This window comes from Carica papaya, chromosome 2 (genome assembly GCF_054855325.1).
Source record: "Carica papaya isolate Zhongbai chromosome 2, ASM5485532v1, whole genome shotgun sequence".
Classification (NCBI taxonomy): Eukaryota; Viridiplantae; Streptophyta; class Magnoliopsida; order Brassicales; family Caricaceae; genus Carica; species Carica papaya.
In genome coordinates this window covers 20414026-20486114 of record NC_142310.1, presented here as the reverse complement: position 1 = coordinate 20486114, position 72089 = coordinate 20414026, and the positions used below count along the sequence as shown (strand labels likewise).

General features: G+C 34.6%; 2 protein-coding genes across 4 annotated transcripts; one reads left to right on the top strand and one right to left on the bottom strand.

The window, feature by feature from the left end:
• Positions 1-28832: 28832 nt before the first annotated feature.
• LOC110807150 (integral membrane family protein) lies at positions 28833-46930 on the bottom strand. Of its 3 annotated transcripts, none has more exons than XR_002538407.2 (5): positions 46553-46930; positions 43109-43472; positions 30281-30351; positions 29329-29488; positions 28833-29249 (listed from the first exon to the last, which is right to left on the bottom strand). XR_002538407.2 is itself a non-coding variant. In XM_022032184.2 (5 exons), the coding sequence occupies exons 1-5, from the start codon at positions 46811-46813 to the stop codon at positions 29157-29159; spliced, it is 840 nt and encodes a 279-aa protein (XP_021887876.1). In that variant the 5' UTR covers positions 46814-46930; the 3' UTR covers positions 28833-29156. The 3 variants fall into 3 exon arrangements, 2 of the variants coding, with proteins under 2 accessions (XP_021887876.1, XP_021887875.1); XM_022032184.2 differs by having other exon boundaries at positions 28833-29201; positions 29329-29427; XM_022032183.2 differs by having other exon boundaries at positions 29329-29427; positions 46553-46929.
• Positions 46931-55363: 8433 nt separating this feature from the next.
• On the top strand, positions 55364-59464 carry LOC110824632 (glycyl-tRNA synthetase / glycine-tRNA ligase). Its single transcript, XM_088213568.1, has 9 exons — positions 55364-55888; positions 56208-56590; positions 56820-56937; positions 57057-57251; positions 57354-57578; positions 57692-57751; positions 57872-57952; positions 58053-58458; positions 58918-59464. The coding sequence occupies exons 1-9, from the start codon at positions 55391-55393 to the stop codon at positions 59148-59150; spliced, it is 2199 nt and encodes a 732-aa protein (XP_088069694.1). The 5' UTR covers positions 55364-55390; the 3' UTR covers positions 59151-59464.
• Positions 59465-72089: the final 12625 nt, after the last annotated feature.

Genomic DNA, 72089 nt, shown 5'->3' with positions numbered 1-72089 from the left:
GATGTTCAATGGATGATAACATTGTGAAAACCTACAAAAAAAGTTAGTATAAAATACAATCCTATTTAACATTCTCTCAGGTGTTTCACTCTTATGTATCACTCAAAATTGTCTTTTACTCTCTTTAAACTCATAGTCTCAAGCCATTTAACACTTAATCTTCTTTATTTAAGTTGAATTTTAGAATTGAAATCACTGAAATCAAGGTAATCAAGTTTTATTTTATTGGCACTATAAAGAATCCTAATGAATAAAATTGTAAATAAACAAAATAAGAGGCAAAAAAGATAAGAAAAAATATATATAATTTAAACACATGGATGTAAAGAGTGTGTTTGTATTAGTAGTGCTAAGTAGCTAGAATGCAATTAAGTACTTAATAATATAAAGGAACAAAAATACAAAGAAAGGAAAAAACTAAGAATGTAAATAAAATGATATGGATATGTTGTAATGAATTCGATTTAACTTATAATGAGAAAATGAATATGCAAAACTAAATACTAAAATTCAATAAACTAAACTCTAATATATTAATCCTTTTATAGGCTAATATAAAATTATGTGTATGAAGTAAAGTATGGAGGAAAACTAATTTTAATGTGGATAGAATTTGTAACCAAGGAAAACGCACTTAATTTAATAAATTGGTTGACTTTGGTCAACTTAAAGCACTAATGGAATGAATTAACTTGATCAATATGAAACTAGAAACAAGAACTTGCAATTAGCTAACACCAAACAATAGTAGGTGAATTGAACAAAAACAAGAAGAAACCAAATTAGCAATTGATGAGTAGATTTAGTTTGGAAAAGAAAAACATAAAATAAACAAGATAAGTTGAGATTTATCAAGTGCCTAAGCTCTAAGCCCAATATGATGCAGACCCAAAGATTAACATACAATCTGAACCCATACATAAACAATTAACATTAAAACTTAAATCTATACAAACCCTCTGTACTTAACCCTTAATTAACTTGTATAGGACCAAATGTATCTGAACCCACACATAAACATAAAGAAATGATTAAAACGATATAAGAAAATCTTGATAAGTTGAAACTAATTCTTTATGCATAAGAAGAGTGAAGAATCTTACAAATTGTAAAAGATATCTTTTGGACAAAATTGTTTTATTTCTATAGCGTAATGAAGAAAAAAAAAATATAAGAGAGTCTTATAAAAAGAATCTCACATTAATCTCAATTCTTAAAGGAATAGGAAATAATCTTAACCCTTAGATCTAATCTAATCCTAAGGCTAATATCTAATATAACGTTAAAACTTAATCATAATAAGAAAAAGAGTAATGAATCCTATACGAAAATCAATTACAATCATAACTGAAAAAAGAATAATGAATCTTACATAGAAATATATATTGAGTTTTAGTCAACCGTGTGAGCTTATGTGTGGATTTATTGTGCATAAAAGGCTATTAAATTTAATTGTGTATGTTTAAGTTATTTGATTCTTTTAAAAGGTATTTTAGGTCTTAATGCATCAACTAAAGTTAGACTTTATTTTATGTGCAGAGACCAAAATCATAATTTTTAATTTTATGATGGGTAAAATTAAAAATAACGAAAACTCAATAATATAAATAGATGGTTATGGACCACAAATCATACGTTAAGATTTTTCTATTATGATATCCTATCACTAGAAAATAGAGAGTGTGAAAATTCTAAATGACCAACGTATTTATTTGAAAGATCTATCGCAGGACGTGTAGATTTTTTCTGCTATAAATTTAGATATGTTTTCGTTTATAGATCTAATCTCTATTATTTAATATGAGCATGTTTTAAATCTAGTTTTAGTTTATTTTAAAATCCCTACAACATATTCTCAGTCATAATAGGAAAAAATAATTAATCTATTTGAATTAGTGAATCCTACAAGAAAACCAATTCTCAATCACAATAGGAAAAGTAATAATTAATCCATGTGGATTAAAAAATCCAACATGAAAACCAATTTCCACCGAACATAATGACTCCTATATAATTTTATTTGACATAAGGTCTCACATTACGCACAATAAAAAATTAAATTTAACTTAATTAATTAATTTTGTTTTATTTTCCATGAATTTGAAACCCAGTGACTTATAAAAGATTAACACATTGTTTATCATGTGATTTAGTGAATTTGGCCCACTTCTTTCATGACTCTCCAAATTCGGTCCAAGCATTACTTCTTCATTGATCCATTCTTTAACATAAACTTGAAAGACTTGCTTGAGTGTCTTACCCGTGATCTAGTGAGTGGCCCACTTGGCATAATGATGTTCAATCCATGTGGCCTATGTGTATCTTGAGTTGTGTTTACATTATACTCACTTCTTTGCACACATACTCCATTATTCTTTGTGTCCATCTCCATTAATAGCATTTGTACTCTTTCATAAAGAAAATTTTTTACGAATAAGTCAATTAAATGATGAACAAACATAGATATGTTCATTCATAAGGTTTAACCCTATTGTGTATTGGTACTTTTCTGATACAATACAAACCTCTGGTAAAATGCCCCCCATAACTCGACAGATAAAGTACATTACATATTTTATTTTAGGGATTGGCAACTTATCTATTTAGTGACTTTGGCACTGGACGTTCCCAAAATAAAATTGGTAGTTTCGGATCAAGTGAATTCAATAATAGACGTATGATGACATTTTAGATTTCCTTTGCCTTTCAAGACTTATCCTTTTCTTCTTTTTTTTCACAACCATTGACTATTTGTTGTCGTGTACTAGATAGAAAATGTTGAATTTATTATTGCATTAATTTGAAAAATTATAAAAGTTTGTAAAATTCAATTCATATTCTCCCATAAGACTATCTTATTAATATATGGGCCAATATAACTTAATAATAATATATATTAATTATTATTAATTAAAATTTATTAATTTTGGTTTGAGATATGGTTGGTCATGACATCTTGATTTAAAAATATTGTCCTACTTCCATGGCTTTTAAATTATGTATATAATCTAGGTCTATGTAATGGATGCTTGGGACTTTAGATTAAATAATGTCTTTAAAAAATGTTTGGGGTTATAAAAAGATCTAGACTATTTAAACTAATGTAATGTAGGTCAAACCTTATTTAATTAACTCTTAGTTAAACTTTTAAACAAGTCCAACTAAAACTCAGTAAGCCCTTTCAATAAGTTTAATTTTAAGTTGAGCATTTCTTAAGCTTATTTCAAGTCTTTCAACCAATTAATAATTCTTGAAGCTAATTAATCTCATTAATTATTTTCAAGAATTACTCATATACATTTGTCCTATATCTTCCACATTGTAATTAGGGTCTTTTTAATATGTTAAAATGTGTAATTAATCAGGTCCAACAATCTATTAGCAATAGTTTCACTAGGTTGACTTTAATTAACTTCAACATGATTAAAATTATCACAAATTACTCAAGTTAACATATGGACCATGACTTTTATCTACACAATGTGTCTTAGCCACAACAAGATATTAAAATTAATCTTAACTTGGCTATAACTATCTAACATGTAAATATTTCGTTCCATCTGTTATATGACCTATGATATGGATATTGTAAAATTTTCTAGTCAAATCATATTATATGTATCTCTAATGTCAATCTTATCTTTGAGAAACTTTTTTTCATTTTATCATGGATATTGATTTCTAAGATTATCCAAAGACATTACTACAGGATTCTGATTATCTTTTTGTAAAAAGTATTAAATCTTTAACTATATTACACATATAACTTATAAAGTCCAAGTCATATTTAACAACTAATCTAACCAAAAATATAAAAGTAACAATAATCTTTTAGTATCAACATGCTCTTCCTTTGAAAGTCATCCATGATGGATATGACATCCCAAATACTAATTAAAACATAAGGGTATCAGATACATAAACAGATACGAGTGTATTTAAGATAATTGTGTGCAGCGGAATAAAACATTACAATTCCTTACAAAATAATAGCAAAGTTTCAAATCTTACAATACTGAGATGAAACCAAAATTAAATACAAGCCTCTATAAAAGATGGACTCATCAAAGTGTGGGACAAAACATGCACTCGTAAGGTTCAAGGATCCACGAGATCCTCAAAAATTTCAATAGGTAAGTCAACGATCGGTTCCTCACTATCGTCCTCATCTGATATGGAGGTTATGGAAATGGGTGAGTTTCACTTACTTAGTAAGAAAAATAATATTTAAATAACATCACTAAAATTTTAACAAGTAATTAAACTTGAAAAGAGTACCTTATTTACTCACCATCGGGAATCATGTCAGACATCCATTTTAAAAATTATGAAAATAGTTTACTTTATTTTAAAAATAACATCAACTCAATCATGTCAAATCATGTGATAATCATATAAAATCCTATCAATCATATCATATCAATCATGCCGAAATTAAATAGAAAAATCAAACAAATCATGTCATACTTTTGTCTTATTTTTATTTTATTCTTTGTTGAAGTCGTCTCGACTTCCATCTACTGAGGGCAATACAGATTTTCAACTACCCATATGAAATAACTAATTCATTTCATATCATATCAGCAATTTGCGACTTGCTAAACTATCAGCACATTTACGACGTGCCAAACCATGGAGCAATCTATGACCATGGTCATGCCAACCATAGTGGTCCTACATGTAAACTAAAGTCATGGCCATACATTGCCAAAGGTGGACCCCTACAATTATATCACGTTACCATTCTCGTCAAAATGTATATTGTCATCCACAGGAAGGGGTCTTTTCATATCTTTTTATACCAGATAAGGGAGAAATAAAACCCTTTAGAGATAAAAAATCTAACGAATCATGTCATTTATAAACCGTGCATGCCAATATTGATAACTATTTTTCATATTTATGATACAATATCATGATTCATCTCTTTATCATGTTATCACATATACTTTATTTGCATATAATATAAACGTGTATTAACACATAACATTTGCATTAGTGATATTAAATCATAAAAAAATTAAGCATGTAACCAATCGATTAATATTTCATTTAACTATTCTAGAAATACTCTTTAAAATGTAAAGATAAATATTAAATTTCTTATCGAAACTTTGAAGTTCTTCCCTATATTTTTTCTTTTTCTATTCCTTCCTTTTCTCACTCTAGCTCCTTTACTCTCTCTAGAATTTCTTTGGTAAATGGAAGAATGAAATTGGAGTGGTGAATAAATGGTGGCAAATAGTCCCTATTTATAAAAAATTGGGACAGTCGAATTTTCGCCAAGTAGCAAAATCTTGTGAGGGGAGAGGAGGAAAAAAGTGACTTGATGCAATGCGACGACTGACGAATGCGATTGATGGATGGCCGATATGACGACGGTGATGCAACAGTGATGCAAAAACTAGAGGCACGCCACCCAACTAGCGACGCGCGCCGCCCAAGTCTGCACATGTAAACTGCGCGCCTCATGTCCCGTGCTGCCACGCGTGTGCGCTCACGTTTTGTGCGTCGCGCGTGTGCGCATACACGCGTCTCACGGGTCCCATGTAGACGAGGAAATTTTTCCCATGGCCCTTTTTGGAGGATTTTCAACATTTTTCTTCTCCGTTTTTCCTAAAAAAAATTAAATTAGTAAATGATAAAAACAAATATGTATATAGGCAAACTAAATACGTAAAATTTAAATTTGTCCATGAAATATAAAATTAACATTTTAAACTTATTTATGTTCAAAGAGTTAGTGGCATTAGGGCCCAAGTAATTAGAGGTTTTATATATCAATTTAGCACAAAAATTTCAGCGTGTTACAATGGAATTAAGTTAAGGAATAATTCTACATAACTTTAATATATAGACTCTTCCTTAACATACAATAAAAAATCAATATAAGAATCTATTTCTTGAGTCAATATAGTAAATAAGTTCATGCAACAAGCACTTGTACAATAATTTGGTGCCATTAACACCAATATCCAATGAGATCAAATGCCTTCCAATATTGTGTGTTAGTCTTTCCAAATTCAATAGTGTTCATGTCACATTAGTTCTATGATATAAGAAAATCGTATTTATAGATCATATCATGATCGAAGTATGATCATATTCTGAATGTGTAGTGTAAGTGGTAGAATATTAAACAATAAACAATTGTCTTTATAAAAAATACTTATATTATCTTTAAAACATTACTTCTAAGTGACTTGATAGACACATTATTACTTAACAATCTAGGACAACTGTAACAATACAAGTGCATTGTCATGTCTCTTAAGTAGGGTATAGTAGTCCTTTACTATGGGCTTATAAACGAGGATCGGGGTTACCCCTTTATTTTCCCATCGTCCTTTGTGCACCATTTCTTGCTCATAGAGTTTCTTATTTTCTTTATTGATTTTCCTCCTTATTACTTCATGGAACTGAGAAATTGCATTTATCACATGCCAAATTTTCTGCCCTCATATATAATGGTGATAAGGAGTCAAATTTGAAGTCATAAGTTCTTGCGGTATTAGGAGAGTAGGTCTAAATCCATTATTAGTTGAGATAAGAAATAATGTCTCTTTGAATACTTTATCCTATATATGTAGCTTTCTACTTTCTATTTTCCCTTTTAGACATAATAACATGTAACCATTTGAAAATTTTGAGAAATTTCAAAACTTATATGAACTTTTACATAATTATCATATGAATATTGCTTGTAGTCACGCAAGTTATGTGTTAATATCAAGTGGCAAGCAAGCCTACATTACAACGTCACAAATGGCGCATAGAATGATATGGTGCTTCACCCACATGATGTAGGCATTACACCATTGCACTATAAGTGGTGCACGTATGGTGATTCACTCGAATGATGCAGGTTCATGTTTAGCTTATTTTTTCATGTTTCTTTATAGTGTTTACCCTAAATGCTTTTACGTGTGTTCCTCATTTTTATAGGGTATTAACCTTTATGCTTGTTGAACATAAAGTCATTTCACAATGAGCAATATATAATGCAAAAAGCTTTCCCTAATCAATTAGAGCTGAATCCATTTAGTTGGCTTCTTCTAATTTTACCATTCCCTTATAGGGGTATAACATGTTTTGTAACACCCAACATTTAATTTATTTATATATATAATTATTTGTTAATTGAATTTAATTTGGTTTATTTTATTTTATTTTATTTTATTTTAATAAATAATAATAATAATAAGGGTAAAAATTAGTTGATGATTTAATTGAAAATAATTTTAGGAAAAAAATGTTAAAATTTGGATTTTGGGGGTATTTTTGAAAGAAAAATCAGAAGCCGAGGGTCAAAATATAATTTAAAAAAATTTAACCACGTAAGATGTCCAGTTTGCAGCCCCGACCAACCAAGACGTGTCAGGTGGCAGAGGCGCTGACGCAGGAGGCCCCGAGGGGGGGGGGAGCCACGTGGGCGATCTGCGTGCGCATGATCGAACGTCTGAGATCCGTTCTCGCGCGCACGGACGGCCAGATTGAAATTGTGCACGGACGGTCCAGATTGATTGTGCATGGACAGTTCAGATTGAATCGCGCACGGACGGCTCAGATTGAATCGCGATAAATGGCCCAGATTCACTCTCTATTTAATCGCGATCGGACGGTCCAGATCAAAAGCGATGGACGGCCCATATCAAAAGCGGATGGGTATAAATAACCTTATCCGCACCCAAACCCTAACTCTAGCTGCCAGAGCCCCTCGCCGGAGAAGACAGCCCAGCCGCCGAGGAGTCGACTGCCACCACTCGCCGCCGCACTGGAACCTTTTTCGACCACCAAAAAAGGTAAAACATTTCCCCTCTTGCACAAAATTCAATTTTAAATCCACTCATGGTTAAATCGGAGTGAAAGAATCGGCCAATTGGCTGAAAAATGCCACCCAAGCCTGGCAGCACTGCCGCAGAAAATTTCACAAACCGCCTCCGACGAGGCCCTTTCTAATTTCCGTTTCACGTAATTTTTCCACCGTTGTGATCACCGTTTCCTTCTCTACAAGTTGACCAGAGAAAAATGTCCAACCGCAACGTGAGCCAAAGGAGCTGTCACACCGGAGAGCCCCGCCATCGGTGAGTTTCGATTTTTTACATTTTTTCGACCAACCGAGGGCCCTAAGTGTGTTTTCTCATAGGAACTGATGCAGATTTGGCTAAATTCGGCCGAAAATAGCCAAGTCGAGGCAGATTGCCGCCGCAAGAGATGGCACAGTCGCCGTGCCGGATTTCTGAAATTGGCCGAGTAGGCCCTGGGTCTGATTTTTGGGTTATTTGGGACATTTCTAGGTACTGTAAACGTGTTTCAGTTTTCGAAAAAAAATTCAGGGAACTTAGGGACCGCTCGTAGGCGCAGTAAGTCATTTAGCTTTTCGGCGTCAAACTAAGTAAGAACCCCTCACCCTATTTCCTATTATAGAATTTAAGTTCAAATAAATAATAATACGATCTTTTGTACAAATTAAATTGATGTGCTTGATTAATTACAGATTGCTAATGGAGCCCAAATCGGATATTGTTTTCTGTCAATTTCTGTTAATTTATTTTATAGTTTAAAAGTATGATGACATCTGGTTTATATATTATATGGTTTAAATGCATGTGTTACTGCCTTACTTAACCACTATTTGATTTTAAAAATCTAAGATATGATTGCATTGTCGGATGCATATTTACTTATTAATGTATTTATGTTTGATTTGGTAATGGAGACTAAGAAAAAACAAAAATGGGGTGTGATCTGATAAATAGACAAAATGACAGCTTCACTAGATAACTTGAAAATGGTGGACGGACCGGGTTCATAGGGAACCCTACTGTGAATGTTGTCTCATACCAGACGGGGTATGAAGACTTGGTCATTTGGCGCTCATACCGGATGGAGTATGGGGACGGCCCGCTTCACCCTCATACCAGACAGGGTATTAAGGTTTAATGTCTTAACGCTCATACCGAACGGGGTATGAGGTCGGCTATGTAATTGAGACTGTTAAGGGAAAGGGGTTCACGTGTAGTGGGGATACTCCTATGGATCCCCATGGATACTAGTAGGCTGGTGAAATGAGAAACAGTTACGAATTCGTCTATTATTAATGGATATGAATTTATAATATGTACCATGATGATTGATTATAGATGAAATTATTATCTGTATGATATTATTGCTTCTATAATTTGCTTTCATAAATTCCCCAATGGTAAGTAAAAGGGTAAATGGTTTTATTTTAGATAAATGTATTGGTTTAAATCTACTGCTCCATTGGTTGTTTTAATTTTCTACCAACCTTTGCTTTTGTGATGGTGATATAGTGTGATGTCCTTACTGAGCTAGTGTAGCTCATTCTTTATTTAACTATTTCAGATCAAGAGGACCTAGTTCTCGAACCCGATCCGCAAGAAGACTGCGAATAGATGCTATATACTTTATACTTTCCTTTGCTTTTCTCATTTCTCGTATTTTTTTCAGAGAATTCATTTCGTGATATTTATTTAGTACTTTTGAGTTATTGTGTAAGGGATGAAAACCTTAACTTTTTATTTCGCTTCTCCATTTAAATTATTATATATTTCCTTTTGGATTTCCGGGGTCGTTACATGTTTGGAAAAATGGGGGCCATAATAGCTTTGGTTTGAGTGGTGGTGGAATATTAACCAAAATTTCCATTTTTATGTGGGGAGATGACAATTACCTCAAATGATTTCTCAATGATCATTGAGTTCTCATATGAGCTGGAGCAATCTCTAATTAATTTTTGCTTCTATCAGGAGAAAATGTTGCATATTTGAAACTATTCCTAGCAGTGACTCCTCATTGACATCTTCTACTCATGTAATTGTAAAGAGCCTCAGAAGGAGTTATCATGACTTCTGAGTCAACAACATTACTAAATTCTCTCAACTTGCTCAAGGATTCCTATTATACATGTTGGTAAGAACCACTTTTATTAACAAGTTAGTGACGAGAAGGCTTTACTTCCTTCCTCTATTTCGGGACCTAATAGGGTTCACAAATTTAATTTGGGGAATGCCGATATTGCATATAGAAAACTCTTAAAATTGACATATTTTAATTATAAGAAATATGGAGCAAAATTAATAAAATAAACATAAACATTTTGGGGATTTGACACTAGAATAGCAAATTTTAATTTCCTTTCTACATTAAAGATATAGGAAATTTTAATTTTATTTTATGGTAGAAATAAAGTTTTTAAAAAATTTATAATAAAAGTAAATGAGAAGATTTCTTTTTTTCCTTGTTTTTTCCATTCAACTTATTTTCCTATTTCAACTTTTCTTTGTTTACAATAAAACGAAATAGGAAAATTTCGTAGTTTTTCTTTTATTAAACTTATTTTCTTATTTTATAGGTTTTCTTGATCTCCTATTTTTAATGTCTTTGATGCCTATAAATAAGGTCCCTAGTTAGTTGTTAGGTAGATTTTATTGATATACTGTTTTGATTGTTAAGATCCTAGATCTCCAAGTTTAAGTCTTAATAATTTTTTTTCTAAATTTTTATTTTAAGCTTTATTTGCTAGTTGGTATTAAAGCCTAAAATTTATACATTATGCATCCCAACTTTGCTCAACTCAACATTCTTCTAAAAAATAAAAGAAACAAAGAAAACCCTAAACCACAGTTGCTATGACAAACAAGAAAAAGCATACAACAATTGTTTGCCAACGTGATTTTTGAACACCACAACTTTTGTTAGCTCCAAGGGGTTTGGTCAACTCGTTAACAAAATATTAGTGCTCACCGATGCTTGAAACCATAGTATTCTACACTTGAAGTTGTCCTTACCACAGCTTTGTCAAAACTAATCCTTCTTGGCTACAGTGAGTAATCTCAACTCCAAATCCGAGATTGACATATCCAGTCAAGTTTCCACCAAAAGAGTGCCACTAGAGACTCTGATGTAGAACCCAAGATCAACTAACATGATTAGGAACTCACAAAATTTCATTCAATATACTAAAGGAACTTAATCCCATGAAAACCCTCTCTACTTAACCCTTTATCAAGAATGATAGGAATTAATATCACTAAAAAACGGAGGATTAAAAGAATAATAAAAAAACACCACAAGAAATTACCTTGATAAGTATATCCACTCCTTATTCAATAAGAATGATGAAGACTCTCAAATAAGACTCACAATATTACTGATTTTAATATTAAATGGTTATAACTAGAATTAAAGACCTATTTATAGAGTTAGGTCATGGGCAATATAAGGAAAAAGATCTCTTACATTAATTGTAAAAATTAAATCTTACCTTAACTGAAAAATTAATAAAAATAACGAAGATTTTGACTAATAAACCTAGATGAAATCTTCTATTTTGGAAACTTTTTTTAATGGAGAAGATTTTAATTGATTGTAGAAAATTAGAAAGAAAATAAGTTGAAGTTTAGGGCTGGCCATAATTTTTCCTTTTCAACCAGGATTTGGTTCTTTAAAAATCTTCCATTTTCTTGCTTGACCTTTTCCACTTGGATTTAGATTTAAGTACTATTATATCCTCATATTATTAGGCTTGTTTTCCTATTCTTTGGATTGGGCTTTCTATTTATGGTCCATATCCATGCTCACATCATTCCCCTTCAAAACGATTCGTCCTCAAATCGGACACTTCTTATGTAGAGGTTTCACCAATCATGTTTTCTTTAAGAAAATGTCCTGCAAAACAACACCACTAAATAAAGAAGGTTTGAGGTGAGTTAATAATTTTTTCTTAAAAGATGGCCTCCTTAACTCATTTTTCATATAGTAACATTCTCTTTTTATATTGCTTAATCCTTCATTTTCTTCGAACTTTATGGAGTTTTTGAGATGTTACTGATTTTTGAATACCTCTTCAGGTGATAGCTATGCAAGTGTAAAATTCTAACCACTCATGCTAAAGGAATAACGATTCCTATAGCCATCATAAGTTGCACGTTTATCATACTGTCAATGTCTTTCAAGTAGAATATGACTAGCATGTATGGGTATAATATCATAACGTATTTTATCAGTGTATCGCCCAATAGAGAAATAAACTAATATCTGTTTAGTCATTTTCATCTCTCCACAATTAGTCAACCACTGCAACTTGTAAGGGTGAGTATGGCACGTGCACGTCAACCCAAGTTTATCAATATGATAGTATTAACAACATTGGTGCAACTACTCCCATCTATAATGAGACTACATACCTTCTCATTTATAAGGCAATGAGTGTGGAAGATATTCTCTCTCTGATTATTTTCTTCCAGCTTGACTTGGATATTCAGAACTCTTTTGATAACCAAAGCTTTCCCCTAAGATAGATATTCAACATTTTCCTCAACATCCTCTAATGGTGGCATACTATCATTATCTTCGCTCTCACAATCACTGGAACTATCAATTCAGCCATCATCTCTCAATAACATGATCTTCTTATTTGGACATTGAGAGTTGATCTAGTTCTAAAACATCTAAAGCATTAAATTATATTATGATTTTCAAATGAGATAAGTGTCATACCTTTTGTATCAAGTGGTGCAAACTTTTTCTTCTTCTTGTCTGCTCCCTTGTTTTCTCATTTCTTGGGCCATGCCAAGTTGTAAGTAGGTGATGTGGAACCCAAGATCAACAACGGAATACAAAACCCACATATGCATCAGCAATCAGAAACTTAAAACCCTAATTAAACCCTCCTTACTTGACCCACACTCAACAAGGGAGTGAAAACCAAGGTAACTGGTAAAAAAATAAAGAATTAGAATTAAAAAGACGCCATGAGACTTACCTTGATAAGTGATTCCAATTCCTAATACAATAAGTCAGTCGAAGACACACTCATTTACTATTGCAACTTTGGAAACTTAAAATAAGAATAACTAAATTTTTTTAATATACTGAAAATTCTGAATGAATTACAACTCTTAATTGAAGGTGTATTTATAGTATAGGTCATGCGAATAATAAGGTGAAAAAAATAATCTCCTAATTAATGATAGAAGTTACATAGAAAATTAAATATAAACTAGAATGAAAAACTAGCCAAAACTGAGAAGATTATAACTAAAATAGGATAAATATGATTTTTCTATTAAAAAATATTTTGAATTGGAATATATTAATTAATTGTGGCTGATTTAGGGAAAGAAATTCTGCCAAGATATTTTCCTCTTTCTCAAGTATTTTTCTTTTCTGCGTGATTTGGCGTTGAATGAGTTTTCATCTTTCTCAAGATAGCTTGCAATTTATGAGCAATTTCTCCTCTTGGTTGATCTTTAATTGTGAAGATTTCTGACGTGATTAAGAAATAAAATCCTATGAGAATTTTTCTTTTTCAAGTCTTGTAGAATTTTTCCTTTTTCTTGCTTATTTTTCTCTTGCATTTGGGGTGAATAGTATATACTATTATACCCTTGGGTTAATGGCCTTATTGTCTTCTTTTCTTGGGCTTCTTTAATGGGTCCAAACCCATTTTCTTCATTGATCCACACTGGGATAAAAAGTTAAAAGACTTTTTGTAATCTTTTAACTCTCCCCCTTTGTACTTGAGTTGTCTCTCGATTTTCATGGTCATGTACACCATGTCTTCCAGCTCCATGTAATATTGTAACTCCACAATGTTGGCAATCTCCTTATTAAGACCTCCCAAGAACCTTGCCATGAATGCTTCTGAATCTTCTTCAATATTGTCTTTAACCATGGCCATCTCCATCTTTTTGTGATAATCCTCAATGGACATAGTTTCCTGTATTAAACATTGTAATATTTGGTGCATTTCTCTATAGTAATAAGAAGGGATGAACCTTTTTCACATGATGGTCGTCATCTCTCTTCAAGTGGAGACTGGTCATTCCCCGTTACGCTGTCTAGTGAGGATTAGTTAATCCCACCACACTAAGACATAATCAGAGAATTCTATAACTGTCAGCTTGATCTTTTTTTCTTCGTCGCAATTATGGCAGTCGAAGACTAACTCTACTTTTCTTTCCCATTCTAGGTAGGCTTCTGCCTCATTTCTACCTTTGAAGGATAATATCTTCATTTTGATGGAGCTAATATTATTATCTCTCCTATCTTCTCTCCTTCCAACCCGATCTTCTTCTTCATAACTATTACAAGACTTGACCTCACTATTAGGGATTCTAGTTCTAAGTTATTTGGTGTTAGGAGTCTTCTTTCTCGCTTCACTTCGATTACTCCTCATACCTTCCATTACTTGACTAAGTCGTGCTAGTTCGGCTTGTATTGCCTCCCTGAGTAGTCTTATATCAGCGGGATTTTGATTTTCAGTAAACATTCTTAAGTCTTGCCCTGCAAGAAAAAGGTTAGTGAAAGAAAATAATTACTCCCTTACTAAGTCTCTCGTGTTTTACTCACTTGACTTTTACCCTCTGATGAGCCTACCTACTCTCGTCTTTTATTACTTAGTCTTCCACCTACAAGTTGATTGTCGGATAAGCTCCTATTGAATCAAATTATTTTCAAGTATTATTAAAGACACTGCAAGGAGCTCGATAGAACAAATATTGCACAAATACTATAAGCAAGAGTTTTAACACACAGATGAAGAGAGATTGTGTTATGTTATGATGCTAAGCACTAAGATACGAATTAGGTGCTTAGATATGTTGTGGAACTAGAGCTTAAAGTAATAAAGGAAACTAAGAGTACAAGAAAAGATAATTATAGAAGATGTAGGGATTCGGTATTACCTCTAGGAGAAATTCGAAAGATTTTCCTACCAATATATATTTATTGTACACTGCGTTTTATAGTAAAGTGGAGCTTTGGTGCTTGATGATACGTGTAAGTATGAATGCATGTTGATTATAAAAAAAGGTGTATATACATATATATATACTTTTTTTCCTTTAAACAGTTTAGTTCTTGCACTTTAGTAAGAGGAATAGTTGAGAACCAAAAGGTAAGTACTTTCTCGATTAGTACGCTACTTAATCGGGATTTCTTTCCTTGGTTTCATTTTTTTCTTTTCTTTTCTCTTTTTTTTTTTTTGATGATGTATGAAACGTAAATTGCAAGGAAAGTAAATAACTAATGGTAAGATTAATGCTCAACAGGGACTGTAAGCGAAAAGAACTATAAGTTGCTGCTTCTTATTTGGATCGATGTGTGAGACTTACTCTCTTTTTTTAATAAATGAACAAAAGAAATGGTGCAAAAAAAATAGATGTGCAAAAGTAAAAAATAATAAGTCTAAATAAAGTCAAATCTCTAATACCAAATGATACAGAACCCTAGATCAACCAACATGATCAAGAACTCACACAATTTCATTCAAGACACCAAAAGAATCCTCTCTACTTATCCCTCTATCAAGAATGATTTATGGGGAACCCAGGATCAACTAACATGATCAAGAACCCTGCATATAAAATTAGTATTCAGAATTATAAAACTCTCAACAAATCATCCTTACTTGACCTACATTCAATATGTGAATGTCAGCCAAGGTAATTGGAATAGTTTAAATTGATTAAAAACGCCACAAGTATGAACTTGATAAGTTAAAAATTAATTCAAAAGAAAATTGATAAAATGCCACAATGACTTATCTTGTAAGTTAAATCAATTCTCACTCAATAAGAAGTTTGACGAAACCTAACTAGTTAAAAACTAAAACTTCATACTTTTATTATTTTAAAACTTGAATGATTACAATTGTGAATTGAAAACTTATTTATAAAGTAGGTCATATGCATTATGAAGAAATAAATCTTCCAAATTAATAGTAGAAATTATAAAGAAATTAAACATTATCTTGAATGAGAAAATAATAAAAATTAAAAAAAATTTGACCATAATAGACTAGATAAGATCTTCCATGTTTAAATGGGAATATAATAATTAATTAAAGAGGAATTAGAAAAATTAAATATGGTTAATTAAGGCTAACCATTAAAGGAGCAAAGGAGCCACCCATATCTTTCCTAAACCATGAGATTTATTTATTTAAGGAATGAGATTTAATTTCCTCTTCCTTTAAAATATCACATGGTTTAGGAAGAAGTCTTATCTCTTGTCTGATTTTTACTTTAAAGAAATTATTTTCCCTTTCTTCACTCATATCATCCCCTCTCTCTTCAAAAATAATTCATTCTCGAATCGGACACTTTTTATGCCGAGGTTCACCAATTCTGCTTTCTTTGAGAAAATGTCATCGGCTAAAATATTGTATAAGGTCATTGCATAAATCTACAAGAAATTGTTAGTAAAAAAATAACACTCACTCACATATTTCATTCATTATGTTTTACTTAACCTCCTTCCTTCAAGTTGAATGTGAGAATTGAATTTCCTTGAATTAAGTTTTGTTTACGACACTTTAAGGAATCCTGCAAAAAAAAAATGATAAAACAATTCTAAAAGTAACAGTTCAGACTCACGGATGAAGATAGTATGTATTTAACATATGATGTTAAGTAAGTAGGGTGCAATTAGTTACTTAGAGATATAATGGAACAAAAGCACAATGAAAGGAAAAAAAACTTAGAGTACAAGAAAAATAATAAGAATATGATTTTTTTTTTATGCATAAAAAAAATAAAAAAATTCATAAAAAATAATGCAATGTATGTTTTTTTTTAAAATATAAAGAATAAAAAAAATATGTAATAATAAAATATGTAAGATAGTAAGATTTATCGCAAGTCTAAGATCTGATACTAAATGATGCAGAACACATGATCAACTAACGTAATCAAGAATCTCACATATAACATTAGTATTCATAATCATAAAACCCTCAACAAACCCTCCCTATATGACCTACATTCAATACGTGAATGTCAACCAAAGTAATTGTGATAGTTTGAATTGATTAAAAATGGCACAAGTATGAACTTAATAAGTTAGAAATCAATTCGAAAATAAATTGATAAAATACCACAATTACTTACTTTGATAAGTTAAATTAATTCTAATTCAACAAGAAGGTTGACGAAATCTAACTAGTTGAAAACTAAAACTTTATAGTTTTATTATTCTCAAATTTGAATTATTACAATTGTGAATTGAAGACCTACTTATAAATTAGGCCATGTGTGTTACAAACAAATAAATGTCCCAAGTTAATGGTAAAAATTATAAGGAAATTAAATCTTATCTTGAATGAGAAAATAATGAAAATTAAGAAAACTTTTATTACAATAAGCTAGATAGGATCTTCTATTTTTAAATGAGAATATAATAATTAATTGTGAAGGAATTATGAGAAGTAAATATGGTTAATTAAAGTTGGTCATTAAAGGAGTAAAAAAGCCACCCATATCTTTCCTAAACCATGAGGATTAGATATTTAAGAAATGAGATTTGATTTCCTCATCCTTTAAGATATTACACGATTTAGGAATAAGTCTTTCCTCTTGGCTGAATCTCCCTTTAAAGAAATTATTTTCCCTTTCCTTACTCACATCAATGATAGGAACTAAGATTACTAAGAAACAGAGGATTAAAAGAATTATAGAAGAATGCTACAAGAAATTATCTTGATAGGTAGATCCACTTCTTATTCGACAAAAATGATGAGGAGATCTTTCTTGAATAAGACTCACAATACTATTAATTTTATTATTTAATAGTTACAACTAGAATTGAAAGCCTATTTATAGAATAAGGTCATATGCAATACAAGAAAATAGATATCCTAAATTAATTATAAAAATTAAATCTTGTTTTAATTGAAAAATTAATAAAAATTAAGAAGATTTTGACTAATTAGACTACATAAAATCCTCCATTTTAGAAATTTTTTTTAATGGAAAAGATTTTAATTGATTTTTTGAAAATTAGAGAGAAAATAAATGGAAGTTTAGGGCTGACCGTAATTATTCCTTTTCAGCCGGGATTTGATTCTTTAAAAGTATTTCCTTTTCTTGCTTGATTCTCTCTTCCACTTGGATTAAGATGTAAGTACTATTATATCTTTGGATTGTTGGGATTGTTTTCTTCCTTCTTTAGATTGGGTTTTCCCTTTATGGTCAATATCCATACTCACGTCAGACTCGCCTAAAGTCTCACATGCTAACCACTTAACATACTTTTAATGTCTGAAGCATTCTATTAACTAGCTCAAACCAGCTTAGCCGAAGTCAACTCACCTTGTCAAGTTCTGAAAACTCTAGACCTATTTTTGATACTTTCAAACTTATCCTTGAGGTTGTTAGACATAGTCTTTACTTCTTAAAATAATTGGCTCTAATCTTTTATTCTTATTCCCTTTTGCAAGTTAATATTGGACGACATGTGTTTGGTGTTACAGGAACATTTGATGGATTTAAAACATGAGCAGAGTTCTTTTAGTTATATTCTATCAAGTAAATAGTTCCATTATAAAGATGATTTGACATGATTGAAATGAACTTTTTGATAAATATGAATATGTAGAGGAAATTAAAAGTAGCCAATATTCAAAGTTACATTCATAAATTATGAACTCTGTGAAGATGTTATATGGGTTCAAGATCCTCTTCAAGGATATGTCTATAAAATAGGTATTATAAAATGAAATTTTAATATCATTTTTTGATACCTAAAATAGTGAAAGCAAGTGTTTCTCCTATAAGAGACAAAATGTCACAAGAGTGACGTGACACTTCTTGTTAAAGTTTTAAAGAATATAAAAATAACTATGTAACGGCCCCGGAAACATTAAAATGGTATGAGTATTTAAATATATCAAATGCGGAAGCGAGATCAAAATTTCAGTTAACATCCCTTACACGAAAAACCAGAAACGTACTTAAAATATAAAAGATTAAACTAACTAAGAGAGAAACTCGAAAATAAAACTATGAGTATGACTACAGAGTCTCTAGGCATCCCCTTCGTCGTCCTCCTGCGGAACGGGCTCGGGAACCATGTCTTCCTGATCTGAAATGGTTAAATAAGGAGTGAGCTACACTAGCCCAGTAAGAACATCACGATATCTCACCGCCACGGAGGTAAAGGTGGGTAAAAAACACAAAAAGACCAATGGAGCATAATTTACAATAAACTCGTTTATTAACATGAAAACCTTTACCATCCACTTACCTCGGTGGAATTTATGAAAACAATATAAGAAAAATAATAACATTATCACAATCATGGAATAATATAAGCTGTAAAACATAGCACTTATCACGCCTTTTGTAATTCAATCATTATACAACATATCCTTTTCTCATTTACCAGCCTACTAGTATCCATGGGGGTCCCTAGGGGTCCCGCTACCCGTTAACCTTTAACATTCATAATCAGTTTCCAGGGCCGTCCCCATACCCCGTCCGGTATGAGCGCCAAAACCATAAACCTCAATACCCCGTCCGGTATGAGGGTGAAAACGGGCCGTCCCCATACCCCGTCCGGTATGGGCGCTAAAACCATAAGATCTCCATACCCCGTCCGGTATGTGAGACCACAATCCCGGTAGGGTTCCCTACGGACCCGGTCCGTCCACCATCTCCCAGGATATCTAGTCAGGCTGACCCCATCATACAATTATCAGTCTATACAATGTTTCATTTCCCTTTTCCTCAATAAGCATCATCAATTCACATTTAAACAAGCAAATCGTAATTCATGCCGAACAGACAACATACAGTATCAGTTCTTCAGTCATTCAACCCATAATTAATAAAACAGTAATATATGCATTCGAAACTATAAAATGAACACATCAAACCCCATAATGCATTTAAAGCTGTAAAACAGTGTAAAACAGGCCAAATAACAGTAAATCATCAATCACACTAGACTCGGGCTCCATTAGCAACCTTAAGCAATTTCACACATGCGTTAATTCAAGAAATACCGTTTTATCATTTTGAACTTTAATACCGTGATAGGAAATAGGGTGAGGGGTCCTTACTTGTTTTCGGGATCCGAATACGATTCACAGTGCGCCTGCAGGCCGTCCCTAATTTTCCCTGAATTTTTCCCGGGGAACTGAAACACACTAACAGTACCTGCACGTGTTCCAAAAAAATCCAAATTAGGCCCAGGGCCCCTTTCGGACCAAATCGCAACTCCGGCACGGCGGCTCCGCCGTGCTCCGGCGACGGCGCCGCCGCTGGCGGCGGCGAGTCGCCTCGGGTTGGCTGTTTTCGGCCGTTTTCGGCCGAATTCGGCCACACTCGCATTGGTCCTTGTCAGAAAACAACCCTAGGGCCCCCGGGGGGCCAAAAATCACGGAAAAGCGGAGCTTACCGGCGGCGGCGCTCTCGGGTACAGCGGCTCTCCGGCGAGGTTCGTGTTTTGGTGATTCGGCTTCGGTCAACCTGTAGAGAAAAGAATGGTGATCACGGTGATATAAAAATTGCATCAAACGGAGGCCGGGAAGGACCTCGTCGGAGGCAAAAACCGAGAGGGGCGCGGCGGCGCCGCTGGGTTTCGGCCGCGTATTCCGGCCGTTTGGCCGGGATTTCGGCCTCAATTTGGCCATAGGAGGAATCAGCGGAGAAAAACGAGTCGGGGGTATGAAATTTACCTCGATCGGCGGTCGGAAATTTCCCCGGTGCGGCGGCGGGTGGCGGCGGTCGGCCTCTGGTTCGTCTTCTCCGGCGAGCGGCGGGCGGCTAGGGTTTGTGGTCTGGTGTGGGGGTTCTATTTATAACCCCTTGCCTTTTGATCACAGCCGTTCATTTCGTTTTAATATGGGCCGTTCGTTTTTGATTGAATCTGGGCCGTCCGTGCGATTGAATCTGGGCCGTCCGATCGCGCGATTGATCTGGGCCGTCGGATCGCCAACGTGGCTCCTTTCGGAGTGACGCGGTCTTGCCACGTGGCAGGCCCCGGTTGGCCGGGACTGTTGACCGGGCCTGCTGACGTGGCTGCTGACGTGGCCCCTTTTTTTTTTTTTTTTTTTTTTCCCTCCTTTCCGGGTGCTACAACTCTCCCCCCCATAAAGAAATTTGGTCCCCAAATTTGCCTCATTACTCTTGATCAAACAGATGAGGATATTGGGCCCTAAATTCTGATTCCAGCTCCCAAATCGCCTCCCTAGGCGTGTGGTTCTGCCACAAGACTTTTACAAATGATATTTCCCGGTTACGGAGTATTCTGCTTTCTCGGTCCGTGATACTGACCGGTACTTCTTCATAAGACAAGTCCTCTCGGAGTGAGAGCGGTTCATGAGCCACGACATGAGAAGGGTCCGGATTGTACTTGCGCAGCATAGATACATGAAACACATTGTGAACCCGGGAGAGCTCAGGGGGCAGTGCAAGTCTGTAGGCGGTGGTATCAATCTTGTCTAAGATTTCAAAGGGTCCAATGTATCTGGGGTTTAATTTTCCCCTTCTGCCGAACCTACTAATTCCCTTGAAGGGGGTGACCTTAAGAAACACCCGGTCACCTTTCTCAAAGGCCAGGTCTCTCCTCCGGGTATCAGCATAGCTCTTCTGCCTACTCTGAGCTGTCTGGATGTTCCTCTTGATCTTAACTATCTTGGACGTGGTTTCTTCCACCAAATCCGGGCCAAACAATCTTCTATCGCCCACTTCCTCCCAACAAATCGGTGACCTGCACGGACGCCCGTATAGCGCCTCGTATGGGGCCATGCCGATGCTTGCTTGGTAACTGTTGTTGTAGGCAAACTCTATCAGGGGTAGATGGTCGTCCCAATGGCCTCCGGAGTCAAGGACACAAGCTCGGAGCATATCCTCCAGCGTACGGATTGTCCTCTCTGATTGTCCATCGGTTTGGGGGTGGAAGGCAGTACTAAGGGACAGCTTTGTTCCCATAGCTTGCTGGAAACTATTCCAGAACCGAGAAGTGAATCTGGGATCCCTGTCGGACACCACTGTTACTGGGACCCCATGCAGTCTGACTATTTCCCGGACATACATTCTTGCCAACTTGTCCAACGAATCAGTCATTCTGATGGCCAGGAAGTGGGAAGACTTAGTGAGTCGGTCAACAATTACCCATATGGCATCGTGTCCCGATCGTGCCTTGGGTAGTCCCGATACGAAGTCCATGGTGATGTGTTCCCACTTCCATTCTGGAATCGGTAAAGGCTGAAGCAACCCCCCTAGGCGTTGATGTTCTGCCTTGACCTGCTGACATACCAAGCACTTAGATACAAAGTCGGCTATATCTCTCTTCATCCCATTCCACCAGAATCGGGGTCGCATAGTTTGGTACATTTTTGTACTTCCTGGATGCAAGGCGAACCTTGAACTATGGGACTCTGTCATGATGTCTCCTTTTAATTCATTGTCGTCTGGGACACACATTCTGTCCTTGAAACGAATCAATCCGTCGGCAGAGATCTGAAATTCTGAGTTCACTCCCTGTTCTGCATCCTTCTTGCGGTTTACTAGGGCGGGGTCGATTGACTGGGCTTCCTTTATTCTTTGGATTAACTCGGGTTGGACTGCTAGGTGGCTCAAACATGTGGCCCTCTTCAGATCTTGCAGTCGAACCTGCTGCGTAGCCCCAATGGACCTGCATTCCGAAACCATCAAATGGGCTAGGGTGCCTGCACTCTTCCTACTGAGGGCATCGGCTACTACGTTGCCCTTACCTGGATGGTACAGGATGTCACAATCATAGTCCTTGAGGAGTTCCATCCACCTTCTCTGACGCATGTTGAGATCCTTCTGAGTGAAGATGTGCTTCAAGCTCTTATGATCGGTGTAGATCTGAAAGGTCTCTCCATACAAATAATGGCGCCAGATTTTCAAGGCGTGTATGATTGCGGCAAGCTCCAAGTCATGGGTAGGATAGTTCTTCTCATGATTCTTTAGCTGTCTAGACCCATATGCTATAACCTTTCCATGCTGCATCAGGACACAACCCAGGCCCAGATAGGAGGCATCACTATAGACTGTATACCCTCCTGATCCACTCGGTAGAGCCAGCACGGGTGCAGTAGTCAGTCGCTTCTTCAATTCGGAAAAACTCCTTTCGCAGTTCTCATTCCAATCAAACTTTGCATTCTTCTTTGTGAGTCGGGTTAGAGGGGCCGCTAGACTGGAGAACCCTTCGACAAACCGGCGGTAATAACCCGCCATCCCTAGGAAACTGCGAATTTCCTTAACTGTTGTCAGCCTTTCCCAACCAAGTACCGCTTCAACCTTTTCGGGGTTCACCGACACCCCTTCCTTCGATATAACATGTCCTAGGAAGGCGGTTTGCTTGAGCCAAAATCCACACTTGCTCAACTTTGCATACAACTTCTTTTCCCTGAGTACCTGGAGGACTTGGGCAAGATGATGAGCATGTTCTTCTCTACTTTTTGAGTAGACTAAGATATCATCGATGAACACGATGACAAATTTATCCAAAAACTCTCTGAAGATTCTGTTCATTAGATCCATAAAGATGGCCGGGGCGTTGGTTAGCCCAAACGGCATAACCAGAAACTCATAGTGTCCGTACCTGGTTCGGAATGCCGTCTTGGGGATGTCTTCAGCTCTCACCTTCACCTGATGGTAACCTGATCGTAGATCTATTTTAGAAAAGACCTGTGCACCCTGCAACTGATCGAAAAGGTCATCAATCCGGGGGAGAGGGTACTTGTTTTTAATTGTTACGTTGTTTATCCTTCTATAATCAATACACAGTCTCAACGTTCCATCTCCTTTCTTTGCAAAAGTAACCCCGGCACCCCATGGGGAAATGCTGTGTCTAATGAAGCCACTGTTTTGTAGCTCAGTGATTTGTTTCCTTAGCTCTTCCATCTCGATGCGGCTCATTCGGTAAGGAGCTACCGAGATGGGTTGGGTTCCTGGCTGTAAGTCTATGGTGAACTCGACCTCTCTGTCCCCTGGTAGACCGGGCAGTTCATCCGGAAATACGTCTGGAAAGTCTCGGACTACTGGAATCTCTTGGATACAAACTTCCTTCTTGGGTTTACCTAGTTAGGGAAAATACAATATCAACGCACTGGGAATTAAGAAGAAAAGAATTTGTCATTAGGGAAAATCAGTACCGAATAATTTTATTAACTTGTAAATGGCTCCTCGTTGGGAGGATTAAATACAATCTTTTTATTAAAGCAGTCTATGGTGGCGTGATACGCCGCCAGCCAATCCATTCCTAGGATTACATCAAAATCCCCTGTGTCTAACCCTATCAGGTCTACCCTCAATTTCTTATCTGCTATCTCCACGGCACATGCCCTGTAGACAACCTCTCCTAGTAATGTCTCCCCCCCAGCGGTAGATACCAACAATAGTGAATCAAGTCTATCAGGTGATACACAAATTTTGGAAGCAAGAACATGTGAAATAAAAGAATGTGATGCACCAGTATCAAACAAAATATGAGCAATGTGGCCAGAGATAGTATACATACCATGTACCACGTCCGGGTCTGCATCGGCATCCTTCTGGGTAAGGTTGTAAACTCTGCCCTGGATTGGAGGCCTCCCTTGATTCTGGTTCCTAGGGCACTCCCTCGCATAGTGCTGGGCACTGCCGCATATGCAACAGGTGTTGTTGAGGCGGTAGCAGGGTCGGTCCCCATGATCCCTGCCGCAGTACTGGCAGGTCTTCCCACGAGCTGCCCCCATAGCCTGAGGAGGGCCCTGAACGGCAGGCCTGGGTCTCTTACTGGGTTGGACAGGCATGGTAGGCGCTGGCCTGCGGAGCGGGGCTGAAGGTCGGGAACTTCCCGTTAGCTGAGGGCGGGTGTCGAAGCTCCTTTCTATGATCTGCGCCTTTGCCAGGACTGCCGAATATGTCTCGAGCTCCATCACCAACAAGTGTTGTCTGATCGCCGGGCGGAGACCCCACTGGAATTTCCTGGCCTTTCGGCCCTCATCCAACAATGTCTCCGGGGCATGTCGGCCCAGCTCCAGGAACTTGCGGGCATACTCCGACACTGTCATATTACCCTGGACCAACTGAGCAAATTCCATTTCCTTTAAATGTTGGATGTGCTTAGGGAGATACTCCGCATGGAAAGCCGCTAGGAACTGCTCCCAAGTAACTGGTACAGGCAGGGTGGCCCGCTTGAGCTCCCACCAGCGTACTGCTTCCCCTACCAGCATGTAGGAGGCAATGGCAGCCCTCTGCTCAGGAATTACTCCCAAGGTCTCAAAGGCTCTCTCAGTCTCCGCCAGCCAGTATTGGGCCTCTTCGAAAGAGGATCCCCCTGAAAAAGTAGAAGGGTTCAGTCTCCTGTACCTCTCTATGAAGCCGGGGTCGATCAAGGAGGGAGCGGGGTCCCGAGGTAAAGGGACTGGGGCCGGCTGAGGGTGAACTGGGGGACCCTGTGGTGGCGCCTGCTGATGGGGTGGGGGCACTGGAATATGCTGTGGCGGTACCTGTTGGTACTGTGGCTGTGGTACCGGGTCGTACCGCGGCTGTGGTGCCGGGTGGTACTGTGGAGGAACAGGCTCCTGCCGGGGTGGCTCGGGATCAGCCTGCTGTAACGGGGGCTCAACCTGCGCTAGCGGAGGAGGTCCGGGTAACTCCCTTCTCTCCTCTTGCCTTCGCTGGGCAGCTACGAGAGCTTCCACCATCTCATATAATCTGTCCAAATCCTCCCGAAGCGAATTATCTTGGGCCGCTCGGTTTAGTGGGGGCCTTCCTCTCCTCATTTCTGTGTACCTGCATTTACAAGGAATGGGTGAGTAACGACCAATCGGTGAGTATTTCTTTAAAGGACTATAGTGTAAGGGATGGGTCCAAGGAAATGCGGCTCTGATACCAACTGTAACGGCCCCGGAAACATTAAAATGGTATGAGTATTTAAATATATCAAATGCGGAAGCGAGATCAAAATTTCAGTTAACATCCCTTACACGAAAAACCAGAAACGTACTTAAAATATAAAAGATTAAACTAACTAAGAGAGAAACTCGAAAATAAAACTATGAGTATGACTACAGAGTCTCTAGGCATCCCCTTCGTCGTCCTCCTGCGGAACGGGCTCGGGAACCATGTCTTCCTGATCTGAAATGGTTAAATAAGGAGTGAGCTACACTAGCCCAGTAAGAACATCACGATATCTCACCGCCACGGAGGTAAAGGTGGGTAGAAAAACACAAAAAGACCAATGGAGCATAATTTACAATAAACTCGTTTATTAACATGAAAACCTTTACCATCCACTTACCTCGGTGGAATTTATGAAAACAATATAAGAAAAATAATAACATTATCACAATCATGGAATAATATAAGCTGTAAAACATAGCACTTATCACGCCTTTTGTAATTCAATCATTATACAACATATCCTTTTCTCATTTACCAGCCTACTAGTATCCATGGGGGTCCCTAGGGGTCCCGCTACCCGTTAACCTTTAACATTCATAATCAGTTTCCAGGGCCGTCCCCATACCCCGTCCGGTATGAGCGCCAAAACCATAAACCTCAATACCCCGTCCGGTATGAGGGTGAAAACGGGCCGTCCCCATACCCCGTCCGGTATGGGCGCCAAAACCATAAGATCTCCATACCCCGTCCGGTATGTGAGACCACAATCCCGGTAGGGTTCCCTACGGACCCGGTCCGTCCACCATCTCCCAGGATATCTAGTCAGGCTGACCCCATCATACAATTATCAGTCTATACAATGTTTCATTTCCCTTTTCCTCAATAAGCATCATCAATTCACATTTAAACAAGCAAATCGTAATTCATGCCGAACAGACAACATACAGTATCAGTTCTTCAGTCATTCAACCCATAATTAATAAAACAGTAATATATGCATTCGAAACTATAAAATGAACACATCAAACCCCATAATGCATTTAAAGCTGTAAAACAGTGTAAAACAGGCCAAATAACAGTAAATCATCAATCACACTAGACTCGGGCTCCATTAGCAACCTTAAGCAATTTCACACATGCGTTAATTCAAGAAATACCGTTTTATCATTTTGAACTTTAATACCGTGATAGGAAATAGGGTGAGGGGTCCTTACTTGTTTTCGGGATCCGAATACGATTCACAGTGCGCCTGCAGGCCGTCCCTAATTTTCCCTGAATTTTTCCCGGGGAACTGAAACACACTAACAGTACCTGCACGTGTTCCAAAAAAATCCAAATTAGGCCCAGGGCCCCTTTCGGACCAAATCGCAACTCCGGCACGGCGGCTCCGCCGTGCTCCGGCGACGGCGCCGCCGCTGGCGGCGGCGAGTCGCCTCGGGTTGGCTGTTTTCGGCCGTTTTCGGCCGAATTCGGCCATACTCGCATTGGTCCTTGTCAGAAAACAACCCTAGGGCCCCCGGGGGGCCAAAAATCACGGAAAAGTGGAGCTTACCGGCGGCGGCGCTCTCGGGTACGGCGGCTCTCCGGCGAGGTTCGTGTTTTGGTGATTCGGCTTCGGTTAACCTGTAGAGAAAAGAATGGTGATCACGGTGATATAAAAATTGCATCGAACGGAGGCCGGGAAGGACCTCGTCGGAGGCAAAAACCGAGAGGGGCGCGGCGGCGCCGCTGGGTTTCGGCCGCGTATTCCGGCCGTTTGGCCGGGATTTCGGCCTCAATTTGGCCATAGGAGGAATCAGCGGAGAAAAACGAGTCGGGGGTATGAAATTTACCTCGATCGGCGGTCGGAAATTTCCCCGGTGCGGCGGCGGGTGGCGGCGGTCGGCCTCTGGTTAGTCTTCTCCGGCGAGCGGCGGGCGGCTAGGGTTTGTGGTCTGGTGTGGGGGTTCTATTTATAACCCCTTGCCTTTTGATCACAGCCGTTCATTTCGTTTTAATCTGGGCCGTTCGTTTTTGATTGAATCTGGGCCGTCCGATCGCGCGATTGATCTGGGCCGTCGGATCGCACCCGCGCGGATCGCCAACGTGGCTCCTTTCGGAGTGACGCGGTCTTGCCACGTGGCCCCCTTTTTTTTTTTTTTTTTTTTTTTTTTTTCCTCCTTTCCGGGTGCTACAAACTATCTAAATTTAAGTGATAAGATTGATATGTATGAAATGAAGATGAAACAACATAGAGAAAATCTTGAACATTTGATTATACAAAAACCTAATTTATCTAAAATTTCAATATGACATGAAGAACAAAAAAAAAAATGAAAGCTGAGTTAATTAACGAAAAATTAAGTGCTGCAATCTAACGATCAAGAGTTAACAATTATTGAAGGTATGGACACAAGTGAAGCATTTGAAATAGTATAAGACATTGTGAATGAGATTGTTATTCTTACTTATTAAGAAATTTAATTTTCTTTTTTCACTAAAAAGAATAGTAAAATTTCAATTTCCTTTTATAGTAGAAATGAAGTTTTAGCAAGTTTTATAATAAAAAGAAATAGGATAATCCCTTCTAATTAACTTATTTTCCTATTTTAGGTTCCCTATGTTTACAATAAAAGAAGATAGAAACCTTTCTCAGTTTTCTTCTATTTAACTTATTTTCCTACTTTACAGGTTTCTAGATTTCTTATTTTTGATGCATTTGATGCCTAATAAATAAGATACCTAGTTTAATTATTAGGTAGACTATGGATGATTATTATTCAACATTGATATATCGTTTTAATTATTGAGATATGAAATTTTTCAATTTTAATTCTTAAATTTTCTTTAAATTTTTTGTTTCAAACTTTCTTTATTCTACATTAGCAGGCCTCTAATTCCTTTATATGGATATGACAAGTTTTATTCAGTAAATATACGCTTGCAAAGCTTTTTGCATGTCATCAAGGTATTTTTTTGCCTTCCTTCAGTCGTTTTCCCAAGCATTTTTTGGGTTCTTTATCTTCTAACCCCTTCCTACGCAGCTATGGGTATAAGAGTTCCGATTGTTGCCTATTCTAATCTCTTTGGCTATGTGGGATGAACTTCCTTATTTTTCGGAAATAAAATGATAGCCACCAATATACTTTCTAGGCCAGCAAATCTTAGTACCATTGCGAATTCCGCAATTCCCCAACCATGGAGGAGTTAGTAAACTATTAGTTCTAAAAAGTTTCATCCCTTACAGTATGAACCTAGTTCTTCCTAATTTGACTCAACCCTTGTTTCAGTTAAGGTAGAGTCCAATAAATACGGTGCTTTTATTACAGTGGAATGAAAATAATATTACAGGTACTTCACAAATTTACCCATGATCTTTCTTTTTCTTTTTTTTCTTAAGAAAAAAGGAACTTCATAAATGGCTGATTAACTGAAACTTCCTTAATGCGCATTTTTTCGCTTTATTGATTCATGAGTCACCATGAAAAAGTAACGTTTATCTGACTACTTCTGTTTGGAAAGTTTTTCAATCAGGGCATTCTTTTCATCCTGCGGAAGAGCATTGAACATGAAGATAGATTTGTCACCAATGTCATCCTTCAAAAGCAAATTGTAAATTGTCAAATCCAGTCAAACAACAAAGAAACTCATTAAATTTAATAAGTAATAATATAACCTTTATGGGCTGAGTAAACTTTCTTCCAGCAAATATCACGAAGAGAACCATCCATGAACCAAGTAAAGTAAGTTTTACTCCATCATCCATCAATCCACTCTGCATGGTTCGAGTGAAGCCCATTAAGATCCATGTAAAACCAACTTCAATGACTTCGAATCTTCAAAAGATAAATACCATCAAGTCATTTTTCCACATCCCTTAAAAGTTCCAAGAGGTCTCTTTTAGTTCAATTTTCATTTAATTCCTAACTAAACTATCCTTAATTTTTATGATGATTTTCATAAGTATAATTACAATAAATCCTACTGTCACCTTGAGTTTCTCGTACATGAGATTCAATTTCCAGTGCTCACATGATCATTTTGTTGCATTTCTGGCTCTTGTATGGATTTACAGGGCCACAGTTTCTTTCTTTCTTTTTTTCCCTTGGTGTGAGAGGTGAGGCAATCAGTAAAACAAGGTAATTCTTTTCCTGGAACTATGTCTGGGAACATGTACAGTGACAACTCTTAAAATGAAAGTAGTTGTTACATATATAAATAACACTATTCGCTTTTTGACTTTTCAAAAAAAAATTTCCCAGTTCTCAGTGCAGAAACTGAATTCCCACTCCTAAGAAAGTTCGAAGTAGGATGAGGATGGAAACTTATGTTGTAGCTATGCGTACAAAGACTCTTACTAAAATTAAGAAAAAGGAATTAACAAGGGATGGACTGGAAACTGGACCAAACAGACCATAACAGGTTTAACTTGACAGGAGGAAGTTAACTTGCAGTATCACATATAAATCATCATATAAGGATGACTCCATTCTTTTGCAGATCAAATTTGGTGGTGAACTTTAAATTACAAGGTCAACTTCTTGATTAAATTTGCATTTAAAACATAGGATAGCATTTATATAGATCAAATAATAGAAGGTGTTGTAAAAGTTTTGTGAGAATAGTACCAGGTGCCCAAGAAGAACCATTGGTATGATGAAAGTAAGAAGACCAGCTTCAAGTTTCCCATAGCACAGGCCTGTCAAAGAAGGTAAATGGACACCATAAGAAAATTACAGTAATTTTTCAAGAGAAAAAACATATACATATAATTAAAATAGAAAAAGAACATAAAGAGAGGAATCATCCTTCCAAAAGAAACAAAACAAGCAAAAATGACAGATATCAAAATAAGACAGCCCTCTCAATTCCTTTGCCCAGCAGCACAACTGACAAAGATAAATCTCAAAAGAGTAAGTTGCATTCCCCCTCTATATTATGCAAAAACCTCTCATATTTATATACTGCTTTCTCGATATCAGCAGAAAAAACTCAGCGGTTGGTGGCAAGGCCTCCAATGGTAAAGTATTCAGTCATCAGCATGAACTGAGTGCCCAATGATTTTGAAAATGTCAATCAGAATTTTAGGAATGATATGTGGTAAAGAAGTCCTCTAGAGTATACATTATTCTTTATAATTAAATAATATAGTGATGTGGGTAAAGCATATAAGTTTGTCAAGGAAGGACTTTTCCTTGGAGTTTGAAGAAACAGAATAATTTCCATATAATATGAAAAAGTCAGGTATACACACAATTGACCCATCCTAAAAAATCATGCACCTTGGTCCAAAGAGGCTCTATGTGAAACTTCTATCCCAAAAAACATGTGCAGAGTAAACACAAATTAAAGATGCAGCAGTTATTGTGTCTAGCCACTGTGGAACAGTTGCATCAAACAACACTGAGATTCTTTGTATTATTCTTTCTCTCGCTTTTACTTTAATCTGTGTGTATCTTGCTTTAGTATTTTCCTAATAGTTTTTCCTTCCTGTTGAAAGTCTACTCATAAAAAAATCTAAAACAATTGTTCTTCTCTATTTCTTGTCCAGACTTCTCAAGTCCCTTTTTATTCTCATTCTGTTGAATCAAAAGGGAAGCAAAATAAAACCATCTTAGTTTCAGTTTGACTCTTTTTCCAATCATTCCCTGTTCTTTGCTTAGTAAGCAAAAAAAGAAGTACCCAAAAGCCTAGGAGAGAGAAACTAGAGTCTGCATTCGTAGAATCTTGTTCCTGTCACATCCACCCAGGTCAAAAGTTGCCATAGCTAGGGGACTTCTCTACCGGTGTCCAACATCTATTGGCTTCTCAGTGCCAGCAGCCAGTCATGTGAAACTCATGTAGTACCAATACTCATCTCCTGCATACTGTTCCAATATGGTTTTAATCAGCCTGAGGTGTCCTTTTGGCTTATGTGATGTTTTTTAGTTATGATCACTGTTATAGGACTTTTTTTTAGACTCTCATTATGTGCTACATTTCTACCCCATTCTACTGCAACAACTCAGGGTTTTTTTGGTGCGATGACTGCAAAGTTTTTCTTACGATGCCTTTTTAGATAATGCTTGGTTTTATGAATGGGTTAGCAATGCATTTAAGGTTAGGGTGAGGCATTCTGGTAAATACAGTTTTGTTGTGCTCTGATGCGTGCCATTGAGGCTACATACACAGGTTTGCTATGTTAGGGAATTGAAGTTTCATGTTCAGTGATTGATGTTATATGAAGTTTTGATGCTCGTGTTTGAAGAAGCTAATAGTAATAACTAAAAGACTTTAAGTTGCTTATAGTATATTTTTTCATTTTGAAGGTAGTTGAAAAAAATGTGAAAAGTTCTAGGTGAATCCTCAGATCTCGTTGAACCATGGGTAATGAAGAGTGAGGACTACTTCTACCAAAAAAGTTTGGTTGTTAGGAACAGTTAGAGCTTTGCTCAAGACGAGTGAGGACTAGTCGCAAAATAGATGTGAATACTAGTGCTTTTTCCAGGCAGAGCGATGCAAGTTCTCCTAGAAAAGAACAATATTCTTTTCCTTTTCCATATTTAGTGAGTCTATTCTTAGTTTTCTTTGAATATAATATAGTAGTTCTTCAACATAATAACAAGAACTACATTCCAGCATTTCTCTCCAACTAGGGCAGCCAAAACCCAGCAAACAATGCCCCCTCCACAACAATCTATTCTCCTTTCCCCTCCCAACTCTTTGAAGAGAAGAGGTAATAAAGTACTCAAGTTTCGGAAGAGCTTCTGCCAACCCAACAGGAACGAAAAGTATCAAATGATCCTGTCCAACGCCTCTTAAGCCACATAATTGTGTAAAAACAGATGCCATAAGACCAACATCACGAAAACACTTGCAAACTTGAAGCAGATCATTACTATTGAGCATATTAAAAATCTGAGTCCTAACAAATACCTTAATCTTATGAGATTTGAATCATTCGGTGGTCTGAAACTTCTGACAGAGGACATTCTAGGAGGTTTGACTTTATTTAGTTGTTTGAAAGTTTGAGAACTTTGGAATTTTTTCCTCATTATTTTGTTCTCTACTCTAACTTGAGTAGCTAAAACCTATGAAGTTTTGACTTGTCCTTCCATCTTTGCCAGATTGGTTTACCCAACCGATTTAGCCATTTTTCAGTTATTTGGACCAGTCTCCAGGTCATTTTTACGTGCTCTTTCAATTTTTGAAGTTAGTTCTATCAAATTCACCCTTTACCATCTTCAAATGGAAAACTTAAATTTTTTTATGTAAAATAAGTTATGCCTAAATAGATTATAAGTTATAATTTTTTTAAATGTAAAATTATTATATTATTTAGAAATCTATTATTATAGTCGTTAACTTTAAGATTTTGTTTTTCGTATTTAGATTTCCTATTTTTTTTAATATTTCCTATTTGTATTAGAATTACTATTTCTAACATTATCTGTATTAGTTTCTTCTTTTTATTAGTAGTTTTCCTAATTCTACTAATTTACTATTTCCTAGTTTAATTCTAATTAGAAAAAGTTAGTTATAAATTATTATAAATAGTTTTATAACTTCGCTTACTGAATATTCAAGTTATTCAATAAAATATTTTAAAATTATCTCAATTTTCTGATTGTGTGATGCAATTAAACCCTCAAATATAATATTTTAAGACTTCTTACAAGTGATGTTTAAGAAACTCAATTTGTGATGTTTTACTTTTTTATTCCCAAATCCCTAATTGAACAAATCAACTTTATTTATCCTATATCAATTTTAGAATATTCAAGACAGAACAAGCATTTACTCATAGACAGTTAACTCTATAATTCTTTCTTGGTTGTAGTTACAAACAAACAAACAATTAAATAGAGAGAGGCTGGAAGCATCCTCAGACTTTTGATAGTCTGCTCCCCTATGGAAATATAAGGCAAAAAGCTTATTCATTATGAGAGGTGTGGCAAAAACCTTGTTTCAATCTTTATAGTTGAATTGCTCAATCTTTCAATGCAATGCATCCACAAACTATACAGATTAACTTAGGTGGGCAGTTTAAATATTTTGGTGAGTCAACAATATCTTGTTTCTATTTGTCATGGGGCCTATTGCGACTAAATTCTGTGTGACGAAGTTCCTAAAATATACACGCATATCCTGGGTTGAACTTCGTTTTATACTCAACATGTGCAACATGATGCATATAACAGTACTTATCATCTTAAATTTGGTAAGAAGAATGAAGAAATTTAATTCTTATTGAATTCTGAATACAAATGAGTCAACTAATACAAATTTAATTTCCAAAATAGAAAACACAAGATCAGTATACTTAATCTCCCCAAGTACTAAAACAGGAAATAGTTACTAATTATAACAGATTCTCTCACCAGAAAGAAAATAATAACTAATTATGACAGACTCACCAGAAAATAGGAAATTGTTTTAACAGAATCTCGCTAATCTTGGAACTCAACCATTATCTTAGTATCTAATCCAAATCTCATGATCTTAGCACTTAATCAAAATCTCATGATCTTAGCACTTAATCAAAATCTCATATTTCCACACTCTCCCTCAAGTTGGGTGGTAGATATCTAGCGTTCCCTACTTGCTCTTTATGTTCTCATAGTTTCCCTTTGAAAAGTGCTTTCATCAAAATGTCTACTGTTTGGCAACTAGAATGAACATATACAAGTGTGATTGTTCCGTCATCAATTTTTTCTTTGATGAAGTGACAGTCTCTCCATATTCTTTAGCCTATCATGGTGGACTAGATTCTTTGCAATTCTTATGGCAGTCCGGCAATCACAAAAATGGCATAGCAGAGTTTGGTGTGATTTCAAGTTCCTTCATATATTCTATGAGCCATAGCCCTAAATTCCACATCTATATTACATTTTTCCCCTACAAATTGATTCTTACTTCTCCAAGTCACCATATTTCTCCAAACATAGGAACAATTCTCGGTAATAGACCTTCAATCTATCAAGGATCTTGTCAATCAACATCAGTAAATACCTTAATTTCCTTATTTGAAGTTTTCTTGAACTAAAGTCCTATTCTTTCTTGAGAGATTGTAAGATTTTGTACACAGTCGTCATATGTTTTTAGCAGGGTTGTTCATGTAGCAAATTGTCATGCTCATACAGAAACCAACATCAGGCATTGTGTGAGATAGGTAGATAAACTTTCTAATTAATCTCTGGTAACTGTCTCTATAAATTGGAGAGCTTTCATCATTTTCAAGACTTGAATTTCTTCCAAAACAGCAATCTTCCATTCAAGTTCTTGAAGAGCTTCTTGGATGTTAAATGGATACAATCATCTTCAAGGAAGATGATGAATGCTTAGAAGTTCAGTGAAAGCTTCTATAAGATAACATGATTACTAAGTGGATTTTGTATTCAGGATCTTATATTTTTCCTTAAAGCAAATGGGTTGATCCAAATCATCAAGGTCATTATTGGAATTTAGGTCATTAATTATGTTACCTAATTGTGAACTCGGTTTATTTGGAACTTGTTCCAATTGTTAGTTTGCTCAAGTGGAGTGCTATACTCATGCTCTTTTTGACGAGAATTCTAAGGCTTTTTCTTTAAATTTCTCCTAAAATAAACAATTACTTCTTTACTATCTTGTGTAATTGACTCAAGAAAAATCGGGGTTGGCTCAAGAATGATAGAAGGAATGTTTGAGGAATTGTTTTAACGGACAATTGTAACTATGATTTTGTGGACGAAGAGAAGAATTTGAGAGAGAAAGTAGTGGTGATTCTGGTTTCCCACATTGCAATTCATCTATGAACAAATTCTACCCTTGAACTACAATTTTGGGGTAGAAGGTTTGAGTTTCATAGAACGTAACATCCATGGAAGTACAGAATTTTCTCATTATAGGAGAGTAAAACCTGTATATTTTTAAATTTGATGAGTACCCTAAAAGATACATTTAATGGTTGTGGGATCAGATTTATTACATTAGGACTTATGAATATGAATGAATGCAGTACAATTCGTTAACAACGGTTTGATATGTATGCTATTGAATATTATACTTTTCTATATACAAGTTTTCTAGAATAGAAAAAAAATAGTCAATTAAGTACAATTAATTAAAAATGATATAAATTACTCTTATACCCTTTAACCTAATTTATCCTTTCTTTAACACTACTCCTCAAACTGGAGAGTAGATGTCATCCATCCTCAATTTATCAATAAGAGCTTTGAATACTAAATTGGTTAAGTATTTAGTAATCTACCAATTGAGAATTGATAGACATATATTAGGTACACATTAGGCTTCTGTAAATTTTTTCTTTGATAAAATGTATATCGATCTTGATGTGTTTGCTTCAGTCATATTGTACCAGATTGTGAGCGAGACTAACTTACTATCACCGTATAGGCGCATGGAGTTTTCACACTTGATTTTAAACTCTTCCAAAATTCTTTTTATCCATAATAATTCGCATATTGTGTCATTGTCCGGAATTCAAATTCTACACTTGATCTCTTAACTATATTTTGTTTTTTACTTCTCTAAATAATTAGATTGCCTCGAAGGAAGGTACAATAACCTGTACTAGATCCTATTTCTACAATTGACCTTGCATTATCTGCATCAATACATGTTTTTATGAAGAATTTGTCATTCTTCCTTAACATAATTCTTTTCTTTGATGACTCTTTTAAGGATTGCAGTAGTCTGTATACTACTTGTAGGTACACTTCTTCCCGATTGTGCATGAATTGGCTTATAACACTTACTATATCCGGTCTCATGTGGGATAATTAGATCAATCTCTCAACTAATCTTTAATATATTTCTTTATTTATTAGCACATCTTCCTCCGCTATTCCTAATTTGTGGTTACGATCAATATGAGTACTAACTGGTTTGGTGATGGGACATGATATCTTTAGGGATGAAGATTTTAGGGATGTCATACACTCTCTTACAACCTTGTAATTACTTTGTATACTGGTGATACCCCCTTTGGTATCATGTTAATACATTTCTATACTTTTTTATTTAAAAAAAAAATGAATACTAGTTGGTTTGTATACTATCTTTGCCAATGTCTTTTATCAAGTCATAAATATTTTTTCTTGAAAGATAAAAATTCTAAATTTAGAGTGAACAACTTCAATTTCTAAAAAATATTTCAGTTTTCCTAATTCCTTGATCTCGAATTCTTTTATCAAGTACTATTTTAGTGTCAGTTGTTCCTTCTAATTATTTCCTAAAACGATAATATAATCAACATATATTAGGAGAGCTGTAAGTCCTCTTGTCTTTAAGTATTTAATGAATAAAATGTGATCTCCTTTATTGAAGATTGATTCAAAATTAACAGCTGGACATTTTGACTGAGTTTTAATTTGTTGAGATATTTTCTCTCCTAAAATTTCTAATTTCTTGTTAGTAGCGATGGCATTTTGATCTAGTTTCATATTACTCTACTATTTTATCGCCTTCAGTTGCTTTGTAAAGCCTATTTAAAGGCATTTCTAGTTAAATAAAATATCTGCTACATCCAAAAATTCCAGTAGTAGTTCATACTTACTACATGTTTGATTAGCATCCTCTTAGATTAATTCTTTATTTTTATGTTGCCTTCAATTGTTGTCTGCTATATTTTCCTTGAAGTTGCAGCAACTTTACAGCAACATTGAATTCATCTAAGCTCCCTTCTCCAATGAAATTGGTATCAAAGCCAAATTCATTTGTGATTGGGCATACAGCTCATGGCAACCAATGGCAATGCAATGAACATTACTCAACCATCAATCTCAATTTTCTGAGGTGAAAACTACGAATTTTGGAGCATCAAAATGAAGACTTTCTTTAAGTCTCAAGATTTGTGAGACTTGGTTGAGAATGGATATCTTAATCCGGATGAAGATGCCAGGTTAAAAGAAGATTAAAAAAATTATTAGCGAAAGCACTATTTTTCATCCAGCAAACAGTGCATGAATCCATTTTTTCTAAAATTGCAGCAGCAAATACTAGTAAAGAAGCATGAACGAACAGCATAGTAAGGCTCCTTGAAGGTGACCACAGTGAAACTTCAATCTCTTCGTCGTGATTTTGAAACTTTGCAAATGAAAGGTGGAGAATTAGTGTAAGATTTTTTATCTAGAATAGCTGCAATTGTTAATCAAATTAGGTCTTATGCAGAAATTGTAACTGATGAGACAGTTGTTGCAAAAGTATTGCGGAGTTTGATTCCAAAATTTGACCATGTAGTTGCAGTTATAGAGGAGTCCAAAGACCTGGCCACGTACTATTTTGATGAACTAATGGGATCCTTGCAAACGCATGAAACAAGATTAAACAGGGCAAATGAAAAGAGTGATGAAAAAGTCTTTCAAGTGATGGAGGAGTCACCTAAGCAGTAAGATGATTCAAGAAAGGCATCAAACAGAGGACATGGCAGAGGAGGACATCCTGGTAGAGGTGGTAGAGGCAGAGGAAGAAATTGTGGACAAGATGAACAAGGGCAAACGACTTACAAGCAGAAAAATCACAACAGCAATATTCAATGTTACAATTGCAAGAGGTATGGACATGTAAAGGCAAAATGTTAGAAAAAAGAAACAGTAGTAAATTATGCAGAAGATGATGAAGAGGTTAAGCTATTCATGACATATAAAGATGACACTGCACCTTCAAGTTATATGTGGTTTCTGGACAAAAGATGTTCCAATCATATGACTGGAATAAAATCTTAGTCTAAGGAGCTTGACAAGTCATACAAGATAAAAATAAGACTTGGCGATGACGAACAAGTGCAAGTTGAAGGCAAAGGCACAGTGGGAATAAACAAAGGCCGCGGTAAGGTAAAACTCCTCTACAATGTTTATTTTGTTTTTAATTTATCACAAAACTTGTTGAGTGTTGGACAACTTATGGATAATGGATACTCTATTGTGTTTGATAACAACTCCTGTGCGATTAGAGATAAAAAAAATCAGATCCGGTTATTGTTAATGTACACATGGCACCAAATAATTTTTTTCACTTGAGGTGTCGACTGTTGAAAATCAAACCCTTGTTGTTAGTCAAGGCAGTGAGTCTAGATTATTACATTTACGTTATGGACATTTGAATGTAAAAGGTTTGAGATTGTTAAGTCAAAAGGAAATGGTATTTGGGTTGCCTAGAATTGAGTCATTAGCTCTGTGTGTGTATATATGGGAAACAATTTAGAAAACCATTTCGTGTGAGAAAATGTAGAAGGATATCTAAGTGTCATGAACTTGTGCATGCTGATTTATGCAGTCCCATGAAAACACACTCATTAGGTGGGAGTCGCTATTTTCTGTTGTTTACAGATGACTATTGTTGCATGAGCTGGGCCTACTTCCTTCAATTCAAGGACTTTTGAAACCTTTAAAAGGTTCAAGACACTTGTTGAGAAACAAAGTGGAAAAAATATAAAGGTACTTCGCAATGATGGAGGAGGAGAGTCTATGTCTCATGAATTTAATCAACTTTGTGAAGAAGAAGGTCTGCATAGAGAATTAACAACACCATATAGACCAGAGCAAAACAGAGTGACTGAGAGAAAAATTTGCACTGCGGTCGAAATGGCGAGAAGCTTGTTGAAGGCAAAAGGACTACCGGATTATTTTTGGGCTTAAGGTGTTGCTACTGTTGTGTACTTGTTAAATAACAAAGGCAATTCGAAACCAAACACCATTTGAAACTTGGAGTGGTAGAAGACCTTGGGTAAGCCATTTGAAAATATTTGGTTGCATTGCCTATTCTTTAGTAGATTCACATAATCGCAATGAACTTGATCAAAAATCTGTGAAATGTATTTTTGTTGGTTAGAGTACTCAATCTAAAGCATATAGCTTTACAATCCTATGAGTGGCAAGATGATTATTAGCAGGAATGCCGTACTTGCATGAAGGAAAAATTTGAAATGTCAGATTTAGGCAAGCTACACTATTTTCTTGGTCTGGAAGTGAAAAAAGTTGAAGATCATCTTTGAATCTCAAAGAAAATATGCTACTAATTTACTTAAACAATTTAACATGCTGAATTGAAAAGCTGCAGCTAGACCAATGAATTTAAATGAGAAGCTGCAAGGTTGATGATGGTACTGAACAATCAAATGCAAGAGATTTCAGAAGTCTGGTTGGTGGCTTAATTTATTTGACTCATACCCAACCTGATATTGTTTCCTTAATTAGAGTTATTTCTAAATTTATGCATTGTCCATCAAAGCATCACTTTGGAGCTGCGAAACGAGTACTGTGATATGTTACTGGAATATTTGATTTTTGGTTATGGCATGATCGTGTTTCAGAGTTCAAATTGGTTAGTCACACTGATAGTGACTGGGCCAGATGTTTGGAGGATCGAAAGAGCACATCTGGTTATGTTTTTAATCTTGGATCAGTTTCTATTTGTTGGAGTTCGAAGACGCAAACAGCAACAACCTTGTCTACATCAGAAGCTGAATATGCAGCTGCTACATCATCAGCATGTCAAGGAGTATGGTTAAGAAAAATTCTTGCTGATCTTTCTCAAGAACAGATTTGAGCAACTAAAATTTTGTGTGACAACCAGGTTGCAATTAATATGACAAAAAATTTGGTGTCCCAGAAAGAACAAAACACATAGATATTCAAGTCCATTTTATTAGGGATCTTACGACATATGGTTTAGTCAAATTGGAGTATTGTAGTTCAAACGAACAAGTGGTTGACATTCTCACAAAATCTCTCCCATGTGACAAGCATGTCTACTTCAGAAATCTGCTTGGTGTTAGCAACTTTGAATTAAGGGGGAGTGTTGAAGATTGATTCAAAATTGACAACTGAGCATTTTGACTAAGTTCTAATTTGTTAAGATATTTTCTCTTCTAAAATTTCTGATTTCTTGTTAGTAGTGACAGCACTTTGATTCAGTGCCAGATTACTCTGCTAGTTTATTGCTTTAAGTTGCTTTGTAAAGCCTATTTAAAGGCATTTCTGGTTGCTAAATAAAATATCTGCTGCATCCAAAAATTCCAACAACAGTTCATTACTCACTACGTGTTTGATTAAAGTCCTCTTAGATTAATTCTTTATTTTTCTACTGCCTTCACTTGTTGCCAGATGTATTTTCCTTACAATTGCAACAACACTGAGTTCATCTAAGTTCTCTTCTCTACCAACCATGAGCATGCTTAAATTTCATATCTATCATCACCCTTATGAACTTGTCAAACCATACTCTTTGGTGATTGTTTGAGTTTATACAGTCTCTTCTTTAGTTTACACACTTTATCTAGTCCTACTTCTTTGACAATGTTTGATGGGAATTCATGTAGATCTCTTCTTCTAAATTTCTATGCAAAAAGACATTTTATACATCAAATTATCGTAATTGTCAATCAAAATTGGTAACTAATGACAACAAGATTCACACAATATTCATCTTGGTTACTAGTGCAAACATCTCCTGATAGTCTATCTCATATGTTTGTATATAGCCCTTTTCCACCAGTCTCGTTTTATATCTCTTGATTGTCTCATCAACTTTATATTTGATTGTAAACACCTATTTGCATCCCACCAGTTTCTTATCTTTATAAATTCATTATTTTCCAAGAATAATTCTTTTCAAGTGTCTGCATTTCCATATTTCTAATATTCTCTATTTTTCACAAGATAATGTCTCAGATACTGTCTTAGAAATAGACTTATTATTTAAATTTGTGAGTAAATTTCTATTGGTTGATGAATACTTAGCAAATTACACAAACTATGATATAGGATACAAAGGGTGTATAGTGTATTCTCTTGTGCCTTTACACGGAATGCAATAGATATATCATTACAAAACTTTCCTCCTTTTGCATTTTGTTGTACTTGGACCCATGTGGACAAATCCTCTATGGAATGATGTACCAATAATTGATCAATGCATGACCACGCTTGACCACTTCTTTGTTACCCTTTTTTCCCTCCATTGCAACCCTTCACTATCCCCATTATCTTCATTCTCTTTGAGGGAAGAACGTACTCATCATTCATAAGATAGGATAAATTCATTATTCAGCTTAAACTTGTATCTCTAATAGCCCCATAACAATCAGTTCTCCCTGTAGATCACCCAACAACCTATATCTTCTTAAGACTTGTTTCTGGAAATAGATCATGGATAAAATGGTTTATGGTCACGTAGCGTCATGTTGTGCCTTTCTTTCCTTATCAACTTTGGTTGTAGAATGTTTTCATTCTGTTGAGAAGGTTGAAGCGTTAACCTTTGAGAATACTCCTCTTTTCGCCTAGCCAATTTAGTCCAAGTCTCTCAAAGACTAATACAGCCTTCTGCCAAGAGTTTTTATTTGGTAACTATTATCTTTCTTTCCCTTGTTTAATCACCAGCCAGATGGTTGAGTGCTATAATGAAGTGTTTTTAAATTTCAATTCATATTATTCTTGTGATTGCACTCGAATAACAGCCATGCCTCACTTCAACCATTTCCCCTGGTTTTTCTCTGGCCAACTCTGTCCTGACAACTGTTGCAAAGCTCTGTATGACTGCCTTTTCATATCAGGACAATTGAAATCAACAACTTTTGTCTCCCCTCAACCTCCATTTCTTCTACAGCCATTAGTCCCGGAACTATAAACAAGTATAGTGATAGCACCAAAGTGATAGTCCTTCGTTTCCAGGATCTTTTAGGATAATAACAGACAAATATCTTGTTTCGATGACCTCTGTAATCAACAGATGCTGTTCCAGTAATACTTTTTCCTCTTTTATAACATCTTATCAGCTTCCCTACATCTGGGGAAAAAAGACACCTGCCCTTCAATGCTTGCAATAGCTCTTTGAAAATGATACCGCGGTCCACCCTCTCCAGTCATGAGAAATGTCCAAGTTTCTCTAGCGTGATCCTACTGATAAGCATAAAGCATGATCCTTCTTCCTTCAACTCAATGTCAAATCCTTTATCTGCAGTTGCTAAATCCTAACACCTTCCTTGTTTCCTGCCACCCAAGAGTGTCAAGACTACAACAAATAAATGCTAAGAAAATTGGAAGTTAACAATAGCATCCTGGGTTCAACTCCCCATGCGTAAATTATCCTAAAAACTTAAGCCCCAAGTCAACAAGGCCTTCACTCTTCTCAAGAGTATTCAAGCTATAAAATTAAAGAAAATTATTTTCATAAGTATTACAGATGGTTCCTTTTCTTCTCTCTTTTTGGCTAGCAGCTGCAGATTATTTTTACAAGGTGACATAGCATGCTAATAGGCTTTTCATTACTTAATACTAAGTTTCTTCCAACCCTCCATTACAAAAGGAAGAAAAAAGGTGACTCTGAATTAAAAACAAGTTTAATGATGCACATCACTCACCTCATAAATGAATAAAGAAATAAGGAGGGGGTCTGGGGCCATTCTCTAACAAAGTAATGAAACCATAATTGATGAACTCACAAATAAAAACAGAACATAGCAGTGCTATTACCTTCTTTGAAGACGAGTCCAGTAAGTGCTGCAAAGAGAGGACCAACAAACCAGACAGCTGTTGGATTGTCCACAACATGTTGTACTAAGTTCTCACCAGCTGGTTGCGCGAGGATTGAGTATGCTGTCAAAGAACCAAGAATACCAAGCGCCCATAATGCTTGAAGTGTCCGCTTAATCTCAGTTACATAGATGTGAATCAGAAACAGTGACAGGCCTAGACCCCCAGCTCCAAGCAGGTAAAGCAAATCATGCTTTTGAAAAATTATTTCTCTCAAAGAAGAGGTTTCAGGTAAAAAAGCAGCAGATGAAGCAATTACAAACGACACAGCAGCAGTTACTAACCCTGACCTATATAAAATAACCTGTCCCAACAAGTGAAGTAAGCAATATGCTCCACCACTAGACCTCAAGTAAACTTTTAATGAACTTTGAAATATAATTTAGACATGAGCAATGCGCCTGGTTGCTTGAAAAGGCCACAGATGAGATGAAGACAACCATATCCAGATTACAGAATAGCTGAAAATTAAGAGAGCAACAAAAGTAATTTATAATCTTTGACATACATATAAAGAAAAACAAGCAATTTGTGCAATTGCCTTTTGATGCACCAAGAGAAGCCACATGGATGGGGGATCGATGTTCTTATAAAACTTGACTTTTTACAGGGTGCAGTGAGCGTTGCTTATGATATATGATGTACTCCATTAATGTCCAGATACTGTTTTAGTATATGCAAGGATCATTGTGGGTAATTCATCTTCTAAAGTCATTGGAAAAGCTATAAATAAACTCAACTTTATTTTGGGCTATCTGTTGTTTTAAGAGAAGTTCTATACGACCTTCATATTAAAAACAATCTAGTCTCAGGATATTGCTCAGTACTACTAATGGAGGCATTATAGAGAAGGACTATGTTGAATCCAGAATATTCAAATTTAATATAGTAATATTAGTTTTGCTTATACCCTAGAGTCTTTTGATACTTGGCATGGAAGACTGATCACTTTAATTTTAATGCAATAAATAATGGCTAAGCAGTGCCTGCTACTTGATCATGGAATTGATCATGTAAAGTTTGTTGCATGTAAGCTCAATCTATTTCATAGTTATCTTTGTAAAATGATCTTGTATGCCCTTTAGAGGGCAAGTTTAGTCACTTTTGCAAGAGCAATGAGGAAGCTCTTAAAGTGGCTATATTTCAATAGTAGGAAATATGAGGCAGAACCAATCAAGGAACAAAAACATTTAGGGAAGTTAATTAAAAAAAACAGAAAGATCTAATTTTCTTTTCTAAGTTGTGGAAAGTTTTACAATAAAGGAAAATAGGAAGATTTACTTTTCTATTTTCTACATTTCCTATATCACTACTCTTTCTGCTTAATTTATTTTCCTATTTACTAGGTTTTTCAAATTTTCTATTTTTGATGTATTTGGTACCTATAAAGGACACAAGAATCAGTAAAGAAAAAGTAGGTCACACATTTTCAAGTAACCCTTTTCCATAGTATGAGAAATTCGGGGGTATATTTTTCTCCTTTTCTCATTTCCAATTTCCGAATACAGGTGGTTACTTAAAAATCACTGAATAACTGTCGGTCTCAGAATTATGTTTAAGCTATACACTGGCAAGAGACCTAGAGAGTTTTTTACTGAGATTAACTGATGTGATCCCAGAAATGACTAAATTAGTCCTGAAGACAGAGTCTTGCAAAAAGCAGGAATCACGCACGCAGCACTACGCCCAAGAAACGCTCGCTGGAGGAGGATTTTACCTGCTGGGTTGATGGTGTTTACAAAGCTTTCCGCAAATCCAAGGCCAAAAGGGAAACTGTTTTCAAACCTTCCAAGTTTCCTATTGTCTCAAGGAATCCATTTCGACGAAGGAAATGACAAAATTCAAGAGATACTGGTCTTAACTCCAAGGGGCCGGTCCAAGATTCAATTAAAAGGCCCAACCCATGAGTCTAAGGAAAATCTAAGGGAGGTCCGGCCATTGAAGGCCCAAGAGAAGACCAAGGCAAGGCCATTCGGCCAAGGAGGCCAGCGGCCAAGAGAAGCCGCGCATGTGAAGCCCCTTGCGTACATGTGCGGGCAAGCACATGCACGATGAGGGAAGCCTGCACATGCGGGATCCTCCCGAAAGTGAGGAAGAGTCCTCACCATCCCTCCTCCTCTTTTGTATGATTAAAGAGTCCTGAAAGGCTTGAAGATACAGCTTGAAGAAGATAAAGAAGAAGAGTCCAAAAACGAAAAGAGAAAGGATCCTCAACAAGGAGGAGTCCACGGAAAAACAAACCCACAGCTTGAGGACTCCCGCCCACGCGAGAGAGGTCCACCCGCACAAGGACTCCTACCCAAGAGGAGTTTCTCTTGCTTTTTCCTCATATGTTTCATGTTTTTTTCTTTTTTCTTTTAGGTGGAGTCATCGTCAAAAAGGAGTTTTTCATGAATCAAAAGATGAGAATTCAAGAGAAGATAAGTGTGAAAACTAATCTTCAAGGAGTCTCGACCAAGAAGAAATTCTTCCTAGCCGAAATTTCATTTCACAAAGCTCTACTCATATTTCATGCTTCTTCAATTCGATTAATTACATACAAGGAAGATCAAGCCAAGATGATGAAGGACAAGTCTATGATCGGTCAAGAGAGAGGAAGGAGTTATCCAATTAATACTTTATTTTTTTTAATAATTATTTTAGGTTTGAGATTAAGATAAGTTGAGCAAAGACTAGGATAATCTAAGAGTTTGAGACAAGTTATAGAGTTTGATTTGTTTAGAATAAATCTGGTGAAATCCTATATAAAGACCTCACTTTATGCTGTAAAATTAATTCAATTCAAAATGTTAACAAAATTTCAGTTTATCCTTTATATTTAGTTTTTGCTTAATTGTGAGAGTGAGAGTTCTTCAAGTAAGATTGCTTCAACCGTCTTGTTGAGGTAGGAAATTAAATCGACTTATCAAGTAAGGTATAATGTCTTTTTTATTTCTATTTTTATTCCCAGTTACCTTGTTCGATATTCACAGGTTAAATATGGATGAGAGGATTTAATTAGAAATTTAAGTTTTCTACATACTAATGTATATGCAGGATTTTTTTATCACGATGTTAGTTCTGGGTTTGCCGTCATTAACACTGATTTAACAACTTCTTTCTGAAAAGCTACGCTTGTTTAACCATGCTTGCATATATACTCTCCACTGAGAATAAGAAAACTGAGTTCAAGTTTGTCCAGAATTGTGTCTCATTTGAAGACTAACTACAGTATTATGAAGACAATATCATGTCCAACAATATTTGGAACCTTCAAGTCACTGCTCCACATCTTAACAACCAACTCAGGAAAAGTAGAAACCAACTCTCCAGAATCAAAAAGGAAAGTTCCAGTCAATAAAGAGTAAATTCATAAGGAAATGGAAGAAAAATTAAGAAGCTTACTTCTCTGACGTCCGAGTCCTCAACAGTCCAGGAGCCATATGCTCCTTGATAGACGGTTTGATCGACGGAAACATTAGAGGTAGAGCTTCCTTCATCCACAACCTCGCACCTTATAGTTCCATTTTTAACCCTATCCTTAAATGTTTTCCGGTCATAACACGACAGCCATTGGTTCGAAGGTGTCGACACTCTGGTTCGCCGTCTATCAGGGCTATAGCTCGAAGGAGTGCCCAAGGCTGTGGCTAACAAGCGCGTTGCCATGGTTATTAACTCAGCAACTGTTTCTTCTTCTCCTTCCGTCCGTTTCTATTGTTCTTTTTTTTTCCTTTGAATATTTGTAAGGCTTGCGTTTTGCAGAATAACGATTATCATTAGTTTCAGTGGCCTTTAAGAAAGAAATATTAGTAGGCTTAGCCAATCCATAAACCATCTGGGTCGGGTCTCGGTTTTTCGGGTTGTGGCAACCCAACAACCAAATGCTAGGAGGGAGTCTTTGGACTGCTTAAATTCATCAGCTCCTTTTCCTCGAAGTAATTAGTGGGAAGGGAGTTTAAATTCATTGAAGTAATAAGTTAGAAAAGTATTTAGGATATTTGACTCATTTTTCCAGTTACACTTAAAAAACTTTAAAACATTCAGTAATTGAGAATTTTAAGATGAAATTTTAGTTAAATGATTCAAAAAATATGATAAATATTCAATTTAGTCTTTGAATAATAACCAATATTATAATTTAGTTTTAAAGATCTTTTTAGTTACAAATTAGCTTTTGAACTTTTAAAATTGTTTGACAAGTCTAATATTGTTAAACTTTGAATGAAAATTTCATATTAGGCTCATGACTTGTTTGGAGAAAAAAAAAAATCAGTTCTTTTGACTTTTTTTTATAACAAATATATTTTCAAAATAATATTCTTTACTAGTATATCCTCCTCAATATTTTTATAGTAAAAAAAAAAAAAAAAAAGAATTTCGGTAAAATTGTTAACAATTCCTCGTAATAGCATACAAAAGGCTAGTAGGCATGATTCAGTTCTATGAATCTTAAAGTTCACACAAAAAGTACATAAAAGTTTAATTAAGCAAAAGCATTGTGGTTTTTTTTTTTTTTTTGTGTTGCTTGCTTGTTAGTGTTTCCTTACAATTAATTAAGGTTTCATCAATAAATGGATTTAAAGATATGTGTGTTCTTATTAATAGGAAAGGTAGGTTATATAAAGTGCTTGTACAGAGACCATTAGAAATTTCCACTTCATAAGAAGGAATGGCAACAAGGAGTTTTAGATATTGTGGTCCATTATTCCATCTTTGGTTAAGTTTGCAGATTAAAGCATTGTGATATCTTTAAAGAAATAAAAACTTGAGGGGAAGATTAATTTAATTAATATGAAAACTTTATAAACGAGAGAAAGTTATGGAAGAAAATTGTATATTATGACTAAAAAAAGCTAGAGGTTTTGTTGAAGTGTAATTCATACTACTGTGTACCTTTAGTAAATATGATGGGAGTATACTACCTATTTTAGGGCTAAGTCAATTTCAAAGTTTATAAAAATACCATTTGTAGACAAACTCTATAATTTTGAACTTAATACAGTCTGTAAAGGTACTTGAGATTCACAACATTGAGAAGACATAAAAAATTATCAAGAGGGAATGGATCAAACTGGCCAAATAAAATATTCTGAGAAATATTACAACTCGAGGAATAGCAAGTTTGTTATATCTACAGTTTAAGAATTTTTAAGCATTTATCCAACTAGCTCTTAAGGAAACAAAAATTAAGAAAAAAGTTAGTGGTCAAATATGAAGCACTTGTTGAAAGGCAACGTGGGGGCTAAATGATACGAATGCATAAAAAAAGGGGGTTTAAAGAATTAATGTTAAGAAGTTACAAGAGCCAAAATAATGGTAATGTAACATTGAGGAAAGATATTGAATTGGAAAAAAAAAAAAAAAAAAACTTTACTAAACGAATCTTTATAGGATGAGATGAAGTTCAAAACAAACATGTGACTAACACTTAATCCATAAACTTATTTTCATTTTTACTTTTACTTTTAGGGGAAGTAAAATGGAGGGGAGTTATTGCCAACACTTAATCCATGTTTTGTAAAATTATGTTAATTCCAAGCCATCATCAAATGAATATCAGTGACAAAACATTTTGTGATGAATAAGGCAGATTCTTTGTAATAGGATGGAGAAAAATCAGCTCTAGATTTTTGAATCTCCAATCTTTGACCCAAATTACAAATTTTGCGACCGAAAAAATGGATCTTAACAGGCTCTCTTTGCCTATAAAAGAAAGGGCTTGGAATAGGGAAAATGCAAGTCGAGAGGAAGAAAAAGTTGTGTGAAGCAAGCTAAAAGCATAAAAGAAAGAGAGTTTATGAGGGAAGTCATAAGAGAGAGAGAGAGAGAGAGAGAGAAAAAAGAAAGAAGAGAAAAGGGAAGTGTTATACATATATATATGTTGTTAGAAAAGAGAGTTTACGTAAGAGGTCGAAAGGGAGAAGAAAATAGGAAGAGAAAAGGGAAGGGCTTTATATGTATTTATATATATATATATATATATATATATATAAACGTTCAGTGATAGCCAAATGAAAAAAGAGTGAGCAGTTAACTTTGTCTCTCATTAATGACTTAATCAATTTTGTTTTTTTTTCCTCATGAAAGTAAATTTTAATTTTTGCTTTGATTACCTCTCCTCAAGTTCTGCATAGGAAAATGTTTTGTTTATTTTGTTGTGCATTTAATTCTCGATGGATTACCTTGTACTTGTTTTCGTTAATAGTAAATTTGATTTGGAGTTTAACTTGTGATTTTTTTCTTTCCACTAAAGGATTTTTCACATAAAATCTTATATCCATTTTATATTACAGTTATTATCTATTTATTATTTTGCTTGATTATGCATTAATTTGGTTTGATATTACTATTGATTTCTCGAAATAAAATAGGGATCATTTTAATTTACACAATTAGTCATATTCTCTGTTCAGTATCCAACAAATAGTATCAAAGTTTGGTTGATTTGTGATATGGAATTAACTGTGCAAATTAGGATGGAGGAATTCGCAGGTATCATGATTAAATTGACAGCTTCAAATTATTTAGTTTAGAAGCCGAATATGGAGGATCTTCTTGCTTGCAAAGATCTATTTATATGATCCTTTTAAATTAGGAATTATTAAACCAGTTGGGAACTCAGAAAAAATTAGGAGAAAATGCACAGAAAAACTGTTCAAACTATCTAGCAGTGGATAGACATTAATACCTACTATCATATAAGTAAATAAGTTAATGCACAAGACTTGTATAAGAAATTGAAGAATATTTAAAGGTGATCAAGATAAAATTTTTGTTATAAAAAATCTAATAAACCTAAAGTTGCAAGATGAGCCGTCAATAGGAAAACACTTAACTGAGATTCAATATCTAGTAAATCAATTGAATATTATGAAAATAACTTTAGATGATGAAATACATGCATTATTACTCTTAAGTTTGTTGTCAAATAGTTGGAAGACCTTGGTAGTGTCCCTTACTAACTCTGTTCCAAACGGTATCTTATTTTTATCTTTAGTAAATGATAGTCTCTATAATGAGGAAACCATTAAAAAAGATATGAACATTAATACATAACATATCCCTACCATAAAAAGCAGAGGTAGAAGTAAAAATAAAAATCCTAAAGGATGAAATAAAGGAATATTCACTTGTTATTATAGGGGTAAGAAATAATATATGAAAGAAAATTATAAAGTTTGGAAAAAGAAACACAACAATGAGAAAAATAAAAAAGAGACAAATGATCATAATAGCACGATAACTATAGTTGATGATGAAGAGTTGGTTGTACTTTTTTTGTTGAGGATCATGACCATATCAGTATCTTGATACAGAGTGATTTGTTGATTCACCAACATCCTATCATGTTACACTTAGAATGGATGTCTTTAATGTGTATAAAGTAGAAAATTTTGGCAAACTGAAAATGAATAACTCCAACTATGCAGATATAATGGGCATAGGTGATGTTTGTGTCTAAACAAATATTAGTTACATATTGATTTTGAAAAATGTATGATATATGTTCAACTTGCACCTAAATCTGATTTCTACTCATGCATGGATCTAGAAAATGAAAACTTAGTAAAGTTAAATTGTGGTTGCTAAGGATAGATTGTGTCACACACTCTACAAAACTCAAGTGAAGATAATTAAAGGTACTTTAAATACAAGAAAAGATGATGTTCTACAAGACTTGTGACACATGAGGTTGGTTTATATGAATGAGAAAAGGTTGCAGATTTTGGTTAAAAAACTCTCCCATTCCTTTTACTAAATATATGAGTTTAATCTCTTGTGATGATTTTTTATTATGGTAAACAACTCATAATTTCTTTTAATAATTCTTCTAAAAAAAAATGTACTTGAGTTAGTCTACTTTGATGTATGTGGTTCAATTAATGTAAAAACATTAGGTAGTAATAGATATTTTATTACTTTTATTAATAATGTTTCACAAAAGGTTTAAGTGTTTGTTTTGAAAAAAAAAATCAGGTTCTACAGTGCTTCAAGTAGTTCTATGCTATGGTAGAAAGAGAAAAAAAATCTTTAAAGTGTATTCGTAGTGACAATGGCAACAAATACACTTTAAATAAGTTTGAGAATTATTATTTATAACGTAGAATTAGACATGAAAAGACGTTTGTTACTGAAAGAAAAAATATAACCATCCTAAAGAAGGTAATATGTTTATTAAAAAATGGCTAATTTACCAAAGTCAATTCGGGATGAAGCACTTCACACCACCTGCCTCCTAATGAATTACTCTCGATCAACTGCTCTGGATTTTGATATTTCGAAGAGAATATGGTCTAGAAAGGATGTTATCTACTCTCACTTGAAAGTACTTGGGTACAAGATATTTGTGCATATTCCTAAGGAGCAGAGACAAAAACTAGATGACAAGACTATTCTATACATTCTTCTAGGGTATGGAGATATAGTAGAGTTTTGGTACAAGTTATAGGATCTAGTAAAGAAAAAAGTCATCAGGTCCATAGATGTGATCTTTGATTAACACAAGATCCTTTAAGACTTTAAGACATTATAGAAGGTATAAGAAGTGAAGGCATTCCTCTTCTTACACCGATTTCTTCTTCAACAAAAAATTTAACTAATAAAGGCGATGAAAATGATAATATGTCTCCTTCAATCAGAAATGTAACTGATGAAGGAGATGAAAGTAATAATGTCTCTAGATGTAAATGATGATTTGAGCAAGAGCAGTAGCCCCCTCCACCTCAGATTATAGAAGAACCTCAAGTTAAAAAGTCAATCATAATATATCATTCATCTACCAAATATCTCAATTTTGATTATCTAATAATTATTAAAGAATGGGAACTAGAGAGCTTCCAAGAAGTACATGATAACAAAAAAAAAACTCAGTTGATGAACACAATGGATGAGGATATGAGCTCTTTGAAAAAGATTCACACTAATCCGGTTGACATGTTGATCAATATGATGACTGATGACAAGCATCAATCATGCATTAAGATGATGAGACTGACTAAATTTTGAGAAATAGTGTGTGGACATCTCCATGAAATATTAGTGATGAAAAATTTTTTTATGAGTAAAGTAGATTCTTTGTAACAAGATGGAGAAAAATCAGCATCAAATTTTTGAATCTCCAATCTTTGACAAAAACTGGAGATTTCATGACAGAAAAAAAGGATCTTAACAGGCTCCCTTAGCCTATAAAAGGAGGAGCTTGTAATAGGGAATATGCAAGGCGAGAGGAAGAAAAAGTTGTGTGAAACAAGTTAAAAACAAGAAAGAAAGAGATTTTGTGCAAGAGGTCATAAAAGAGAGAGAAGAAATAAGGATGTGAAAAGGAAGAATAATAGAAAATGGAAGGACTTTATATATGTATATAACATATATATATATAAGTTAAGTGACGACCAAGTAAAAAAAGGAAGGAGTGGTCACCTTTCTCTCTCATTAATAACATCATTAATGGTGTGTCACCTTTCTCTCTCATCAATAACATCATTAGTGGTATCATCAATTTTGTCTTTTTCTCATGAAAGTAAAATTTAATTTTGTTTTGGTTACCTATTTTCTCAAGTTCTGCAGAAGAAAAGATTTTGTTTCTTTTTCTTTTGGATTTAATTCTCAACAGATTACCTTGTCCTTATTTTCGTTAATAGTAAATTTGATTTGGAGTTTGACACCTGATTTTTTTTTTCATGAAAGGTTTTTCATGTAAAATTTTGTGTATATTTTATATTGCAGTTATTATTTTTGCATTATTTTGTTTGATTATGCATTAATTTAGCTTGTATTATTATTGGTTCCTACGAATTAATTTGAGAATTACCTTAATTTACACAATTAATCATATTCATGCTCCAGACCCAATAAATCATCTCATGAAATACTAGGGATCTTAATAATCATGATAAGTGACAAGTGATTAGAGAATACATGAGTAGATGGAAACTAGACGCAATTTTCTTATAAGAATCTAAAATGGAGATTACCCATGACATAATCATTCAAAAGTTATAGAGATAAAAAATGTTGTTTGAAAGCACTTACATGTTAGAGGAGCATCAGATGGAATGTCAGTACTATGGAAATATGACATAACCAAGTGTAAAGAGTACATAAGGGGAGAATGTTTTATTTCATGTCTTTTTGAGGATCAAAGTAGTGGGGGGAAATGGGTGTTTATAGATATTTATAATAAAGATGAATGGTGAGAGAGAGCTTTACTGTAGAAGGACTTGGAAGGCCATAAGTAAAAATGGTACTTACCTTGGATAATAAGAAAGAATTTCAATATGGTATTGGGTAGACATGAAAGGATAGGGGACCAATTTTCAAAGAGTTAAACAGAAAGATTTAAGGAGATCTTGATATATTGGATCTTGTGGATTTGCCTCTCACAGGAGGTAGGTGGACCTAGTTTAATTAAAAAACTAACACGGATCATATTGACATATTCCTAGTGTTAACCTCATATTAGCTTCAAGCCTCATGTATGTGTCAAAAGCTGTTGTAAAAGGTCATATTGGGTCATGTTCCTCTATGCCTCAAATTAGTTGGGATCAACTGGGGCCCTTATCCATTCATATTTGAGGACAAATGGCTAAGAATGCATGAATTTTGTGAAATGTTAAAGAATTATAGAGGGATAATAAGGTGAACAACAAAGCTAGTTTCAGGGTAGTGTAAAAGTTAAAGGTGATGAAGGCTGCAATTAAGAAATAGAGCAAAGAAGAGCAACATAGGCATAACACAAAATGCAATTATTATTTTAGGAAATTTCGACAATTGATGAGAAGTAAACTAAAGATGCTTTGTCTACCAAATATTTGGCTTGAAAGGAATCTATACAATATTAGACTAAATAAATGGTTTTATTCCTATTATTAGTAACTATTGCCTAAATAAGTTCAACACGGACTTTATCTAGGGGTTTAGATATTGCCATCTCAAAATTCATTCAATTAAATAGGATCATATATGACAAGCAAAGAAGTTGAATGGGCTTGGGATACATAGGATAATAACTTGTTATGGAGCTTTCCTTATGAAACTTAGGTGGAGACCAATTAAAGAAGCAAATAGCATCTGGATGCACATCATAAAGGCTAAATATTTTTCGATAAAGATATTCTTAAGGTTACTCATTAACATTCAAGAGATCTCAAACTTGGAAGAATTTTCTCAAGTATATGTAGGTTTTTAAGACAGGAATTTAAAGGAAATTAGGGAATTTAAGATCAATTAGATTTTGGAAATATATCTTAATAAAGAATGTGCCTATTATGTCCTATAGCAACCACACAATTCTCTCAATAAATAAAACAAATAATTTATACATATATCTTTATAAGAGGCAATTAAAATTTGAGAGAGTACAAATTATTTCCCTCTAGCATCATTATGCTAAGAAATCTAAAACACTTGATTCATGACAGGAGGGTAGGGCTCAAACACACTAATTTGGAAGTATTCAAATAATGGGAAATTCTCACTAAAGTTGGGCATGTAATTTCCTTTGCCTTGTAGACTCAAATGGAATAAAAACAAAAAAGTGAAAGCTCATTTCGAAACTTCCAATTCCAAAATATGTATAATAATCTGGTTTGATTGACTTATAGTTTCAAATAATTTTTTCTTCTTGTTTGATTGATAGATTAATTAGAATTTAAACACTAATATGCGGACACATAATATTACAAACTAAAGAAGAGGTCATCCCTTCAAACATTGATGTTATCAAGATTACTTTAGAACTAAAAATATCTATATAAGACTAAACTACTGAATCAATCCAATGAATTAAAACTATTTAATTAAGTAGTTCAAATTCAATAAAAATAGTTTAACTATTAATAACTTTAGTAATGCGACAATCGTAAAAGGTGTTATACCAATGATTGTCATTAAGAATCAAATCTATAATTTCTATATTATTAATGATAAATCAAAATTTTACATATATATAAAAAAGCAACAAATACATATATTTGTTGGGTAATTATCCTAAAAATACTATGGTGCTCCATCAATTGTTAAAAAACTTGGAACTATATTTATCAATTAATATTTGTGATATGATGTAGTCTCACTTGGTTTAGGTTCTATATTAACTTTTATGATTTAGTTCTTCTTTTTTTTTTTTTTAAAAAAAAAAACACTTTTTTTTTTTTAAAAAAAATTCCTACTGGTTGAAAAAAAAAACATCCTTTTTTCTTAAAACCCTAGGGATCTAAGCACTTCGAGTTTCGTCAGGTGGGCATGCTTGTTATTTTCGCTGCTCTCATTTCCTCATCAACTTCCATTGGTCACCATTTCTCCGCCCGCTTCAGGTTGCGTCACTTACAAGCCATCTCTTCCTCCGTTAATTCCCACTCTGCTCCAATGGCTACAGCCGAGGAATCTCTTCGCAAGGCCTTGGCCGAGAAGCAATCAGCTGTCGAAGCTCAGGGCAACGCTGTCCGTGCAATGAAAGTAGCTGGTGCTTCCAAGCCAGAAATCGATGCCGCAATCGACGCCCTCAACGGATTGAAGCTCGAGAAGACGTCCATCGAGAAGCAGCTACAAGCTGCCATTAGCGGTGCCGCCGGTGATGGCTCCCTTAACAGGGAGGCGTTCCGCCAAGCCGTCGTCAATACCCTAGAGCGGCGTTTGTTCTACATTCCATCGTTCAAGATTTACAGAGGTGTCGCCGGGCTTTACGATTACGGGCCTCCAGGCTGCTCCGTTAAGTCCAATGTGCTTGCTTTCTGGCGTCAGGTACGGTCACTATATCTGTTTTGGTGTCCTGTATTGCTAGTTCGTTCTCTAAATGTTTAAGAATGATGATAATTGTTAGCATGTTTTAGAGAGAAGATTCAAAACTGGAAGTTGTAGTTCTTAGTTATTAGGATTGCCCTTTGGAGTTGGAGATTTGAAATTAGAAGTCAATTGGAATTTGAGAAGCCCGTTCGTATAGATCGGCTGAGGAAGGGACCCCTTCCATATCAAATGCCAGTTCTATAATTCAGGTTCAAAATAGTATGGGATAATAATCCTAGTTAGCTGTTTGAACTTGTTTTTTTCCCCTTTTTGTTAGCATTTTGTTCTTGAAGAGAACATGTTGGAGGTTGATTGTCCGTGTGTGACACCCGAGGTCGTCCTTAAGGCATCTGGCCATGTGGATAAATTCACTGACCTTATGGTTAAAGATGAGACAACTGGGACCTGCTATCGAGCAGATCACTTGCTCAAGGATTATTGCAATGAGAAACTTCAGAAAGATCTGAGCATATCTGCAGAGAAGGCTGCGGAACTGAAGCATGTACTTGCCATCCTGGATGATCTCTCTGCTGAAGAGCTTGGTTCAAAAATTAAGGAATATGGCATTGCAGCACCAGACACAAAGAACCCACTTTCTGATCCCTACCCGTTCAACTTGATGTTTCAAACATCCATTGGCCCATCTGGTTTGAGCACTGGGTGAGAATTTCATTGCTGTTTATCTAACAGTCTTTTCTTTATGGTGCTGTTTTCTACTAATCATGATTTATGAAATTGCTAACTTTGAAATGCTTGAGAATTTGTTTTGGCTGGTAAGCCCTTTTTTTAACCTTCTTGATAAGCTACTGATATTCCTTTATTTTATAATTCAGTTCTCTTTTGTTTTAGTCTCAACTCCTGAGAATCATATTCAAATTTTGTGCTTCAGTTATATGCGTCCTGAAACTGCGCAAGGAATTTTTGTGAATTTCAAAGACTTGTACTATTACAATGGGAACAAGCTCCCCTTTGCTGCAGCTCAAATTGGTCAGGCTTTCAGAAATGAGGTTTAAACCTTCTTTTAACAGTGATTTATAAATGCATGCTTGTTTTCAAGCTGCCTGTTGGCTCTTTTACTGTCAGAAGGTTTATTAACTTCATGCTCTAAATTTCATCTCATGCACAGATATCTCCTCGCCAAGGCCTGCTAAGAGTACGAGAGTTCACACTTGCAGAGATTGAGCACTTTGTTGATCCTGAGGACAAGTCTCATCCAAAGTACTCCGAAGTTGCAAATTTGGAGTTCTTGATGTTCCCAAGGGAACAACAGATGTCTAATCAATCTGCTAAGAGACTTTGCCTTGGTGAAGCCGTTTCTAAGGTTAGTTTATTTTGATCGTTTTTCTATATTGCATCTTCCAAGACATATTCTCTCCTTGTGCCCCCTTCTCATCCATAAGCCCTCTTCTTGGAAATGGTCCAGGGAATTGTCAACAATCAAACTCTTGGCTACTTCATTGGGAGAGTATATCTCTTCCTAACTCGACTTGGTATAGACAAGGAACGTTTGCGGTTCCGTCAACATCTTGCCAATGAAATGGCCCATTATGCCGCAGACTGTTGGGATGCCGAGATTGACTGTTCCTATGGGTGGATAGAGTGTGTTGGTATTGCAGATAGATCTGCATATGACCTAAGTGCTCACTCAGTAAGACTTCATGAAACCTTCCAGCTTATTTGATGTATTTTGTTTTTGGACACTACCTTTATAATTGTAAACCAGCGATGCTGATGGAAACTTGCTTTACTTTCCCTTAATAGGAGAAAAGTGGTGTTCCTCTTGTTGCTCATGAGAAATTTTCAGATCCTAGAGAAGTGGAGGTATTGCTTGTTATTATTTGTCGCTTATTATGTCCATTGTGTGTGATTGGAAGAGTGGCAGTAACACAAACAAGTCCTTAAAATTCTACTTTTTAAGATGATTATGGATGTTAATTTCAGAAATTGGTTATAGCCCCAGTAAAGAAAGAACTAGGTCTTGCATTCAAGGGAATGCAGAAGAAGGTGGTTGAAGCTTTGGAGGTAAATTTAATAGAAATGAATTCTTTACAAATTTTGACGTCATTACATTTTATGTAGTCTGCTGCCCGCAGCATTACAAAATTCTTAAACTTGGCATCAGGCAATGAATGAAAAAGAAGCAATGGAAATGAAGGCCTCTTTAGACTCTAAAGGAGATGTGGAATTTTATGTCTGTACTCTTGGGGAAAATGTGTGCATTAAGAAGAGCATGGTTTCAATTTCAAAGGAGAAAAAGAAGGAACACCAGCGGGTTTTTACCCCATCGGTGATTGAACCATCTTTTGGTATTGGACGTATAATATACTGTCTCTTTGAGCATTCCTTCTACATGAGGCCAAGTAAAGCTGGTGATGAACAATTAAATGTGTTCCGATTCCCGCCGCTTGTAGCCCCTATTAAATGCACCGTTTTCCCACTGGTTCAGAATCAGCAATATGAGGAGGTTGCCAAATTCATCTCCAAATCTTTGACGGCTGCTGGGATCTCACATAAGATTGATATCACGGGTAATGGACATTTAAATCTGTGGTGTCTTTTTCTTTTTCGACTGCAAAATGGATGAATGGATTTTGTACGTGTCAAATGTGAGGATGGTTTTTGCTTTTTGAACAAAATACGAACTAATTTTCTTTTAGATGACTCTTTCCAGGCATTTTTTTCCAAAACTTTATTAATTTTAACAAAGAGAATTTCAAAGACATTTTGATACAGAGGCATGCTATTTAAGGTGTCCTCTAGGATAATTTAGGTCTTTAGAGGACTTTATATTTCTATAGATTTTACTTGCCCTTGGTGGATTGCATATACAAAATTTTCCATTAGATGGTGTGAGGGCTCTTTTTCCCTTTGGCATACATATGTATGTCGGATCTTAGAGCAGTCATTTTCATCGTTCTCTATCTATTTGGATGATTCTCGAAATCAAGTAAAAAGATTGAATAACTCTTAACTGTTAACGTTTACAGGTACCTCTATTGGGAAACGGTATGCAAGAACAGATGAACTTGGTGTTCCCTTTGCTATCACTGTTGATTCAACATCTTCAGTGACAATCAGGGAGAGAGATAGCAAAGACCAAATCCGTGTTAATGTGGAAGAGGCGGCATTGGTTGTGAAAGCAGTAACTGAGGGACAAAGGACCTGGGGTAATGTGTGGTCTAACTTCCCCCATCACTCTTCTGGGTCTGTGGATGATTGAACATTTAACCCATTAAACACTATTGCTGTTGAGGTACTATGACTTGATAAAGAATGTAGTCTTACTCCATACCGCAGATAGTTAGCTTTTATATATGTTGCTATTATTGGTTATTGGATTAGAACAATTTGCAATTTGATTAGCGCAATTTCGCATATTAGCACCATCGTAGAATAGTGAAAATATTTGCATAAAAGGAATGATCTAAGTTCTTGCAGAATCTTCAAATGAATGCCACCTGTCTCCGCTGGACCTGTAAGTGCATTTTGTATTTGTCAAGAATTTTGAATTAATGAAACATTTTAAAGTGGTAAGCCTGTCAGGTTGTGGTACTTTAAATTGTTTTTAATAGGATTTTTTGCCGTGATCTGCAAAGAAAATCAATGTTGCTATCTGCCACAAAGGCTAAAATGTCCTGGTGTGGTGGTGAGTTTGTTGAAATAAGGTAGTTGGTACATTGTTATTTTGCTTCTATTATTGAGATAATTAGATTAAAAAAATGACTAGATTAGTATGAAGAATGTATCTTTTACCCTTAATTTGTATTAGTAATCCTAGTGGTGGTAGTGGAAATAGAGGCAACAGTGGTGACAATAAGAACAAAAATGATGATGTTGATAGTGGGTGAGTGATAATGGTGGCAATGAGAATAGTGGTGGCGTTGTGGTGGTATTGTGGTGATTAGGGTAATAACAGAAGAGACCGATGATAGTGACAATAATATTGGTGGTAACAATATACGTTTGTATTTTTTATATATAACTATATAATAAGTCGGATTCAAATGAGTTTTATTAAGTCAAATTCGAATATGCCTACCTCAGTACTATTCTCCTATCAAAACTAAATTGATCCGACCTGAAACTATTATTTGTTGAAACATGTCGTTCAAGTAAAAAATGTAATTCATTATGTACGTTAACTATTTTGTGTCTTTAATTTTTTATTTAATGTGTACAATTCTAGATATTTATGTTTTGGAAATAGTATATCAAGAACTTGTTTTATTGTTATCTATCAATTTTGGTTATAATTTTTCCATCAATGAGCATAGTGTCAGTGTATTAGTTTGTATTTTATTCATCCTTAGTTTCGTTGTTTCTAACTCTAAACATTATTTATTTATTTACTTGGTTTTATAGCATTCGCAAGACAATTTGTTGTCACTATACTTTTTGGGTTCTATTTTCATTATTAGTCGTTCTGTTTTCAAAAAATTCTCTCTCAAAAAGAAGTGTCTTATTTCATATGTTTAGACATATTGCATCTACAAACTTTTATCATTACAAGTATATATGTATTTGTTAGTGTACACTAGGTTGTGTTATTTCTACAAATTTATTTGTAAGCATATATTATGTCTGTGCATTTAGAGATCGAAAAAGTTTTTTTTTTTTTTTTTTTTTAAAAAATTAAATATCATGTAGGTTTTACATTTAATTTTTTTATATGTATTTCATCTATAAAAGAAGTGGTTTATTATCATTGTTAGCCAATTTATATTACATTGTACTTTGTTTGCATGTATAAATGTTGACAGAAAATAATATGTTATTATCAAATAAATTTATAGGTCATTTTTAAGTAATATAAAAATCAATTGACCTAAAATACTTAAATCTTAAGAGATTTGCGTTTTGTTCTTTAACATTTCTAATGTTTACCTTTGAAATTTAAAATATTATCATTTTTAGCTAACTTTGATTGTATAAATGAAATTTCTAAGTTTCAAGAGTGTCAGTTGTCTCACGGGTAGGACCAAATAAGGTAAAGTTATTGATGAGTTTTATATGACTAATATGAAAGTTATTTTTTTTAAATAGTTCGTGTAATAACTTAAATTCTTAAATTATTAATTAAGTATTTCTGTTATGTTTTTTAGTTAAAAAAAAATGTTACAGAATTAACTATTCCGTTGTGGTTTTAATGAGAAAAATGTTACAAAATTAAATTGCCCATTAATTGTGCATAATATTTTCGATGGAAAAATGTCTATAAATACAAGCAGTGTTTGTTGGGTTCCTAAACACAAAAATCTCCTTCAGTACATTATTTTATCGTGTGAGCTTCTCGAGTGCTTAGAATAATCCAACATAGAAAAAAAGCAAACAAAATTTTCAAACTACGCAATGACAGACGATATTTATCGATTTTTACTTCCGTAAATCTTAATTTATTTTTTTATTTAAATATGTTAAATATTTAAATGACTAACATTTAGTATCACAATGATTTATAATTTTTGTCTTGTTTGTGTTTAAACGTTTATAAAAGTTTTCTTAAAATATTGTTTGGAATGAATTTATTGTTGTTCCTTGAGACTAAAAACGACATACCAATTTTTATAGGACTGAAGAAAACTACACGTTGTTTTTATTGCATGAGGGATCTAAACTCAACATTCAAACGACATGTTTTGGCTTAAGGACGTTCCAAACGACATGTCGCCTTTGACGGCCAAAATTGTTATAAAAAAAGAGGAAGTAATTTTGGAAAAAAATTTGGCATTATTTGTGAGTATTTCTTAAATTTAACCTTATATGAAAATTTCATAAATTTTGTTATCTTGTGTAAATTTTCATTAAAATGTGATTTTAAATTTAACAAATTTTAATTTTGTTAATATTTAAGTTAATGTGGTTAAATTTTGTGTTTATTGTATGTATTTATTGTTTTACGCATAAAATTTCAAGAAAAAATATTTAAGCACATAAAAGTAAATAATTTCATTCATGATGTCTTATAGTGCATTTAGCAAATCATTTTGAATAAAATTAATGATTAACCACAATAATTTTAATTAGATAAAATTATATTATGTTTGAGATCACATAAAAAAAATTATAAATTACATAATGAATTAGAAATTAAATTTTGATTTAATGTCTAGTGATCCACATAATTGTATTTAATTGGAGAGTAGCCACAATATTTTTTATTAAATTAAATTATGTATCATGTTTAGGATCACATAAGATAATTATAGATATTATTTTGATTAATTATGCTTAATATAATAAATTTATCCCACATGAAATTAATTTTATTTCGCATAATTAATTAGGATAAAATATTAGCTAATTATAATCTACCTATGCGAATTATGGAGCATAATTTAATAGTTTTATCATAAAGAATAGATAGAATGTTAAATTATTTATGAAACAAAATTGATAATTATACCATAAAGTATGAATCTATCTGAATTAGAAATTTAGCCCACATGTAATTTTTATGTCATTTCATTCATTATTTATATGATTTGTGTTGGTAAATAAATTTTTTTGTTAATTAGTCTCAATTAATGATAAGCATGTATCTTTTCAGTTATGCAACCTGCGAATTTCTCTAATATTAAAATTGATATTTTAAAATTAAATAGAGAAAACTATAAGGTTTGGAAGGAAAGAATTCTCCTCCACTTAGGGTGCATGGACATCAACTATGCTATTAGAAAAGACGAACTAACAATTTCTGAAATCAGCACTCCAGTTAAAATTGCTATTCATGAGTAGTGAGAGCGATCTAACCTTAGTGATGCGGAACTCCAAGACTGTTGCTTGAACCTTAGAACTCTTCAATCAGTTTAGAACAGAATTTAGATTACAAGTAAAAAAGGAATCAAATTTGTTCAATCACCCAAATGGTAGAAGTTAAAGAGAACCTAAGAAAGATAAATGATATCCCCTGAACCTAATCCAAACAAGCACAAAAAATAATTGAATTAGGAAATCAAAATTGAAATACAAGTGATAACAATTGTATTCCAAATCAACACATTGTGCATAAAGTGAAAAGACAGCCAAAACACTCTCAACTCAATTCTTAAATATTTAATTACAACTCTTGATGTCCATAAAGAAGAGTTCATTTGGTATTTTAGCCAAAGAAATCAATAATAAGTTACAATACAATAGCTACAATTGTAACTTCCACAATAACTAAGTTAATTATGTGGTAATTACAATTATAACTCCGACAATAACTAGGCTAATTATAGGCATGTAATTGTTATATAACTCCTTATAACTCCAATCTTCTTAACCAACACCACTAATTGTTTGTGGCACCATATAGTTATGAGCTCATTTTTGTAATAACACTAAGACAAGACTTAAGTCCAAAATGAGTTATACTTAACTATATGGGCTTAATTAACTCAAAGTAAAATAAAATAATCCAAAATACTTAAAACAACTCAAATAATCTAGTCCATACACAAGGCTTATTCCTCCATTATCAATAAGACTCAAACAAGCCCAAATTATCCCAAATAAGTTAAATCCAATTAAAGTTACGAATTTGGGCTGTTCAAAAAACTCATATTTAAACTTTTCACAATTGGCCAGTCCATCATCCACACGTTTTTGAGTAAAAACTTGGAGCAACTCTTTAAGTTCTTTGTTTTTGTTCTTGTTACTGGTTCGTTGAAACTTTCCAGGTTTGAAACTATATTTGTGTTTACATCATTTGAAATTTGCTCTAAGTCACCTTCTGATGCTCTTTAAGTATCTTGAGTATTTTTAACCTTATTTGCATCATTCCCCCTCCCCTCAAAAGAATTCATCCTCGAATCAATTCCTGCATCAATTTCAAAAGGGGATAAATCAGATATGTTAAATGTAGCCGAAACACTATACTCACTTGGTAGATCCAGTTTGTAGGCATTTTCATTAATTTTGGCTATGATTTGAAATGGACCATCCTCACGAGCATCCAATTTAGATTTTCATTTTGATGGAAATCGTTCCTTGCACATATGAACCCACACCCAATCTCCGGGTTCAAATGAAATCTTGCACCTTCCTTTATTGACATGAGATGCTACTTATTCATTTTTCTTTTCAATGTTCTGCCTTGCTTTTTCATGAATTGCTTTAATCATTTTTGCTTTCTTATGTCCTTCCAAATTAGAAATGTCACTTATAGGAATAGGCAACAAATCAAGTGGAGTTAAGGGATTAAAACCATATATAATTTTAAAAGGAGAAAACCCAGTAAAAGAATGTATACTTCGATTATAAGCAAATTCAATAAATGGTAGCATATCTTCCCAGGTTTTAACATTCCTTCGAATTAAAGCACGTAATAATGTACCAAGTGTTCTATTTACTACTTCAGTTTGACCATCCGTTTGTGGATGTGAAGTAGTAGAAAATAAAAGTTTGGTCCCAATTTTGGACCACAAAACTCACTAAAAGTGGCTTAAAAACTTAACATCCCTATCGGACACAATGGTTTTAGGAATGCCATGCATTCTAACAATTTCGTGGAAAAATAAATCCGCTATGTGTGTGGCATCATCTGTTTTGTGACATAGTATAAAGTGTCATTTTGGAAAAACGATCAACAACAACAAATATTGAGTCTCGGACTTTTCTAGTCGTAGGTAAACCCAACAAAAAGTCCATAGAAATATTAACCCAATAATGTGTAGGAATGGGTAATGGCATATATAATCCATGTGGTTGAACTCTAGACTTAGCTTGCCTATATGAGATGCACTGCGCATAAATTTTCTCAACATGTTTGTGCATATTAGGCCACAAGAAATGTTCATGTAAAATGCTCAAAGTTTTGTCAATCCCAAAATGTCCCATTAAACCACCACTATGTGCTTCACGAACAAGCAACTCCCTAATAAAACTATTAGGCACATATAATTTTTCCATTTTAAATAGAAAACCATCATGCCTATAAAAGTCTTGAAATATCGCATGTTCACAAGCCACATAAATATTTGAAAATCACTATCATGCACATACAATTCTTTGAAATGCTCAAATCCCAACAATTTTGTAGAAAAAGTAGAGATAAGACTGTACCTTCTTGAAAGCGCATCAGCTACCACATTTTCTTTTCCTTACTTATATTGGATCACATATGGGAAGGACTCTATGAATTCTACCCATTTTGTATGTCGTTTATTAAGCTTGCCTTGCACTTTCAAATGCCTCAAAGATTCGTGATCGGTGTGAATCACAAATTCTTTTGGTAACAAATAATGTTGCCATGTCTCTAATGCTCTTACCAAAGCATAAAACTCTTTGTCATAGGTGGAATAATTCAATTGTGCACCATTGAACTTCTCACTGAAGTAAGCAATGGGTCTTTTATCCTGTATAAAAATAACACCTATCCTAAGCCCAGAGGCATCACATTCAATTACAAGAGTTGAATCAAAATTAGACAATCTTAATAAAGGCACATTACATAACTTTTTCTTTCAATAAGGAAAAAACATTTTCTTGTTCTTTTCCCCAAACAAACCCCTTATCTTTTTTCATGATTTCAGTTAAAAGGGGTGCAACGACACTGAAATCTTTTACAAATCTCCTATAAAAACTTGTCAAACTATGAAAACTACGCACCTCACTTACACTTTTAGGTGTCGGCCACTTTTGAATAGCTTTTACCTTTTCACTATCTACCTCGATTCCTTTTGCACTCATGACATATCCTAAGAAAATGATGCAATCAATATAAAATGTACATTTCTTCATGTTAGCATATAGTTAAAATTTGCGCAATGTGTCAAACACTTGCCTCAAATGCATGACATGCTCATAAATAGATTTGCTATACACAAGAATGTCATCGAAGTAGACAACCACAAACTTTCCAATAAATTCAAGTAAAACATGGTTCATTAAACGCATGAAAGTACTTGGCGCATTAGTTAAGCCAAATGGCATAACCAACCACTCATATAACCCTTGTTTTGTTTTAAAAGTAATTTTCCATTCATCTCCTGGTTCATTCTTATTTGGTGATAACCACTTTTAAGATCAATTTTAGAAAATACACAAGCACCATGCAACTCATCTAACATATAATCAAATCGAGGTATTGGGTGTCGATATTTTACCGTTATTTTGTTGACGGCTCTACAATCAATACACATACGCCAACTACCATTTTTTTGGGGTACTAATAAGATGGGCACTGCGCATGGACTTAAACTTTCTCGAATGTGCCCCTTTTGTAAGAGCTCCTCCAATTGTCTTTGAAGCTCTTTGGTCTCATCGGGATTGTTCCTATAGGATGGTCTATTTGGTATGGCAGTCTCGGGAATGAAGTCAATTTGATGCTCAATCCCTCTCAAAAGTGGTAAACCTTGAGGTAGATCATTGAGAAAAACATAACTAAATTCCTGCAAAACTTCAACCACAACACTTGGCAAAGAAGGGTCAAGTTTGTTAGTTGAGAAACAAGCTTCCTTGTACATGAGTACAATAATTGGCTTGTTAGAAAATAAAGCTTTCCTCACATCTCTCATTTTAGCATAAAAACTCATTTTCTTTCCCTCATTCTTTTTCTATGGTCAAATGCATCTCTCTTTCTTTTTCCTTTTGATCTTTATTTTTCTACTCTAATTTCTCTCACTCTCTTTTCTTTTCTTTTTTTCTTTTTCTTTTCTTTTTCTCTCGGTCTCTCTTTGTGTGAATTCATCATGGGACTTTTTAAGTTGTATTTGGTCTTCAAAAACTTGTTTAGGAGTTAAAGGAAGAAGAGTATACTTTTTACCCTCTTAAGATACCCATCATGCATCACTCTCCTATCCCATTGCTATGGTCTACCCAGTAAAATATGACTAGTTTGCATAGGAACTACATAACATATCACCTCATCACTATACTTCCCAATAGTAAAAGGCACCCTCACTTGCTTATTAACTCTCACCTCCCCACTATTGTTAAGCCATTGCAGCTTATAAGGTTTAGGATGATTTGTAGTTTCCAAACCCAGTTTATAAACAAATAAGCTACTAGCCACATTTACACAACTACTCCCATCAATAATCATACTACACAATTTTCCATTCACTAGACATCTAGAATGAAAAATGTTCTCTCTTTGTAACTTAACCCCCTCATCATCATTCCTTGCGTATTCAAAGCACGCCTAGAAACCAACAATCTACCTTCCGTAGGCGTTTTCCCATCACTACAATCCTCCAAAGGAGGCATTTCATCCTCCACATCATTCTCATCATCCATTTTAACACCATCACTACACATCACCATTACCCTTTTATTTGGGCATTGAGATGCAATATGACCAAAACCCAAGCATCTGAAACACTTGATATCTCTATTCTTAGGAGTTTGAGAGTTAGAAATACCTTTATTTTTATTATAATTAGTATCTTTTGGCTTCGTTTTGTCATCTCTTTTGAATTGGACAACCTTGTTATCTCCCCTCCAATTCGGTCTCTAATTGGAATTTTGGACCGAGTAAGTGTTGGCTTGCCTTGTGTTCCCCTTTCTCTTTAATTGTCTTTCAATCTTTATAGCCATGTGCACCATATCATCAATCTCCACATAATGTTGAAACTCTACAATGTTGGTTATGTCTTTGTTAAGGCCATTTAAGAACCTTGCCATAGTAACTTCCCTATCCTCTTCAATATTAACCCTCATCATAGCTATCTCCATCTCTTTGTAGTAGTCTTCTACACTCTTGTTCCCTTGTATAAGGCCTTGCAATTTTTTATATAAGTCCCTATAGTAGTGAGTAAGAACAAAGCGCATTCTCATGATAGCTTTCATTTTGGCCTAAGTGGAAATAGATCTCTCTTTATTTCTCCTTTTACTTGTGATGAGTTGATCCCACCACACAATGACATACTCTCTAAACTCCACAGCTGCAAGCTTTATCTTTTTCTTCTTTGAATAATTGTGGCACTCAAAAATAAGCTCCACCTTGCACTCCCATTCAAGATAATTATTCAGATCATTCTTGCCTAGAAACGATGGGATTTTCATTTTGATGCTCCCAATATTTTTATCAAGATCGTTTCGACCCCTACCATAATTTCGACCTTCATTGACCAAAGTAGCTTGGTCATCAAATTCTTCCTCCAGTTCCTCATCAAAAGGTGGTGTTGGAAGTCTTTTTGCCCCTGGATTGGTTTGGAAAGCTTCCCCTCTCATGGAATTTAACTCACGTTATTGTTTCTCTAATTTCTCATTCATGTTGCCAATAACTAGTCGAATCCTCTCAAATTGTTGTTGCATTGCTTTGAGGATGAATTCTTGATCTTTTGATGTTCTTTCACCCCCTTGTGGCTCCATCTTCAAATATGAAATTTTAATGACAAACAAAATAGATTGCAACCTCACAAATCACTCCCTCACGTGTTTACTCTCGTAGTATGGGCACTCGTGTTTCACTCAATTTTGGCTTTTACCTTCTTTTGAGCTCACACTCTCTTGCTTTTTAACACTCAAGCAATCTTTTATAACTTTATACAAAATAGCCAATTCAAACAACAATTAATTATCACTATGTACTCAATTTTAATTAGAGATAACAAAGAATTCCTAAAGAAACAAGATACACGAATTAAACTCTAAAAGCAAACTAGAATAATCTAAATAATGAAGAGCACACACTTGATATAAAAATAAGTGTATGATGATTTTTATGTTAATTAGGCAACAACAAATCAATATTATTACCTCAAGATGTAATAAGAAGCAAATGAGCAGAAATATTAAATGAAAATTAAAGATGTAAGAAAAAAAATGGTGAATATAGAATTTAATGCACGAAACTTGTAATTCTCTAATAGAACCACAAATTATCACCCAAAATACTCAAATTAAGTGAAACAAACCGTTTTGGATGAAAACAAACTCAATTGAGGTGAGTTGTTTCCAAACAGCCCCAAAAATTACACAATCTCAACCAAACAAACAGCCTTGAAACGAGTTTCCCTTTTAAATTTTAAATGTATTTGAATATTATATGAGATAAATGAAAGGGAAATAACAGCAGCTGTGTCAATTACACAAGGTAGAATATGTAGAAATGTGTTTTGCACAATTAAGCAAATTAGGCTAATCTAATTTTTTTTTTTGCTGAATGCAAATTTGTCTCTTTTTTTTTGTAAGAAATAATGAAAATAAAGACAACAAAATAAAGATAGACTAATTTACTTGGTGAACCAATGCTCTGATACCAAATGATGCGAAACCCCAAGACCCTTGCTTGAACCTTAGAACTCTTCAATCGGTTTAAAACGAAATTTAGATCACAAGTAAAAAAGAAATTAAATTTGTTCAATCACCCAAATAGTAGAAGTTAAAAAGAACCCAAGAAAGATAAATGATATCCCTTGAACCCAATCCAAACAAGCACTAAGAACAATTGAAATAGTAAATCAAAATTGAAATACAAGTGATAACAATTGTATTCTAAATCAACACCTTGTGCATAAAGTAAAAAGAAAGTCAAAACACTCTCAACTCAATTCTGAAATGTTTGATTACAACTCTTGATGTCCACAAAGAAGAGTTCCTTTGGTATTTATAGCCAAAAAAATCAATGATAAGTTACAATACAATAGCTATAATTGTAACTTCCACAATAACTAGGTTAATTATGTGGTAATTACAATTATAACTCCAACAATAACTAGGCTAATTATAGGCATGTAATTGTTATGTAACTCTTTGTAACTCCAATCTTCTTAACCAACACCACTAATTGTTTGTGGCACCATATAGTTATGGGCTTATTCTTGTAATAACACTAAGACAAGATTTAAGTCCAAAATGAGTTATACTTAACTATATGGGCTTAATTAACTCAAACTAAAATAAAACAATCCAAAATACTTAAAACAACTCAACTAATCCAGCCCATACACAAGACTTATTCCTCCATTATCAATAAGACTCAAATAAGCCCAAATTATCCCAAATCAGTTAAATCCAATTAAAGTTACGAATTTGAGCTATTCAAAAAGCTCAAATTTGAACTTTTCATAATTGGCCAGTCCATCATCCACATGTTTTTTAGTAAAAACTTGGAGCAACTCTTTAAGTTCTTTGTTTTTGATCTTGTTACTGGTCCGCTGAAACTTTCTAGGTTTGGAACTGTATTTGTGTTTACATCATTTGAAATTTGTTCTAAGTCACCTTCTGATGCTCTTTGATTATCTTGAGTGTTTTTAGCCTTGTTTGTATCACTTAGTGTGATGCTCATTAAGACAAACATTTCTACTAGTATTTGTGATTTTGTCAAACAATATACTGATGTCAAGACATTACTGAAGTAATTAATGAACAATTTGAAACTTCAGATAAAGCACTTGCTAGCACCTTAATTATGAAGTTTTCATCCCTAAGACTCAGTAGTGTGAAAGGTTTGCATGAGCACACCATGTAGATGGTGAGCATTGCTGCTCAGCTAAAGAATATAATAGTCTTTCTTACAAGTATAAGTATCATTTATTGTATGTAATGGAAGACAATCAATAAGTTCCACAATGAACTAGTTAATGATTCTGAATAAACAAAATAACTAGTTTTGATTTTCTTGGGTAACGTCTTTGTCCATCCTATAATTATGAGTCATATCAAGTACTTTTTTGTAGTGTAAATCTTTATTCTATTCTTGATATATATATAAATTATTGTAATACGTAATTCTAATTGAATTTTATTATATCTTTCTAAAAATCTTGCTTAATTAAAAAAGTAATTATTTATTTTTTACTATTAACTTAGTCATATCATTTAACTCCTTCTAATTTCTTGATTTGAATATTTTTAAAGTATTGGGGAAATATTCAAACAAATTCCAAATAGAAAAAAAATTTACTTTTTACATATCTCTCGTTATTTGGGACCCTATTCACCTCTTTGGGCTTCTATTGAATCGAGAAATAGGTTTGATTGTCCATCTTTTTGATAATTAATATATATAAGACATCCTCCGGATAATTCAAATCGAAGCAATTGGATGTCCGACTCGGGCCTATATGACATGATCGATCAATAGAAATACTCCAACACTCCACTGATTTCTGCCGCTTCTGTTATTGCTGCTGGGTTGGCCGTTGGTCTTGCTTCTATTGGACCTGGAGTTGGTCAAGGTACTGCTGCGGGCCAAGCTGTCGAAGGTATCGCGAGACAACCTGAGGCGGAAGGAAAAATACGAGTGCGTTTACATGTGAAGGCTATAAGAACATATAATTTGGTTTTAAGTAGTGGTTTTATTTTGAATTTAGAGAAAGTATTTTATATTTTAAATTTCTCTACAAATTTTATTTTCATTTCAAGACTTGTACCTTTGGGATATTTTTTTAATTTTTCAGATACTTATTTTGATTTATTTCATAAATCTAAACTTGTTGGGAATGAGACATTATCTGATGGTCTTTTCTCTCTTACTTTACAAAATGAAATTGCTTATGATGGTATGCATGTTCAAGCTGGTAATAAACAACGTGTTATGGAAAATAATTCTCTATTTTTTGGAATCAGAGATTAGGTGATGCAAACAAGGCTTAAAACACTCAAGATACTCAAAGAGCATCAAAAGGTGAATTTAAGCACATTTCAAATGACGTGAATACAAATAGAGTTCCAAACTTAGAAAGTTTCAGTAGAACAGTAACAAGATCAAAGGCAAAGAAGCTTAAAGAGTTACTCCAAGTTTTCACTAAAAAACATGTAGATGATGGGCCAGCCAATTGTGAAAAGTTTAAATATGAGCTTTTTGAACAGCTTAAATTCATAAATTTAATTGGGTTTAAATGATTTGGGATAGTTTGGGCTTGTTTGAGTCTTATTGGTAATGGGTGAAGAAGCCTTGTATATGGGCAGGATTAGTTAAGTTGTTTTAAGTATTTTAGATTGTAGTTTCAGTTAATTAAACCCATATAGTCAAATGTAATTCATTTGGGCTTAAGTCTTGTCTTAGTGTTATTACAAGAATGAGCCCATAACTATATGGTGCCACAAACAACTAGTGGTGTTGGTTACGAAGATTGGAGTTACATAACAATTACATACCTATAATTAGCCTAGTTATTGTTGGAGTTATAATTATAATTATCATATAATTAGTCTAGTTATTGTGAGAGTTACAATTGTAGTTATTGTGTTGTAACTTATCATTGATTTCTTTGGCTGTAAATACCAA

Excerpts from the sequence above, each read along its gene's own strand:
- LOC110807150 (XM_022032183.2), bottom strand. The coding sequence starts at position 46,813 with ATGGCAACGCGCTTGTTAGCCACAGCCTTGGGCACTCCTTCGAGCTAT. Across the intron at positions 30,352-43,108 it reads TGGACTCGTCTTCAAAGAAG|GCCTGTGCTATGGGAAACTT; the intron begins GTAATAGCACTG and ends CTTCTTTGACAG. Across the intron at positions 29,250-29,328 it reads AGTTTACTCAGCCCATAAAG|GATGACATTGGTGACAAATC; the intron begins GTTATATTATTA and ends TTGCTTTTGAAG.
- LOC110824632 (XM_088213568.1), top strand. The coding sequence starts at position 55,391 with ATGCTTGTTATTTTCGCTGCTCTCATTTCCTCATCAACTTCCATTGGT. Across the intron at positions 56,938-57,056 it reads GTCAGGCTTTCAGAAATGAG|ATATCTCCTCGCCAAGGCCT; the intron begins GTTTAAACCTTC and ends TCTCATGCACAG. Across the intron at positions 57,953-58,052 it reads AGGTGGTTGAAGCTTTGGAG|GCAATGAATGAAAAAGAAGC; the intron begins GTAAATTTAATA and ends ACTTGGCATCAG.